This window comes from Taudactylus pleione, unplaced genomic scaffold, assembly GCF_031769625.1.
Source record: "Taudactylus pleione unplaced genomic scaffold, aTauple2 ptg000064l, whole genome shotgun sequence".
Classification (NCBI taxonomy): domain Eukaryota; kingdom Metazoa; phylum Chordata; class Amphibia; order Anura; family Myobatrachidae; genus Taudactylus; species Taudactylus pleione.
Genome location: NW_028284466.1, coordinates 12331502 through 12403590, shown reverse-complemented (window position 1 = coordinate 12403590; position 72089 = coordinate 12331502).

Below are 72089 nucleotides of genomic sequence, written 5' to 3'. Positions count from 1 at the left end.
AAACACTGATTTAAAGCACTGACTTCAATGACCTACAGTATGCAGTGTCTGGACTGCACAAAATATTGTGTACCCTACACATTATGGTCACAGGCTTTTTACAGTCTGTGAGCTCTAAACTGTAAGATATCAGGCCATCATTTTGAGGCACTTAAGACAAGAATAAACTGCCCTCAAATTTGAAGTGTACATTTATATGCTTCTTCTGACAGGAGTTGGATTGGTATTATTATTATTATTATCCTTTATTTATATGGCGCCACAAAGGTTCCGCAGCGCCTTACACAGAACATAAATGAGCACACAAGAAAAACAGTTAATAGTAATACAAAACAATGCAGGACAAGGACAAGGTTATAAACTCAGCTGCAAAACACAAGCAGCAGGACATGAGCAACCAGGTGGTAGGTGCCATTGTAGGGAGTTAGGAGTAAATTATACTATAAGTAGGGGGAGGAGAAGCACGTGAGGATGAGGGCCCTGCTCGTGAGAGCTTACATTCTAAAGGGGAAGGGCAGACAGACAGGGGCGACACAGAGGGGTAGATAGTGAAGAAGGAGCATGGAGCAGTGGGTTAGGATGTGCTGCGGAATGTGTGTGTATAAGACGACCTGATGTTATGTAAAAATTAAGTCCTTCATACATCTATCTCTATGATAGAAAATAGATTGTTTGTGTTATTTACATGAGAGATGTACAAAGTAAAGTAGAAGCACTTTAATTTGTGTGTTACATTTTAGCATCTATATACAGCCTGACAAGAAATGCAGCTATTATGGGACTGTCCCGCCATCCTAATACAGTAGTGACTACTTTAGTTCCAGCTGCTGGGTGCTATGCCATGCTCCTGTGAGTGGGTGCATCTCACATGCTAGACCCACTCACAAATGGGTGCAGCCATACATGATGTGGTCCCACAGGATGTTGCAGTACCCGGGCCCAGAATTTCTCTTGGCAGCCCTGGAGGTGACAGACAGAACGAGGAGGGAATGGGGCTTAGTAGTGGGGTAACAAGACCATGGAGGGAGGTGGTTGAGAGTGGAGGTATAGGAGAGGTGGGGGAAAGAAGCAGAGGGTTGGAAGCAGACTGATGAGAGAAAAAAAAGGAAGAACAGCAAGTGGAGGAAACAGGAGGGGGAAGAGAGGGATGGATAAAGTAGAGGATTATGTGGACATAGAATATGGGGGTTGTGTGAAGTAAGGGTGTTCATGCTGTGGACAAGGTAATAATTGAGATGTAAACTGGAGTGGAGGCTGTGAGATATAGAGTCAGTGTGGATTGAAGTTGTTAAATGTTTCCACAATACATGTAAAGAACAGTGCTGCTAATGTATGAGCACAGCTCCAAAAGTGATATATAAAGGAGAGGTATGTGAGTAGTGGGTGCAGGAATTAGTTTATAAACAAATGATTAAAGTGGATAGATGTGACACAATTGGAAAAGGCAATACAAAATGAATGAGGACAAAATTACAATGTACCCGAGCTGATCCAGTCCAAAGTGTTCTGATCAACAAAGATCAATCAACAAGAGCAGTACACAGACAGGGGAGCACTTGCAGTGTCCAAGCAGTGAGTGCAGTAAGTAGTTGCCTGGATATGCATACAGCAGAAGATGTTGATTTTGTTCATTCACATAAGTATGTTGCTTCTTGTTCAGAAAGTGTTCTGGTTTTGAGTTTCTTTTCCCTCAGTTTTCCTCCAGTTTAACTGCAGCGTAACTCCGACTTAGTTATCAAATTGTATTTACACTTATAATCAGAACACTTTGAATCTTAACACAGACTATGGCAGCCACCGGCTATGCAGCCTGTGGGAGCAGTAATATCTAAAGTTACAAACATGTGTCTCTGTGCTCACTGATTGGGACCCCACCCCGAAAGCTCTAACACACACTAAATTGGGATGCAATAAAGTCTAAGATAAACAATTTGTGAGAAGGGGGAGGCCAACACAGATTCACAATACATTCCTAACTTCTTTTAGATAAATTGCTCTTAGTATAGCAGTAGTTGTAATTTACCCAGTATAAATTTTCAAAACTGTGCTGAGGCAATCACCAAGGTTTCTATGGACTCTAAGGGATAAAACATGTACTTGGAGCCAGTAGATTTCACATTTATTGGGTTGTAAGCACTTCATTTGAGTGCAGAGGTGTATTTCAATATACAGAATTACCACTCCCCTCTTTTGCATGTAGACTGTGATGCTATGAGGAATTTGAGGATGATGTCTGGCTTTCCTGAGATACAGTATGCCATAATAGACCTATATTAGAATTGTAAAAGAACAGACAAGTGCCAGAGGGCAGACTACTGGGTATGTAGGATAAACATTGTTTTCTTTATTACCTTTTTAGCCTATGCTTCATATGTTATAAATGCAATATAAGTGTACTGATATAAATATGTTTGCTGTGTGTCATTTCAGGTGATTCTGGATATGGGTTTTACTCTTGATTAAAGATAGCTGTTAAATTTACAGACTAATGCTGATCAAATGTTGGGCTGTGACCGAACTTACCTTTGGACAATTGAAGACGAGCTTAAGGTGCCTTGAAGCATATGGTGGGATCCAAATACTGTAACTCACTGCCCATCAGAGTAATTTATCTCAGAGGCTACTAAGGAGGAGTAAGGAGTTGCAGCTGTAAGAGCTGTAAGGGAGAATACTTAATTTAGCAGCATTCTTGGCATCAAATTGTAAATACATGCTAGTATGGCAAGCCTTTATGACCGCAGTTCTTACCCCATACTGCATAAGATGGTCAGATATAGGGTTGCTAGAACTTTGTATAGTGTGGTTTAAACTAGCTGCTGATCCTTGATCTTTGGAAATTATCCCTGTGTACAAATATTGGCATGTGCTTTCTGTTTTTTCTCTCTGGCTTCTCTTTGTTCAAATTACTAGCACATTGAAGAATGTTACTAAGTTCTAGACTATGCTCCCGCTTGATATTGATTATTATTTATTCACTCATTTCACCACACCTCTACTACAGCTACTGACCACAATTCTACCTGACAGGGATGGCCATCAACCAATTGTATGATGGTATTTTAATGATCCGATGTATTACTGCCATTTGTGGCAGAGTTTGAAGGTGACTTTTTATGGCACTTAACTCCCCCCAATGCATGCCACTTAGCCCACATCCTCTTTTCTTGATTGGCCTGTCACATTCACAACCCCCAGTGAGTGAGGACCAGCAATTGATTAAACCATCAATGGTTTTTCATCTATGGTTTCCTGCCTTCAAGGTAAGTTGCAAAAGGCACCATCGACAGAGACCATTGATGGTGAACCATTCAATGGCCATTCCTATTCTCACCATTTTGTTGCTGCATTGCCCACTTTATGTATCATTACACCCCGTGAACTATCCTTGACCACACTTTGTACCTGACCCACTGCAAATGCTCCTATTTGCCTATGTGTATGATAGTGTGGAGCACATCATAGTTTGAGAGTTTTTTCCTAGCAAGGGTGTCGGTCCTCTATACCATGTAGAGGGTATCATAGATCTATTTGTTTATGAAGAAATCACAGATAAACAAGTGCTACCATTTGTGAAAAAGAACGTGCCCTGAAAATTGATCTTTCAACAAGACAAAGATCCCAAACACAAAATGATTCAAGACTACTTCCACAAAGAGAAAAACAATGTACTTAACTGCCAAGTCAAAGTCCCAACCTCAATATCATTGAGCACCAGGTAGAGGGATGATCCGGTACAATTGGATTTCTATGTTTGGTTTACATCATGTGCACGAAACCTGGATTACAACAAACACCATGGACATCTGAGGGCTCCGAGTGCAACATACAGGACTGTATGCTAATAGGATCATCCCTCTACCTGGTGACAGGAATTGGTAACTATACTGTACACAAACGTTCCTCACATTGAGACTGAGATTGTTAATATCTTTTATTCAAAAATCCGGAAACTTTCATAGGAACAGGCATTATTTACCCACAAAATTGGTGGGAGAGGCTAAACGTTTTATTTATGCTCAATTTCATTGCTATGTATTTTATCACAAGTCATATGTACAACTGACATTTTATTAATTTATAATAAATTGATCCAGTATTTTTTACATCAATACTGAATGGTTATATTTTAGTGCTACTACCTTGTATATATTTTTGTTGTATTGGTTCTGACAAACCCTATTTAAAGCAGCTGCTTAGTAAAACAGCTCATTCCAGCGCCTGTATATCTTTTTTCTATCTTAAAGGCAGACAAGTTGAGGTCATGGGGCCAAGGCAGATAATGGAATTGTAGTCAGGACAATCGGGAGTTGGTACATAGGAATCAGCAGACAAACTAACAAACTCTGGAGCAAATTGATGTAACCTGATACTACGGCACCTGAACAGCGCACATAGCCTTCCTTAAAAAGGAATGGGATTTTGGCTCCAACATGACATCACATTTTGCATGTGCATTTAAGGCTAGAAGGAAGTGGTGCACGTGTCCCTATGGGAGATACCACCATCAAGGAAATAGAGCTGGGGCCAGCTTGAAGCAGCCTGGAATAGGGGACATGGGGCATACTCTAAGCAGCTGGGTAGAGAGCACCATGAGTTGTTTGACACAGTAAGCACAAATTCTGAAGGTACAGCTGAGTACATCAAGGGATTTTGTTAGCTTACCACAAGGTACATGTATTTGTTGGTATTGTTTGTACAGTGCATAGCATGCATAGCATGCAATAAAGGTGTTGTCACTGTTGGATAGTGTGAAGCAGGTAACAAGTTACACATATGTGCTGGCACTCTGGGAGCAGTGCATGGCATGCAATGAGAGGCATGAATGGGTTGGAACAGTGAATAGTGTGCAATGAAATACACAGAGTATATTGCAATAACTTGGAGCACAAAACAGACAGCAAGTGTAATATAGTATTCACATAGCAGATAAATGCAAACATTGGCTCAACCAAGTACTCTGACGCAGAGTCTAAGAGCCCCTATGGACTTCACTAGGCATCCTCACAAGAAGGTATTGTGTTTAATCAATGAAGGCCCAGGTCACAGTCCAGTGTAGTTGGTTCCCACCATGAAAGCAACAAAGTACAAAGATTCCTTCCTGGAAAAAGTGTGGATGGTAATGCGGGTAAGGATGTGCTACTGTCAAGAAAAAGGAACACCACAGTTTACATAACACCAGAAGAAAAGATGCTTGATAGTATAGTTCTGGAGTGGGAGCAACTATGTAGCACACAATTGATACTCAGGCACTGGAGAAGTGTACTGAGCAGGTTCATATAATGGCTGGCTGATGGATGTTGACCCGCATGAGTCATAGGTGCTGGAGGTTATTGGTAAGACCTGGCAGAGGTGTTATGTTGTCTCTAGACTTAGTCTGAGACTAGCTAAATTCTGTTCAAAATTCAAATAGGGAAGGCCAGCAATCAGTGGCTTGCTAAGTGTTTGAGGCATGCCAATGGTGTCCATGACTGCTGGTACTGTCAGCCTGTGATGGTATGCCATGAAGAAGTTCAGTTTAATGCCCAATTCCTACCATAAGGCTTTCCAGAAACTATATGCAAATTAAATGCCACAGTCAGATGCAATTTCTTGTGGACATCCATGGAGATGAAACACATGTTGAATGAACATTGTAAAGAAGACAATTTAGGAGAAGTAATCAAAACTTTTAAAGTAATAAAGTGGATATTTCTGAAAAGCGGACCATGATCATTCAAATTGTATTGCATCCTTCCAAGGGTGGTAATTCACAAATAAACTCCAATGGAGAATGAGTCCACAGTTTGTCTGGTACAGGAAGAGGCAGGAGTGGGCCATACAGCTTGTGTGTAGGAGAATTATGTTGTACACATCTGGTTCAAGTGAATACAAAGACCTTAAAATATATAGCTACCAAAAAATTTAGGACATTGATTTGTAGATTATATTTACAGTACACTGGGATGTCCAATGAATCAATGACGATGGGTCAAAGTAAAAGGTGAAGAAACAATGGAGTTCCCTGGTATTACACCATATGACTGCAATATGGGTTTTATCTTTGATGAACATACATTGTCAGATTAATAAAAGAAAAGAGTCACAAGTAGGTGAATATGAGGTTATAATGGACAAAGCAAAGACCTCCATGCTTGAGTGTTTAGTCAATGAGCATTTTTCAGGTAAGATAGACTTTTATGGACATTGTAAATGGTTACAGGATGTATAGCTCCCTCTAGAAAATGGCACTACTCCTCTAGTTTAACTGCCAGGAGTTCATTGTCTCAAAAAATCAGCAGGAAAAAAACATAGTCAGGAGGTCTTAGGTAAAGGTCACAGACAAGATACTTTAGCAGCACTATTCAATTACAGCCTTAAATTTGTCTGTCTATATAATTAGTATTTATACTATGCCTCACTCCTTCTCCACCCCTTCCTCCCAAGGCCACCATCACTAAGCATAACCTTGAGGCAATTGACACCGTATCCTTATCTTCCCTGCTCAACTCCCTCCTCTTCTCCATTGTCTCTCTCTTCTGCTCTGAACAAGCTGAATCCCTATAAATGTCTCCCTTACTTCTGCTCTGAGACTCTGTAGCTCCAGAGGTCACTGTTTACCATCATAAATTCACACCTCAACCTTGGCATTCCAAATACACAAGTTTTCTTCAAAAGTGTTCACAAAACCCAGAGCAACAGTGAAGGAAATTGTGTTCCAATGCAGATTTCTGCCATTTCAAATTTATGCTCTCAACCTACTGTGCTGCCCTCTCTCCATTTAAACAATCATATATGAAGACCCTTATCTCCTCCCAGTCCTCCAATCCCTGTCATCTCTTCACCACTTTCAAATCCCTTCTCCACTTCCCCTCTCCACCTGCCTGCTCTCTCTATGCCATCACTTCACATCCAAAATTGACTCCATACATCAGGACATCACATCCCGCCAGACCCCCAGCACACCATCCCTTCCTTATACTGCCTACCCTTTGCCTTCCACCCTACCAAGTCTGACCTCACTCTCCCCAGTATCTAGAGATTAAATCATCTGGATCTCCCCCCTTCCATGTGCCCCCTTGACCCTATCCCCTCCCACCTACTCTGCATGCTATCTCTCCTGTTGTCTGTTCCCATCTTACTTATTGCTTCAATCTATCCCTCTCATAAGGCTCTATCTCCTCTGCATTTAAGCATGACCTTTACCTCCCCCATTCTTAACAAAAACAAACTTGATCCTAACACTCTCTCCAACTACAGCCCTATCTCTCTCCTCCCATTTGCTTCCAAGATCCTTGTGCAGATTACCTATATCCACCTTACTGCATTTCTCTCCTCCCACTCCCTGATTGACCCATTTAAATCTGTCTTTCATTCTCTCAACTTCACTGAAACTACCCTCATGAAAGTAAGCAATTAACTCCTTGCTGCCAAATCCAAGTACCACTTCTCTCTGCTTATTCTCCTTAACCTCTCTGCTGCTTTAGACAGTGTAGACCATCATATCCTTCTGCAAATCCTTCTCCCCCTTGATCTTCATGATCCTGCCCTCTCCTTGCTGTCCTCCTACTTCTCTGATTGTTCTTTCTCCACTTCTTCTCATGGCTCTATTTTCCCCCTACTTCCACTACCATTTCCATACCTTTTCTCCATCTATACATCCTCCTTAGATGAGTTAATCAGCTCTTTTGGCCCCCAATATCATCTCTATGCTGATGACACTGACATATACATCTCCTCCCCTGACATCTCTCTCTCTCCTCACTCATATCTCCAACTGTCACTCTGCTATTTCTTCCTGGATGTCCCAGTGCTTTCTTAAACTTAACATATCTAAGACTGAACTATGTATCCACACTTCCCACAATTTGTGACAGCATAACCATTGTGTCTAGCTATAGGTCTGCTGTCTTGGAGTGATCCTTGACTTTTCCATCTACTTAAAACCACACATTCAGTACCTCTCATAGTCATGCTTTCTCCATCTCAGAAATATCTTCAGGACCCTTTCTTACCATTGGATACAACTAAGTCCCTCATTTACTCACTGTTCATTTCCAGATTGGACTACTGTAACCTCCTTCTTTCTGGCTGCCCATCTCTCTCCACTTCCATCAATGCTGCTTCTCCACTCATCTTCCTTTCTAAATTTACTACATCTGCATCACATCTCTCCAACAAACCTTACACTGGCTGCCTTTCCCTTTCAGAACCCAATTCAAACTTCTCACACTCACAAAGCCCTGACCTAATCCACTCCTAATTACAACTCTGAATTTATCTCCTTTTACACTCCCACCCACCCACTTTGTTCCACAAATACATGTCATCTCTCCTGCCAACTGATTACTTCCTCCCACTCCCATCTCCAAGAATTCATTTCTACTGCTTTCATCTTTGGAAGTATTTCTCCCTCTCTATCAGACTCTCCACCTCTCTACTAGTATTTAAATGGGATTTCAAAACCCACTTCTTCATCAAAGTATTCCAGGTCTTATCCAAACTCACTGCTCCATGCTCCTACCTCACTATCTACCTCTTGACCTGTGCTGTTTTTACTACAGTATATGTATCAATTGCAGTATTCAGTATTTTTAATAAATATTAAAGTACATTTTTGCCTATCCACAGTGATACTTATTAACTTTTTTGCCAAGTTTTCATTTTCTTTAATACCTGCCCACTGTCCCAGTGCTGTCCTTTTTCTTCTATATTTACTTATTATAGTGGGACTGTCTATCCCACATTGGTGGTCTGTGTCAAAGATATATAATGTGGTGGGCTACTTACTGTGCCTGCTCTCCCCTCCTCCACTATCATATCCCTTACCCTCCTATTGATAATTGAGAGCCATTGTTCAACAGTTCTTCATAGACATGCTCACTGGCCTTCTCAAAGTATTGCCTGTTGTGCATATTCCTGCATAAAGCTACATCTTCTGATCTATAGATAATTTGGCTGCCCATATTTCTGTCAAAACAGGGGATGCTGCAAATTGTGGTGTCAGTTTTATTTAAATGTGAACTGCACATTGTGGCCAGAATTTTGAATGAGCAGATTTCTGGATCCCTAACTCCTCTATGCCATTTCCATCTTCCTCTACTACCTTCTGCATTAATTGAATATGTACCATCTACAGACTATTTCTATCCTTCTCTTCCTCCACTCTCCATTATGTCAAATAAAAACAAATAAGACAGACAAAACAATAAACACTTAGAAAATAAAGATTATACACACACAATCACAAGCTATTCACACAGATTAAGACATACAACACTTAAATTAAACATCCACAAGACACAGCACTCAATAATTGAATATTAAAGCACAGACAACCACAGTAATTATCAGTACCTTGAAAACATTTGTATTTACAGATGTATTTACATTTGGAACACTACTAATGAAGCTGATCTGATAAGTTAGGTGCTTGCTGTAGGCACATGTGGTATAACTTGGGAATCTGTTGTATACAGTACATGGCTCTTACTTACAGCAAGGAAAGTTTAACTTATGAAGCATACTGTATGGCTGAGACTGGCATCAGTCTATTGCACGAGTGAGGAGACAACAGATGTTGCTTTCCTCTTTTCTCTACAACACATTCAATCTTTGGGCATATGCCCTCAATTAAGCCCCTTTTTTTACAACCAGATCTTTGGTGTATATCCAAATTCAACAATGGACATACAGTACTATCCTCATAGCACAGTGTTATGCTATTATTTCTAGATGCTAATATAAGCTTTTTAGATAGAATTCTGTAATGTTTGGTGCATTAGTGTACCCTACAATTACTCTATGCCTTTGAATCAATGCTTTCTAATTCCATTTTCCACCATGTATTTGTTGTAGTTTGCCCAATCATTTTTCACAGGCCTGCCAGTCACAACCTCTTCAATTTCACATATTATAGTTACTGCTGTATGCGCAATCAAGGTTGGCATGTTGAACACATATAATGGTCAGTGTAATGGATTTATGTGCAGTAAATTAGGTGTGCACTTGGACTGAAATGGGAACAATTATTCCATGATTATTGCACAAATCTATTAATCATGCTGTTGAGTCTAACTGTCTAAGCTTGCATTATATAATCATGTCTTAGGTTAGTGAAACATTATTTTCAGCCACTTTGTGTGTTGATCACAGTCTGACAGTTAAGACTGTATTGTCTGTCCTCAATTAAAATGTTTTGTGGCATTAATCTATATATAGATTAAAATAATTAATGTGCAATATTTTTCTGTAACTTTTGCTCAATCTATATTGGCAATGCCCCACCATAGAAATGTAATGATTTTTCTACTTAATAGGTACATTTGAATAACCCATAATGGTTATAATTGTCATTTATGAATCATTAGATAATTATATATACGTTTAACATTTCAAGTGGCTTGTGTAACATTTACAAGTAATATATACAGATACACTCTTGCATGAGGTATGCACACAAAGCTAATTTTCGCATACAAATTAACATTAAGAGAAAATTCAATAACAGGGAAATATGTCATTATGAGCTAAATGTGTAAACATAGTTAATTTAAATTGGCCATAATTGTACTTCATATGTTTGTGTATTAATATAAGCAACACGTGGTTTTAACCAAAACATGTTTAAAATGTACTGTATGTTTAAGTAATATAAGTATTTTCATGTACAGAAAATTAGCCCATTTTGATAATCGACTGTCTTTTCAAGTTTGACAAAGCATTAGACATATACTACTATTTATTATAAGGCCGTCTGGAAGAAAGCGGTAGTTTTTTCTTTCGATTTAATCTTTAGAAAGATTTAAGTCACTCCTACAGTACTTCTAATTTGCATGGCTAAAAGTCCTAAGAGAACTCTGACAAAATAGCTAGTTCATTGATTTTTTTGTGAATTAAATAAGATAACACTGATATCATAATGTTCTCTTACCCATGAGAACATTTAATGAATTGTGTCATTTTCAAGCAGGTCATGTGTATTCATTTTAATGAACATAAGCGATGATACATTATGAGCAGGTAATTACTTGCTTTGGTCTATGATAATGGAACTTGCTGCACTAAAGAGGGAAACAAATTCAATATTTTTCTTTGCTGAACTTGCAAAGAAGCAATATTTAGTGAGCAATTAATATTGGTGATAATAATAATAATAATAATAATAATAATAATAATAATAATAATAATAATAATAATAAATATTATTATTATTATACAGTACAAAATCCTAATACAATAATATAAAAAGAATATACGTATCAAATACATCTACATGCAGGAAAAATGTAATAATATCATAGCAATTATAACAATACAACCATTTAACAAACCATGACCACTTTTTTTGTAATCCCTTAAATATTTAGTAGCTTTTCATCAAAATGTTTCTGTGATTAAAGTACTCTCTTTGTGACATCCTGCAAATAGTTGTAGAATTTATCATAGTGATCTATTCTACAGCTAGGGAGTATATTTACTAAGTGTCAAATTTGACTTTTTAGAGGTTTTCAGGTGGTTTTGCAACCCATAGACCTATCTGTTTGAAAAACCACATAGTAGCCAGATTTTAGAATATAATAGCACATTGGTTCAACATCTTTCCTTATAACATTATTATAGTATAGAAACCCTGGATTAAGTAAGCAGTGTTAATAGAAACTGCTGAATAACTGCCACAAAACTCCCCCAAATAAATTGTCTCAGGCAATCGTGTTTGTAGAAAGTACTGAACAGATCCCTAGCACACAGATGTACAAATGTTGCACTTCAGATTTATCAGTGTAATGTAGCAAAGTACAGTAGTTTTATCACTCACAGTCATTTTATTTACATTTATATGCACATTTTCAGTGGGAAAGACATGCAGTGCAGCTGAGTTGCCAAGGATTTACAGCACCAAGAGGCACAAGTTTGGCGCGACTGAAGCCACAATGTTTAAGGCCACATCTGTATTTGCAGCCACTGTATAACAACACTAACTCCCATGTCTGCCTTTTGTTATAAATATAAGCCTTTTACAATAGATTTGTGAAATGATACAACATTTTGTAAACTAATGGACTAAAATGAAAATATTAGGTTTATAAATAAGTCTAAATTAATTGATAGATAGCAAAATAACTTTTTAATTTCTGTGGAATTTTTTTAAAATCAACACCTAAACATCTATGGAAAAGTGTGAAAATGTTTCCAACAATTTCTCCATTGCAGAACTGAGTATCCAACTTTAAGCCATTAAGGCAAGGCTAGATGTAAAAATATTGGGAGATCAGCATGCTGCTCTATTTCCATAGTGTCCCTAGAACCAGTGGGCACTAAGATCTGCTGTGGCTCTTATAGCAGGCCCAACCTGTGCATGTGACTCTATGCCCTTTGTCTCTTCCTCCAGAATCCTGGGTGCTTGGATGTGCCCCATATGTTTTGGTTCCAGCCACAGCCACAATGGCTATAGAACAATGCTGTACCACCACCACTTAGGATTAAGCAGCCTAACAGTGCATTCAGCACCAGGTGCCCTACAAGGCCCGCAACCCCTTGCCTGATCCAGGCTGAAACTGTAACACTACTGCTGATACCACTGTTTAACCTAGGGGTGGGCAATTACCAGCCCCCAGCTGTTGTAGAACTATACATCCCAGCATGCCTTGACACACTTTTTCTATTTGCCAATTCAAAAATGGTTGTAGGGCATGCTGGGATGTTTAGTTCAACAGTAGCTGGAGAACCACTTATTGCTCTACCCTTGTTTATCCAATGCTGTTACCAATATACCTGCAAGCCTGGCTAAGGACATACTGTCTAGCCTAAGCTCCATTTCATAGTTCATATTATTCAAATCTAATAAAGAGAAGAAAATATAAAGGTAAAAAACTGCATGGGGTACCTCTGATTTTCACTAACAAGTTCTAGACTGAACCTGTAGCAGGGAGACTGCTATAGTGTCACTAGGGCTGGTGACACTACAGCAAGGAGACACTAGTCTTGGGGTCCCCCTGCCATAATCAACCCAAGACAGGTAAGCTCAGGGTTATCTTCCATAGGGTAGTGGGGTCTCCCTCAAATATGGAATCCCCCTTCCCTAAGGACAACCAACACTAGGTTTGCAAGCCATGAGCTATTTTCCACACCACAAGCCAGTGAGTGAGGGGGTTAATAAATAGTACATTATAGTATGTAATATTCACAATCTCATAGAGATGTATTGGGCCACTCAGATCTGCCTGAGCCAGAGGAGTAATTGTGATCTGGCCAGAGTGGTCCAATATTTTTTTATTTTGTTTTACTGAGTGACCTCTCATAGCAAAAAGTCACATGCTAAGTATAATTTATTGAGTACATTCAAAAAAGATGATAGCAAGAATTTGCCATGGGCAATACATTCTTTATTCATTTTTAGACATTTTGGAAAAATATATCTGTTTGTGAAATACTTAAAACTAGAGATGAGCGGGCCCGGTTTTCAGAGAACCGAGCCCACCCAAACTTCGGGGATCCAAGACACAGCTCGGGTCTCCCCGCCATCCCTGGATCCCTTTCCGAGATGAAATCTTGAGATACCACTGTTGGAGGATTTTTCAAAGTCCTATTGAAGTCAATGGGCTTGCTGCTGATTGGCTGAGAGAGCCATGTGTCACAGCTCTCAGCCAATAAGTGCTTGCCCATAGACTTGAATGGGCACAGAAATAAAAAGGAAGTTGCTACATATTCCCCCGCGCTGACACCGCTGGCACCCCCGCAATGCTGACAATGCCGGCACCCTGCACTGAGGGCCTGATTAAGAGCCACTCGTAAGCGGCCGCTCGTTCGCTCCGAGCGATGTTTGCACAACTGTGCATGCGTATGGGTTGTAATACACATGCGCGAACCAAACATTGCGGTCGGAATTTGTGTGCTCGCAAAATAGCGAATGCCTGCTAATTTGAGTGACAGAATGAGGCATTTGTGGGTGGTAACAGGGGAAGGTGCTTGAAAACGGGGAGTGGAGATCCAAACGCAGGCGTGCCAAATGGTCAAAACGGGCGTTTTAAGGGTGTGCATTATTAACAAAGCAGCGTCATCGACCACGTCACTTGGTTGTCTTTTTGCCTGAACTGCTCGCATGATTGCGGTAGGAAAATCCTACCACAAGCACTGCGAGCAGTTCATACGCCTTTCGATGTACTCGATTAATCTAATAAATAGCGGAGATGACGTAGGATGCGAGCGGCCAGGGGGCGTTTTTTAAAAAAAAGCGAGCGCATGTTTCGTTTGCTCGTTCAGACATAGAGGCGTCAACAGACCGCAAAGAGCGAGTGCTCTATTTAAATATCCGGCCCCTTTTTCTGAACGAGCGAGCGCAAATAGCGTCCGGCTCTGAATCAGGCCCTGAGTACACTGCCAGCACCTTGCACTGCTGCCCCATACTGTGGACACCATCATCACCCTCACACTGCCAACACTGCTGGCACCCATGCACTGAGGAAACCACCAGCACCCACACAATGAGTACACCACCAGCACCCCTGCTGCCAACAATGTTGGCACCCTGCAATGAAGACATTGCCACCCCTCGTACTGATGACACCGTCAGCACCCTGACACTGCCAGCACACCCACACTAAGGACACTATCGGCACCCACACACTGAGGACACCGCGAGCACCCCCACTGCCGACACCACTGGCACCCTGCAATGAGGACACTGCTGCCCTTCATACTCAGGACATCATCAGCACCACCACACTGCTGACACTTCTGACACCCTGACACTGAGGACACTGCTGGCATCCCTACACTGAGGACAAAGCTGGCACCCCTACACTAAGGATACCACCAGCACCCACACACCGAGGACACCGCTGGCACCTCCGCTCTGCCAACACTTCTGGCACCCTGCACTGAGGACACTGCCATCCTTCATACTGAGGACACTGTCAGCACCCTAAAATTGCTGGAATCCCCACAATGTGGACACTAACAGCACTCACATACTGAGGGCATCTCCAGTATGCCCCCGTTGCCGACACCGCTGGCACACTGCACTGAGGACACTGCTGCCCTTTGTACTGAGGACACCATCAGCACCCCCACACTGCTGCCACTGCCAGCACCCCCACACTGAGGACACCAGTGGCACATTTACACTGAGAATACTGCTAGCACCCCTGCACTGATGACACAACCAGCACCCCCACACTATGGACACAACTGGCACCACAGCTCTGCCAACACCGCTAGCACCCTGCACTGAGGACACTGCCATCCTTCATACTGAGGACACCGTCAGCACCCTAAAACTGCTGGAACTGTAATTGAATCACACTGTACCCCGCACTGTATCCAACCTGCACTGTATCCAACCCACAATGTATACCACACTGTATCCGGCATGCCCTGTGTGCAACACACACTGTATCTTGCACTTTATCAGACCCACACTGTATCCAACCCACACTATATCAGACCCACACTGTATCCTGCACTGTAACCAACCTACACTGTATCCATCCCACACTGTATGCTGCACTGAATCCATAGGCAAATGCAGGGGGGGTTCCGTCTGCCTGGAAACCCCTCTCTCCAGCACACACATGACCACAGTAATAATAGTAATATATTAGAATGTTACTAGTGTTGAATGTTCTTCTCAGTATTACAAATGAAATAATTAGCACCACCTCTGGATCTTTTAACACATATCAGCCAGTAATAAATAACCTGTGCACCAACTAGAAGATCTGGAAAACATTCACTATTAGCCCAATATGAACATATATATCCAGGGTGTGCTAGGTTCTTCTGCTGCTCCTCCAGACTTGCTCCCATGCCCTGGAATTGTGCCCACATCTAAAATAAATACATTCAGCTAAGGCAGGTTGCCCATCTGCTGCATCTAATGGCTTATGTGATCACTGGTCCTGTGTATGCTGGAATTATTACACACAATACACTTTGTATGATGCATATTAAAGCTGGATAAGTGGTAATTATGCCCTCTTCATGGACTGGCCACACTCGCTCTAAAATCAAGCATTTGGAAATCCCCCTCTAGAAATCCTGTATTTGCCACTGGTATCCATCTTGCACTGAATCCAGCCCACACTGTATCCTGCACTGTATCTGACCTCTATTGTATCTAACCTATACTGTATCTGAGAGTAGTTACAAATAGAGCACCAATCCCACAGCAGCCATCTATTATGTAAGTTATAGTTTACAGTTTTGTTTGGCCTCTCTACAATTAGCTGCTACTCAGTTCATCTGTATCTACAGATTAAATATAAAGCTTGCTGAGGTGCTTCCCACTACTTAAACATTATAGAAATCACATATACAAAGAAGTAAAGTGAGTAGTTTTAATGGGTGCACTGGGACCCACTTTGGTAATTTAAAATTTTATATTTTTATTAAATTTATTTATTTTGGAAGGAACGTGACGGACCGGTGACTACAGAGATCCCAGAGCACTAACAGGCTGATGGATGCCTGCCAGAACGCTGAAGAGAGAAGACGATTCCATCACTCACCAGGAGGTGAGTGCTCCATCGGGTAAGTTGTGCACCTGGTGGGCATTTGACACCGCTCCACCAGACACAGCCCCCCGGGACATTATTTACACCTGCTAGTAGCAGCATCACTTAACCAGCCACTTTGTTAAGACCACTCCCGTTTAGGGAACTGACAGCCACCCACGTCCACCGGGTTAGGGTATGTTCATTGGACAGATATCTCCTATCAGTCAGGATACCGACCAAGTTTTTTTTTTTTTTTTAAAAAAGAATAATTCAGCAAAAGACAATTTTATTTCACCAGATACCATTTGGTATATGAATGGAATAAGAGCATTGTGACTCCCAACAAAATCCATTAATTGATTAATCAGAATACTAAACTGCAGATTAACACACACTTGTGGGGTTCATTCATTTATTTATCCATTTTAAAATCCATTCTCTAATAATGTTAATAATAATACACATATCTCACAACCAATAGCGCGGACTGACCAATTTCTTCTATTGTGCAATTCAGTAATAGGGAAGGGCTACCCTATGTAGGTCCAGCAGCTGATAACATAAAACCCTTAATCTAGAGAGCGCTTGCCACAAACAACAAATCAATGTTAATATGTTGCTAAATGGATAAAAACCCCAGCTATTGATGTCTAAGTTAAAATGATATATGTGCTATACATAGTGCTGAGACTAATTGCCTATGATTATTGAAAGCTATGCTAAATATATGAGGTATATGTTCCAGCTACTGATGTATATAAGATGATATATGTATTATATGCAGTGCTGGGAATGATTGCAATTGCTTAAAGGTTCAGCTGCATTATTTTATACATGAATACCCAGAGCTGCAAAGGTTAACATTTTTACCTATGAAATCTTTTTTATGGTATGTGAGTCAAACACAAATGATATAATGGGAACTAATATATATCACATGTAGTGGAGACCCATTAATTCTAGGTGTGTTGACCAACTATATACTAACATAATATACCTGCTGTTTGGGATTAAACCTTATAGCTCAGAGACTCAGAACTATAACATATATTTGTATGTACTGCATAGCTAAGAAATATTTACTATAAGCACTGCATGGTAATACGTAAGGATAAGACAGCTAAGCATAGGAAGCAAATACACTGTAATTTGGAATACAGGGCCTGATTCAGACCCGCTTGCGAACGCTGAGCGCTCGCAAGCGGGTCGATGTTGGGCCAGTGCGCATGCCATCGCTATGGGTCTCACTACAAAGGGGGCGTCCTGTTGATGGTGAGTGACAGCACGCCCCATTTGGTGGGCATGCTGGGGGCATGGCTGGCCAGACGGAGGCATTCCCATGGGAACGCCTACCATCTGGGGCCGGCCCCACTGACATCACAAGTGATGTCAGTGGGAGTGCTTTTGGCTCTGATAGAGCCAAAAGCACTCCAGGGCTTGCGGCAGACGAGACCCTACCACAAGACCATCACGACCATATTTTTGGCAGCTCACTTTAGCTGTGGGTGGTCACCCACAGCTATACGAGCGGCGAGGAGGCCGCTCTAAAATTCATAGGGACGGCCCTGATTCAGAGCGAGCACTCTGTCAGACCATCCGGCTCTGAATCAGGGCCACAGTGTATACACATTATTAGTCACTGCATTGTTTGATACAATTTGCTACTTCCTTCTAGGAGCTGATGAAGGCATATAGCTTTAATAAATAATTATTTGCAACATAAATAACAGGATAAACTATAATAAGTAATGAACCACTGTGTTACTAAACACTGACTATACTGTATCTGACCTGCACTGTATCCAACCCACACTGTATCCGAACTGCACTGTATCCAAGCCACACTGTATTCTGCACTGTATCTGATGTGCACTGTATCCAACCCACACTGTATCCCACAATGTATCCAACCTGCACTGTATCCAACACTATATCCAACCTGCACTGTATCTAACCCACAATGTGTCCCACACTGTATCCAACCCACACTGTATCCAACCTGCACTATAAACGTCACTGTATAAAACATGCACTGTAACTGAATCTCGCTGTACCCCACACTATATCCAACCTGCACTGAATCCAACCCACACTGTATCTTGCACTATATCAGACCCACACTGTATTCAGCCCACACTATATCCCACACTATATCAGACCCCCACTGTATCCTGCACTATATCTGACCTGCATTGTATCCAACCCATACTATATACCACACTGTATCTGACCTGCACTGTATCCTACCCACACTGTATACATTCTGCACTGTAACTGACCTGCGCTGTATAGAGCCAAAATCACTCCAGGGCTTGCGGCAGAGAGACCCTACCACAGGGTCTCGTCGCAAGCCCGATGGTTGCGATGGTCTTGACCATCGCAACCATCATCATGGACTCTCGCATAAGCTGTGGGTGGTAACCCACAGCTATGCGAGCGTCCAGGAGGATGCTTCAAATATAACTAGGATGGCCCTGAGTCAGAGCGAGCGCTCTGGTCAGAGCGTCCGGCTCTGAATCAGGGCCACAGTCCCATTACACAGTGGTTGACAGGAAGTGACCATTTGGTGGTGGAGAGGGGGGTTGGTTGGGTGAGTGCAGGCGTGCTGTGCATTTGAACGCCATTACAGGGGCATGCATAATTAAACCCCTGCCATTGTATATGTAGCCAGAGATCTAGTTGGCGACAGGAAGTTTAGCAATTTGTGCGGAAGGTCATGGTCAACCACAAAGGTGCGTATGGGTTCAATGTTACTTGATGTTAGTGATGTTTGTGCTAACTTGCGCATGCATGCAATGGGAATTGGGTGGCTTTATACAGTGGTGGGCATCTTGGCATAGTGCTGCGGTTGCCATATGATTGCATTCATTAGCATATTTTGCAGCGAGCGGGTATGTGAACCAACCTGATTCAGGCCTATTGTACCCACCAGTAGGTAAAAGCAAAAAGGTACTGTAAATCAAGGTGTAGAGAAACAGAAGAGAAAGAACAGAGGCCCTGATTCAGAGCCGGACGCTCTCAATCAGGGCCGCCCTTCCTGATTTTAGAGTGGCCTTCTGGCTGCTCGCATAGCTGTGGGTGACCATCCACAGCTATAGCGAGTAGCCAAAAAGATGGTCGCGATGGTCAAGACCATCGCTACTATTGGGCTTGCGATGAGACCCTTGTGGTATGGTCTCATCTGCCGCAAGTCCTGGAGTGCTTTTGGCATTATCAGAGCCAAAAGCACTCCCACTGACATCACATGTGATGTCAGTGGGACCGGCCCCAGATGGTAGGCGTTCCCATGGGAACACCTCCATCTGGCCAGCCACACCCCCGGCATGCCCACCAAAGGGGGCGTGCTGTCACTAACCATCGACAGCATGCCCCCTTTCTAGCGAGACCCATAGTGATGGCTTGCCCATCGCTATCCGGGTCTCGCGCATGTGCACGACGGAGCCTGGTCCGTCGTGCGCATGCGCACTGGCCCAACATCGACCCACTTGCAAGCGCTCGCGAGCGGGTCTGAATCAGGCCCAGAAGTCAATTACAGTGAAATGGGTAGCAGAACAAAGAATTTGTGTCAGAAGAACAGCTGCATTGGGGACTATGGTGAATTGGCTCTTAACATATTTGCTAATCCCTCTGAAATCCTACACTAGTCTATAGCCCTCCCCCTACTCTTATTGAATGGGATGAATGGGACTATGTACTGTACTGGTGGTATATTTTAAAATACCTTCCAATAACTGGAAAAAAATTGGAGTTTGACTTCATGTTTCAGCGGAAATTACGGTATTTTTGGTGCTTGCATTTTTTCTTTTTATCAGAATACTACAGGAGCTTACATTTTCCATTAATCCAGTGTCTTGTCCATCCTTAGTCCATAGTGAAACCAGTATTTGTTATAGCAAATATTTTACCCAGGGTGGAACTGGGGGCCTGATTCCGAGATGGATGCTTTGATAGTTCGCTCACTCTGAATCAGGGCATTTTTTTTTAGTGCGGCCTCCTGGCCGTTTGCATAGCTGTGGGTGACCACCCACAGCTATTGCGAGCAGCCAGGATGATGGTCGCGAAGGTCAAGACCATCGCGACCATCGGGCTTGTGACGAGACCCTTTTGGTAATAGAGCCGGAAGCTCTCCCACTGACATCACTGGTGATGTCAGTGGGGCCACCCACAAACGGCAGGCATGCACATGGGTTTGTGAAGCCACCCCCCCACCACACCTACAAAACGGGGCCAGCTGTCGATCAACACCGACAGCCACCCATTTTGTAGTGAGCCACGGAGTTAGAGAATTTCTCTCTCGCTCCAGGGCTTGCGCACACGCAGTGCGCCCGCTGCACATGTGCAGAGCACACCATCGACCCGTTCGCGAGTGTTCAAGCACTTGCGAGTGGATCTGAATCAGGCCCTGAGTCTATAACAGGGAAATGTACCATTAGTCTTTATGGGATCGTGTATACTTCCTGCACTTCCTGGGCATTAGTTTCTTGAATATCTAAAAACACTCCCTCAAGAATAGAGGAGCTACTGCAAGGAGAAAAGAGTGTTCATGCTGTAGAGTCCCAATGGTATCTTTTGCCGGTACAGTCAAAGAGTAATGATTCACCTCGCATGATACCCCATAGTCAAAATAGTTTTTCTGATTAGAGACAAATTCAAGTGAGAGGTTAATACAGATCTGCCTGCTACAGTAGCTACTATGGAAGTTTGTTTACTCTTTGCAATGTTAATTTCCATATCTGGCTCCTTATCAAACCTACTAATTAACTGTGCTGGTAGTAGTTTGCAGATGTGGCCTAATCCTTATTGATCAGACCTCCCCTGATTCTGCCTTTCCATATGGTGGTCATGCACAGCATCAATCATAGCTTGCACCTATCAGTGGCAAACACAGGTTTTCTAGAGGGGGGTTTCCAAATGCTTGATTTTAGAGTGAGTGTGGCCAGTCCATGAAGAGGGCATAATTTCCACTTATCCAGCTTTAATATGTATCATACAAAGTGTATTGTGTATCATAATTCCAGCATATACAGGACCAGCGATCACAGTAAGCCATTAAATGCGGCAGTAGCGCCATCCTGCTTGAGCTGAATGTTTTTATTTTAGATGTGAGCACCACTCCAGGGCATGGGAGCAAGTTCGGGAGTCTGGGGGAGCAGCAGAAGAACCTAGCACTGCCCTGGACATATATGTAAATATTGGACTCTACAGCAGTGCATCTCTAACGGTGCGTGTTTTCCAAATCCACTAATTGATGCACAGGTGTATTTATTATTGGCTGATACATGTTAAAAGATCCATAGGTCGTGCTATTTATTTAATTTATGATACTGAGAAGAACATACAGTGCTAGTAAAATTCTGTTATATTACTATTCATGGGGTGGGCTGGGGAGGGGGGTTTCCAGGCAGATGGAACCCCCCCCTGCGTTTGCCTATGCATATTCAATTGCATAGTTTGCATATGCATATGAAATATTACTGGAACATGAATGCAAAAATGCATTCATCAACTTTGTCGAAGTCTGGGCTATGTGAAGTCCCATTATACTCATATTGTATGGCCCTCCAATCATCCTGATTATGTGTACATTTGTGCATGTCACTGTCCCTCATTTTTGCATGCAAATGTGTGCAATGTCCCGGTTTTAAACATGCTTAGCATTCACTTATGGGTGTCTGCTATGATGTGTGTTACCTGATGGAAACTGCAATTGCATCGCCGGTAGCATTTTGCATACTTACCGCCATAACTTTTTCACTCTGAAATCTTTTTCTCTTAATGATATTTTGTTTGTGACTAACTGCAGATTATTTAAGGGAACCCACAGAGAGTCCTCTCCAATTAGAATGAGATGTCTGGAATCTGGCCTTAAGGGCTTCTTTGAGTCCATCCTTCAATATGACCACAGCTACTTCCCTGTGATTTGCATTAATCCTGGTGCCCATAATTCCCGTATACCAAAATATTTCTAAAACCCTAGTGAAATATTCAGCTGCCCCCTCAGGCTCCTTTTGTCTTATGGTAAATATTTTATGCCAGTCCCTATTAACTAGGATGGCATTGACTAATAGAGTATTTATACATTCTATATTCATTTGATTAATTTTATTGAACAGGGCAATGTACTGTAACTTATTTAATACAATACTCCAAGGACAATACATGGCAACATTCCTAATTGGTGTCACCCCATCCTAATCAGCCTGACTATTAGAAACAGCTATGGTATGCTATGGGTGTAAGCCTGCTATTAGTGTGCCTTCTGGTTTGGGAATGGGTGATTTTAAAGCTTCCATTACTTTAATCACCTCACTGAGTGTAGTCAACTTTTGCATACCTAACCTGGATATTTCTGCATCCTTAGGATCAACTATGGCATTCCCCAGTTGGCTTTCTTGGATGTGCAGTATGTGGGCAATGGTGGCCACAATAGAGGGGTCATCATCTTCTCCCTCACTTTCATTTCTGACAATTTGTTGGATTACAAGTTAGCAGTCTTGGTGATGTAAGGTGGTGGTGGCTCATTGGGAATTGGGGGAGCAATGGTAACAGGATTTACACGTGCAACTATAGATTCACAGTTCTCTATACTTAGCCTACTATAGCTCTCCATTTTTCACCCTCACGTTGCCACAGTTCCAAATATTCTATATGCTTTAACCTTTGTTTTATAGATTTTGATCAACAAATTCTAAAATTAACATTTAGAAAAATATCTATATCTAATCTACCAACAATAGGGAATATTCTCACACACTTTTTATCAAATTTTCAACCATTAGTCTCTCTGTATACAATTGCCTTGTGTCCATATTTGGTATACATTGCTGAGCCTTCCTACAACCGCCATTTTGGCAGATCTACTGTACTGATTTCTCCAGTCATCAAAAGTACAACATTAGGATTAGACTGTGTCACAAGTCGACAGTGCGCCTTGTTACATACTTGTTCTCTGGTGGTCTCTCCTTCACCGGGTCACCAGTCATACAGCCGGAATTCAGCTCCTGTGCAACTTACATGCCGTACTGGGACAGTACCCTTAGTTGTTAAGAGATCTGGATGCCGGACCATGGCACATGATACTAGGAATACTGGATGATCTTCCTCCTCACCTGTGGATTTCAGTAATCACCTGCTCTGTTAGTCCATTGGTTTGTTACCTTTCTTAAGCCTGCTGGTTCATTGCTGGTTTGCCAGCTATAGCGTTTCTGACATGTGCTTTTGGTTCCTGCCAGTCATCTATCTGCCCGTCTGTGCCTGTATCTGCCTGTTCTTCAGAGATTCTCAGCAAATGCTCTCATTCCATCATCTAAAGTTCTGTTTTTTCTGCGAACTGCGAAATTCTCTGGGTCTTTGTCACCATGGCCTTCAAGACCGCTTCTCAAGCCATTAACATCTTAGCTCTCCAGTTGCACCTTGGCTCTCAAGACCACATATCTGCAGTTAGCATCTCTGTTCTCCAGCCGCACCCCAGCTCTCAAAGCCGCATCTCAGCTCTAAAGCCGCACCTCGGCATTCAAGGCCACATCTTGGCTCGCAAGTCATACCTCAGCTTTTGTAGCCACACCTCAGCCCTCAAGGCCGCATCTCTGCTGGAACCTCAGTTCTAGCATTCGCACCTCGGCTCTCTAAGCAACATCCCCATCTGTTCTTCTATCAGCTGTTCAAGCCGCACCCTGACTCTAAAAACCACTTCCTGGTCCTCAAGGCCACATTGCTGTCAGAGTATCTATCAACTCTCCTGCCATATCATGGCTCTCAAAGCCATATAAGCCCTCAAGGCCACTACTCAGCCAGGATATCTATCAGCTCTTAAAGCCACACCCTGTCTACTCCTGCTTGGATATCTCACTCTCTCCTGATATCCTAAAGAACATCTTATGGCCCTAGGATAACCGTGTAAGCCTCTACTATCTCAATATAAGTCCAGGTAGCCACCTAAGTACCAATAAACATGTCCAGTTCTAAAGGAACAGCAGGTGGCTGTTATTGGTGAAGACCTCGTCTGGGTGATTCTAGTGGTCTTACACTGTGAGCCCTAGGAGACCATACCAGACTGGATTCCATGGCCGCTGTACTGGAATTTTTCTTACAGAAACTATGGTCATAAAGGGTAGGTAAGTTTTATAGAGAACACTGGCACTGTATCCTTTAATTATTGACCAATACAGAGTCTAACCATTTCTGCAAGTCCAGAGCCCACATCTGCTGATATTTCAAGACAGACAATTACAATCTTCTATTCCTGGCCAGACTCAATATTTCAGGCTTGTGTTGCTAGTTTTACTGATTGCATGAATTTTGTAGGCACACTTGTGATATTCTCAACTAACCTACCATGTCATACCCCTGCCCTGATTATATGGTAAAGCAGGACAAATTCCCTACACTTACCTAACACTATCTAACCCTATCACCTCTATATGGACACCATTAAAACCAGTCCACAATTTTAGACCACAAAATAGAAAAGCAGGCACTTCAAACAACACACTCAGAAATCACACTCGCAATTCAATTCACAAAGCACAACTGACTATAAACATGTCAGCTTGACATACTACTACTACTACTACTACTACTACTACTACTACTACTACTACTTCATTTTACAAAAATGTTGTTACTATTGTCACCTGAACTAAAGAGAAAAAACTTGACAGTTTACACATTAATCAGAAATGTGAATATTTCTTTGTATGAGTCCCTATGTATCAATGATCTTACATGCATCCCTACACAACAGTAATAACAATATAATAAGTAACAGTAATAACAATATAATAAGATGTCAGACTATGCAACAATGTATGTCCCAAGTTCCTTTTGTCAAGTTCCCAACTCACAAAGCAGGATATTCAGTTTACCAACACCAAAAAGTAACTCAAAATCATAAAAAGTTGAACATTTAATAACAATAATAGCATAGGGTAAAAAATAACTATCTATATACTGTCAAATAGATCTAAAAACATGAACATAAAAAACTGCACTTGTTTATCCTGTTTATGCTGAGACCTGTGCATGTGTATTGCTGCTCCAGTTAAGAGTAGCAGTATATGTGCACAGGTCTCAAGATATGCACCGGCTGCACACTGACTCATATTACTGTACATTTGGATGAAGGACATCGACAAGTAAGAAGACTCACAAGAGGTACTGAAAAGTTATTCTTTTATACTACAGTATTTATGAACAAAATTTGTTACATTTGATGGACTGAAAGTGCAGCATGCAATGATAAGTACAATACTCGATGACAAGTTACCTATTTATCTGCAATTGGTCTGTGCAATTTTAAATCTTCATGTTTTTATATCTATTTGACAGTATATATATATATATATATATATATAAAAATATATATATAGAGCAACATAACATAATATGTGCTGTGCACTCCCACTGTTTCAATTGGAAGTGTGTGCTGTTCTGGCTGTTTTTTTCGGCCTATGCTATTATTGTTATTAAATGTAATTTTTTTTATGATCCTGAGTTCAAATATTATTATTTGTACATGCTCAGGTTTTATTGTATAATGTAGAACCTCTTATATAAACAATAGAAAATATATGTTTTTGCTTAACCAATGGGCAGTATTTTAAACACCCATAGGATACGGCATACTACTGAAATGAAGCTGACTCGACTGATGTGGTTTCAAAGCACAAAAACTACTTATTAAGATGGGAGGGGATTGCACACTCAAAGTAAACAAATTGTACAAGAATATTCAGATGCAGGAAAAGGGGTATAGCTAACTAAACAAAATATCACCATGACTAGCATGTATGCCTAGTCTAGCACAGGAGCATCTCTGGGATACTCTGCTATCCAATGAGTTAGAGTACTACAATATATACAAAAGGATAGGGTCATAAATTATATCATTGCAAACATTAGGTTTCAGGTACACAGGTCAGTCTCCTATAGGTCAGGGGATCAGAAAATTCCTAGAACACAGTAGGTCCTTGGTGAAAAGAGTCTCTCTTTGTTGGAATCAAGGCCCTCTTGAAAGCATATGTGTTTAGTCTAAATGTCACAAGGCTATCATTTTGCAACCTAAGGGAGAAGGCTTGTTTGTAATTCTATTAGTTATAAAACATACAAGAACAATGGTCATTTCTACATTGTTAAATTTAGGATAAGAACTAATGAATTTAGTACAGACCCAAAAAATGAGAATTGTTTACTAACAAATGCATTGTTGAATTTAGTATAATGAGAGGCAATAAACAATGGTTGATACCCGGGGTGAGCGGGTTCGGTTTTACTCGGATTTACTCGGATCTTTAAACGGCATTTTATTGGCTATTGCCTATCATGTGTTTTGGATAGCCAATATAATAAATCCGAATTTGCGGTAAAGTGGCGATAAGAACCGAGTAAATCCGAGTAAAACCGAGCCTGCACATCCCACTTGATAGTATATTATAATGTTGCATCTTGACAAATACTCAGTAAATGAATATTGGTTCAGCTTAAGTATATCTAATGTCTAAAGAAAGTTTTGCATTGGTATTGATTGAATCTTGGCTTGCCACAGGTCAGCCAAAAGAATGTCATAGACTGTCATAGCTCTTCCCCCACATTGCCCCTTATTTTAGCCGCTATATGCATAAAACATCATTGGCCATGGTAAGGATTATTGCAATTGATTGTTTTTTTAATGCAGAGTATATACTGGCTACTATACACAAATGGTGTACAACTTTAATTTTAAACTGCAATTTCAATTTGAGCTACAATAGGTCATGCTTATCTCAAATCAAAATCTCTCCCCTCTCATATCTAAATCTCATCCTAAAGAGTCCAATTCTATGGCCTGTGACATGTTCTGCAGTCCATAACAGACAGAGGGTCTGATTCAGTCCCGCTCACTAGCAAGCGGCCGCTTGTTTCAGACGATGTTCGCTAATGTGGGCATGTGTGTAGTTCGCAGTGCACATGTGCAAACTAGTATGAGTGATCAGAATGTGCTTGCTTGCCCTGCAAAGACAGCCCAGTGGAATAAGGGGCCATTTGTGGGTGGTAACAGGGGCAGGGCAGTAGTAACGGGGGAGTGGAGTTTGGGATGTAGGCGTGCCAGAGTGTTTTTACGCCATTTCTGGGGCATGCATAATTAACAGCCAATGTCATAGGACACATCACTTGCTAGAAATATACACTGAAGTGCTCATAGTGCTTTCGGCATGATATAGTCAACCTCAAGCACTGTGATCTCATTCGATGGTGATCAAAGTACCAATGGTTTCATGCACTTAGTACACGTCACCAGGTTGAATAATACACTGAAGTGCTTGTGGTAGGGTACAGTCAACTGCAAGTGCTGCTGTCAGATCCGATGGAACCTGATGTACCGATGGTTGTATATACTTCCTGGAGATGACGTACGCTAGTGGGCGGCTAAAGACAGGCTGGTGGGCATCTTTAAACACAAAGTGATCGCTCTCCAAGACATAGTGGGCATGCTTATGCCTTGCCATGCAAGTGGCTGCCTTGACGTCACTTAGCTGAATTTCCATACGCTGGGAGCGAGCGGCCGCATCTAGAGAGCAGGTCTGAATCAGGCTAATTATATTCAATAGCACTCTATAAATAGTTTGCCAAGTTATTTTAGGTGCATGTCTAAAAATCTTTATCATCACTCTCATAGATTTCACAATTTCAGATTTTGATATTTTCAATTAATTAATAAATATATATATACAGTATATATATATATATATATATATATATATATATATATAATATGTATTACTGATATTGTATCTGTTTTTGTAGGACTGAGCAAAGAAAATTATTGGGACAATTTTCTTCGATAAAAAAGTATCTGGCAAAACTGTTTAATACATGAGAGATGCCTTCTCAGAAGATTACATGATAATTATACTTCAAGTTGCCAGGCAACTCTAATTGCCATGTGATTTGTACTTTTTACATCTCTTGATAACACTTAGTTTACAAGGCAGAAATAATCATGTACTTGTAAGCCCAATAATTATATAGAGTATACCATGCAATTATAGGATCACAATGGATAAAAACTAGTATGACGTTATGAGGCGATTGTTTTAAAAAATGTTTAAAGAAAATAAAAGTGAGCACTTAGAGAGAGATTAAGAAATAAACATTGACATTAAGGATCTGGTATAGCTCCAAACTGTTTAGATATAGATATATATATATATATATATATATATAACAAAATTCCATCTAAAATGACATCATGGTATAGTTTGATGCAATCAGTGGATGATGATTTGGAAGCTGGTATTTTTTCTTTCTTATGCAAAGAGAGTAATTAACAAAATCTGAATTATGAATATGATTAATCAATAATGAATCATTAATTTGACATGTTTTACTGAAATTAAAATATTGGAGGAAATGTAATATTCTCATTCATTGTTATATATTGAAGTAAATATTCTTTCATTTTAACTAAACTAATGTTAAAATTAGAGATGACAGGAAATAGGGCCTACATCAAGAGTAAAGAAGGCAATGTAAACATGAGTTATTTTGAAAAATACAATTTTATCTGTGAGAAAGTGGGTAACATGTTTATATAAAATAATTCTTAAAACATTTAGAAATAGAAGAACATATACTTTATGTTAAACTTTATTTTTTACAATTATCTCACTATAATATTTTATTTTTTGAGGAAAATTTTTTGTTGCTATTGTCTTGGTTTTTCTTTAAAAAAAATGTTGTTTTTACAGACATACTAACTTCTGCCTTTTAACATTTTTACGAAAAAAATATTGCTTTGGTAGAATATTTTGCTGAGAAATAACAGTTAACTTAAATCTTCAAGAATCCATAGCGTCTGTCAAAGGGGATATATGATATAACAATGATATGGCAGTTTACTGTTTCAATGATTCATATGTTTTTGGATTAGTAACCAGAAAACACAAGGAAGATCAGCACTGAAACTATTTATTCCTGTTTTACAATATCATCTGCTTAATTTGTGCATTTGTTCTTGGTTTTGCAGATACAAATAACGGAACATTGAAGAAAAGGTGATGGCCTATAAACCCCAAGGCTGGGACAGGTTGCATGTAAAATGTAATTTATATTGTGCTATCCATTTGGGGATTTTGGTGTGGTATAAGATTAATCAGCTTTAAGCTGTGTGGAAGCAGAAATTGGTTCTGTCTTCAGGTATACTTGCAGTGTTTGGTTATCTTATAATCTACCTTTTTGGCAAGATGGCAGAGAAGAACATATTTGCTGTAAATACAGATAGGGTTTAGTTAGCAAAAGAGGAATGTTGGTGTTTCAGGAATAGTACAGGGTAATTGGAATATTGCAGCAGATTCTGCACATTAAAAAGTTAGGTTTCTTTCTACATAAGAACAACATATGCTTTATGCTCATGCTTAAATTATTTTCAGATATATTTAAAGTATAGCTACAGTGAAACTGATTAGAGAGTAAGATGAAAGCAGCTTACTGAATTCATTGCATGAGGTTGTTAGCAGGATAGTTTTAGCTTAGTGAAACAAATAGATTTTAACACCAGTTTGGAGGTGACATCAATAGGGAACTGCAGATGCCCAATACACTAAAGATAAAGGCTACACACAAAAAGTACTAGTAAAATAATTTGTCTACAAGTCTTTTCAATGTAATTCTTTCCAGTGCTGTGAAGTCATATGGTACCTTACAAATCAATAATAATAGCATACTTCCCGACTGACCTGCTTTTAGCAGGACAGTTCCGCTATTCATGAGCCACAGTGTCATGCGGTGGGGGGAAGTTGGAGGAGATCACACCCAATGCAGAGCATTGCATTGGGTGTATGCACAAGGCATCTCTTTACTGTGAGGGAAGAGCCTGGGGGGAGCCCAGCATCTCAGGGAGTGCAGGGCTTGACCCCTGACTGATGTAAATGAAGATGTGCTCCTAGGCCAAGCCCTCTTTACCAATAGACCATGCTCCCTTTTTGGGCATGCACACCTTTGCCATGTGGAATTCCCGAATCTGATATTACAATGTTTACAGGTATAATAATAATAAAAATAACAGCAAATGATAACAATAGTGTTATGTACATATGTGTACTGCTAAATCTTTGCTCATAGCATGGCATTCTGGATTCCCTGCCATGGCATGAAATAATTTCTCTGTATGAAAATCTTCCTGAGCATTGTACAGTATGTTCAGCCCTGTAATGTGTACAATACAATGTCTACTGTATAGCGGAAATGCCAGGTGGTGGGAAGTTGAGAGCAATGTATTGATTTCAGCAAAATTCCTTAAGAGTATTGAACTTGAATTGCTCTGTCTCTATTTAATGCTGGGTGTGCATTTTCTGGCCAACACAGATATGTATTTTTGTAAATGACAGAACTCAGACACCAAGTCATTTATTTTTAATCCTATAGTGAAGATATAAAAAAAAAAAAATGAAATACCGATGTCCAAAATGACATTGTCCCCTTCTGAGTCTCAAACCTGAGGTGCCCACTCAGTAGGGAACTCACCTTAATCACTCAACTACACATGCCAGCCAAATCTAGAGCCACACCTGTTGTATGTGATGTGACTTGTGAGACTTTTACAGCAGGTAAAGTGTACAATACTGTACAGTAGCGGTTTAGCATAAAATGCAGTTGGGTGGCATACAGTAGAATAGAAATGCCAGGTGGTGGGAAGTTTGGAGCAATGTATTGAGTTTAAAAGATTTCCTTAAGAATATTGAACTTGAATTGCTCTGTCTTTGTTTAATGATGGTAGTTCATTTTCTGGCCAACATATTTAATGCTTGATTTGCATTTTGTGGCCAACACAGATATGTATTTTTATAAATGACAGAACTCACACACCAATTGATTTATTTTTAATCCTGTTGTGAAGATTTAAAAGAAAAAAATTAGAAATAAAAAATACAGATGTCCATTGTTTATTCATGACAAAACACAGTTCAGTACTTTTGTATGGTGTAATGAATAACAGGTTCCATAAGCCAATCAGCAGACAGTGCTACAAAAGCTTTGTTAGCTATTTCACACATGCGCTGTGCAATGTAGGAAAAGCAACTTCTGGTCGACAGAAAGTTGTATTATCCAGTACGTTACTTTGCGCCTTTCCACAGCATGCTGCGAGATGCATCTCCATGCAGGGCATGACTAGCATGGTGCGCTACATGGTGTACGGAGCACAGAAGTAGCAGGACACATGCTACCTAATACAGTGGGAATTTCTTTTCCACTCTAGTTATATGTATAGAAAATCCAGTAGAAATACACAAACAAAACTCATATGTAATATTTGGTGTCTACAGTGTCTATGATCTTGTCATGATGTGTACAGTTATTGTGATTTGGGATGCAAAATATAACATTTGATTTATTTTTGTATTTGCTTCAATATACAGATGTGTCCACATACACATTTCCTAAAACCTAGTTATATGGCCAAATTTGCCATGCCATTGTCTCTTCAATTTAGCCATGCCTTATGTTTTTTCTTAACATTTGCTACTTTAATCTTTGTACAATTCTTTAGCAGCAAAATAAAAATGTGAACTTATCCAAATGCAACTCATGGTGTAGAGTCTTAGCCATGCTAAGCATCTTGTGCCAAATGAAACAAAAAAGGAAAAGTGAAGAGAACACATCTGTACAGATGTGTCTACATACAACTACCATTAAATCAGGGCAAATACCCCCATTTGGCTTGGATTGAACATTGCAACTTAGCCGCACCAAGTGTCCAGCCAGAGAATTTTTCACAAAATATGTGCAGCACTAAAGCAACAAAAATGCAATGCAGAGGTACCCTGAATACTCATATTGGCATTTCATTTTATTTGTGCAACTCAGTCACTAATCTGGGTAAAAAGGCAAAAAAACAGAGGTCCTATACAAGTAACCCTCTTCAAGTCATGCCAAGCATCTTGTGCCGTATGTGTATGCATTAATTTTTCATTGACAAAAAGTCAATGGTAACTGTGAATTTTTAAAGGTTTTCAAAGATTTTAACAATGTAAATCAGTATGTTTGCACCAATCTGCTATAAAATGTGGATCAAAGCAAGTGGTAAAATATTAAAAATATTCTGCCAGTATCCAAAAGGGATTAAAAGTTCTTTGTCTAAAGTTCTCTACACTGTCTGTGATGGACAGATCAGAAGTTCAGTTTGCATCTCTTTGATTTGAATTCTTTGATTTTTAGACATTCCACACTTTGCAGCATATAAAACAGAAACAAAAGGGAGCCAAGTGTCAGTGCATCTATTAAATAACATGGTTAATGTTGTCTCTTACTTGCACCAATGGAACTTTAGGATCTGTATTGCTGTAGCAACAAGATGTGTGAGTGGCTATTGCCATTACTGTGGAATCAGAAATCAGTGACTGTGTCCTTCATGGTTCCACTTTGTGTACCATACATAGTAAGCCTGCTGTTTGAAAAAGGGTCCTTTAGCTTACCATAGAGTCTAATTATTAATAAAGGCATTATATTCCAGGAAATTAACATTTCATACTGCTGCACATCACAGGGATTTGGAATGTTTTCAGTTTGGTACTTAGGAATCTAGTGGTTGTTTTCTCCTTTTCATTAGAATCCTATTGCTAATGGTGGGATGGTCCTGCAGTATGCATATGTGTAGCCATGTGTAGTCATGATCATCAGCTATGGGGGTGGAATCCTAATTATTCCTTTTCAAAATAAATTAAATGCTTGCTAAGTTCATTCTCTTTTCACTCTGTTTGTGGTAAAAGCAAGCATAGATTTAGTTAAAGGAGTCCCACCATAATTTTGTGTGCACTGGCGTGGACTCTATACAGTGAGAAGTCAAAAGATTTCTTGACTTCAGGGCAAAATATAATACAATTTATACACAACATTAGCAGATCATTAATAAAAGCATCTACATAAATACCTCTTAATATAGGCAATGGATTTGTTGAAACATAATAACTGGGAGTGATGAGCTAAAGAAGGTTGGTCTAGAGGCGAGTGGCTAGTGGGCAAGTTAATCAAGTCCATGAAAAAATACAATCAGAAGTAGTACTTAGCAGGGTTGGACTGGCCAACAAGGGTACAGGGGAAACCCCTGGTGGGCTTCACTGACTGAGGGCCCACTCCCCCCTCTAGGAATCAGGTCCCACACTGTGCATTTGAATTATACATAAGACATACATTATATTATACTGCACAGGACTATGGTAAATTTTCTACAATGCATTGCAGTTATTAATCTGGCACATTATTATGCATATACTAGCTGTATTTACTATATATTTGTAAAGGCTCCCAAACCATTCACACTCTAATGGTTATGGCTGGCCACACCGCTAAATATGGGCCCCTATCACTGCACTCCCCAGTGGGCCCTTCATGTCCCAGTCTGGCATTGGTACTTAGTAGTACAAAGTAGCACTTTGAGGGGAAAACACAAGTTCAATACACTTTTTATAGTCTTAGTTTAAAAGGGTCTGTGGTTTTTCTTGAATAGAATAGCATAATTTGGTTTCATAGATATTGTAAAAACTTAATGATGATAAGCTGCATTCCTTTGCTATTAAATGCATCCAATTGCCAACATGTCCATGGCTAATCATAGTCCAATATGAAACAATAGTTTTCCCTCCTTCTGCAATTAACCCTTTTTCAAGTATTTTGGTCACTGCAAAGAGTTAGCTTGAGAAAGTTTAAATTGAACACAGAAAAGCACAATCAATGAGACAATACAGATGTACAGTAATTTGATTTAACTTTAACAGGCTACAATAACTTACACCATCTCAAGCTATCTCAATCCTGTCAGATTGTCACCTAGGATTGGCTGTTACCTCAGCCCCGGCTTCCCCTGACCACTAGAGCAGTCAGACGTCAGGTGCGGCGGTGGGAGATGTGCTGAGGATTATACCTGAGGTCTGCTAGGACATCCATGTGCTCACTCCATGATCTGGTTCCTGCCATTGCCATCATGGGTGCAGCCATGGTAGTCTACATCACCTGATTAGCCCTTTACCCAATGGTAGCATTGGTTGCTGTCAGCTGATACCATCCTCCAATGGATTGCTACCTTAGGGTATTTAGCTGGGCTCCAGCCAACAGGAAGTTGCCTGTACAATATCATTACTTCCAGTGTATACTAGCTGTTGCTGCATTCCAGGTGCCAAGCTCCTTTCTTCCAGCGATACTCTCCTAGTGTTTATCTATGGTGTGTGTGTACTCAGTACATTATCTGAGTACTATCTCCAAAGTATCACCCTCCTGTGCCAGTTATGCATCTGGAACCACAGTGTGCTCTGTCCCTGCAAATCCTCTCCCCACACTTCTCAGGATATTTTATGCAAAAAATACTCTGAAAGTGTGCCTGCACACATTAATCTCATTCAAACTCTCATGAAAAGTACTGTAGATAAATTTTAAATCTATATTTTGGATATTAGGTGATAGTTAATAAGTATGCATTTAATAAGCTTGATTACAATTTTTATCTGTATGTTATTGCCTTATGATTTTGTTTTCAACATAGGATAGAAATGTGCACACTCTTTTGATTGTGCAATGCAAGTGTAGTTATTTAATGTCACATGTCGCTAAATATACAGTTTGCTTGCCATACTATAGCATCCGTAAAACACTTGGTGTGTCTAAGCTAGCTCTCTTGTTGGATAACTACTGTATGGACTGTAGTAGCCAATCAATATTTTCTGAAAGGTTGGATGTCAAAGATCCAATACTGAAATCAATGTACATATCTTAAAATTTTGGACAAATTACACAATGTTACAGACCACAGGTTAAAAAGTATTGCATTCACTCTAATGAAGGGTTCTAACAAATATTCAAAGACTAGAACATACACTCTACTATGAATATTCGAATATTCAATAAAAGAAAAAGTCCACGGTGGTGGATGTAATGCGTAGCTGCCCGCTCTTCACATTTTTTGTGACCAGTCAGCCTGCCACCCCTGAATGGAGAATCAGTGATACACAACCATACTTGCTCAGCCTTTTTTGCTTAGTCGCAACTATATAATCTAATCCGGCAAACTTCCTCCACATATAACAGGCGCTGTGCTGGAGAAGTAGGCATACTTCTACAGCTGCTATATGCAGCCTATAAACTGAGGAGAGGAGCAGCTATAAAAATGACAGCTTGAATACTTCCAGCTGATACTTTCTACTCCTGGTTCGAAGGTAGGCTTACAGCAACAATTGTGGGGACATTACATACCTGAACTGGCTCAAATTTTCAGAAGGATTTTCAAGCACTCACTAAACTCCATCTGGTTTAGAGACTGGTATCACTTTTTTTTATATATTTTTATTTATTTATCTATACATTTTTATCTGACTGGACATTGTTCTAAAACAGACATAATGGAAATAAGTGTCTGAAATTTCTATTATTGTGATTGTATGCAGAAATATTAAAATATTCATAGTAGGGTGCACAGTGTCATCGACTGGGGAACTTGGGGTTGTGTACCTGAACTGGGTTGTAAGACAGAGACACCTGAACCAACAGGTAGTTTGAAACTGGATGGTTTAATTTAGTTTCTGCTCATACAGTAATAGAGGACACTGTGATATAAGATGTTATAATATAGTCCTCTGTGCAGAGATAACGCAACTAGAAGATACTGAATAAATCTGTAAAACAAAAGTCTCTGAATAGTCACTGGACTTGGAAAGGAACTGTAGAAAGAAACTGTAGACTTGGAACTGAATGAACTTGAAGAATAGATTTTATCTCCGGACTGGAGCAATGAGGATTGAACTTGTAGAACTTGGAATTTGACTCTGGACTGGAGTAACGTGGAATGAACTTGTAGAACTTGGAATTTGACTCAGAACTGGAGTAACGCTGGTAACACACAGGAAACTCAGGAACATAGGTATTAAGTGAGACTCAGCCTAGCTATGCTAGGAAGCATATGCTTTAAACTGGGAGCTCAGGAACATAAGTCATGCAGCAGCAATGGACATTGTTGTACTGGCAACCAGCATGTGTTACAGGAAGGTATTTTATACCATCAGGCTGAAGCAGATTGGCTAAAGAACTTGAAATGGCTGCTAACTGGATGCACAAGTATCACTTGACCTGGCCCAAGATGGCCGCGCCCATGTTCCAGAAAACTTGCATACTGGCATGCCGTGCATGCATGGATCTGTGGCAGAGGGACACAGGCAACAGTGGGGATGCTGCAGTTGATCCTCAGGTGGAGACTCTGCATCGGAGATCACCGGAACAACAGGCCAACGGCTCAGCGGGTGGCGATGGCACAGCTGCATGCGTAGATGTAGGGGTCTGAGATGGAGGTCTCTAGCATGGTTTGTGACAGTACCCCCCTTTTTAAAAGTGGACTCTGGAAACTTTCTTGGTTTGAGAGGAAACTTGGAATGGAAGATTTTAATGAGATGAGGAGCATGAAGTCCTCTCTGCTGGGCCATAGCCCTTCCAATCGATGAGATATTGGAGTCATCTGTAATGACAGCGGGAATCCAGAATATTTTTGACTTTGAATTCTTGTCCACTTTGAGTATGGATATTAGGAGACTTGTGGAGAACTCTCTGGAATCTGTTCAAGATTAACAGCTTCAAAAGTGGCACATGGAAAGAATTAGGAATTCGCAAAACAGAAGGTAATTTCAATTTGACAGCCACAGGATTGATCACTTGTTCTACAGGAAATGGGCAAATAAATCGCGGAGCAAACTTCATGGATTGAATCCGAAGTCTGAGGTTCTGAGTAGATAACCAAACTTTATCTCCAGGCTGGAACTTTGGAGCAACCATTTTTTTATCTTCAAATTTCTTGCAGCGCACAGAATCCTTCAGCATTGAAGAATGCACCTTACCCCAGAAAGCTGTGAAATGTTGAAGAGTACCCTTAACAGCTGGTACATCAATATTCAGTAGCAACAGGAAACCAGGCAAATGAGGATTATGACCGTACACAGTATATAATGGGGTGTTCTCAGTGGAAGAGTGGTAATGGTCATTGAGGGCAAACTCAGCCAATGGCAGAAGCTCCAGCCAATCGTCTTGAGAAGATGAGATGAACAAGCAAGGAACTGTTCAAGATCTTGGTTCACCCTCTCAGTTTGCCCATTAGCCTTTATAGGCTGTGGAGTACTTGAGCTTCACTTGAAGGGCTGAGCATAAGGATCTCAAGAACTTGGCCACAAACTGAACTCCTCTATCGGAGATCATTTTTTGGGGAAGGCCGTGTAAACAGAAAATCTCTTTAATAAAGAGTTGTGCAAGCTGGGATGCAGATGGCAGACCTGTTAGGGAAATGAAGTGAGCTATTTTAGAGAACCTGTCAATGATGACCAATATGGTATTGTGATCCTGAGATGGAGGTGTTTCCATGATGAAGTCCATAGATAAGTGGGACCAGGGCTGTTGAGGAACAGTCAATGGATGCAGCAGACCAGGAAATGTTTGTCTTGAAATCTTGTGTTGGGCACATTTGATGCAGGAAGCAACAAAGTCTTGAATGTCTGCTTTCAGAGTAGGCCACCAATAGGACCATTGAATAAACTTGACAGTCTTCTCCACACCAGTATGTCCAGAAAATTGAGAGGCATGAGCCCAATGAAGTAACTTCTTACGTAGATCTGGTGCCACGAAAGTCTTTCCCCGAGGAGGGTCAGGAATGAGCTTAGTGTAAGCAAATGATGTAGGATCCAGAATTGGACGAGAGAGTTCCTGGACTTGTTCTGATTTCAAAGAGCTAGATAAGGCATCAGCCTTAGTATTCTGAGGACCAGGACGATAGAAGAGCTTGATATCAAAGTGAGAGAAAAACAGCACCCATCTGCCCTGTCTGGGATTCTAACAGCAAGCTGTTTGCAAATAGAGCAAATTTTTATGATTGGTGAAGATTGAAATGGGGTATTGAGCCCCTTCCAATGGATAACACCATTTTTCTACAGCCAGTTTAATTACAAGAAGCTCTTGGTCTCTGATGGAGTAGTTCCTCTCTGCAGGAAGAAATCTTTTGGAGAAGGAACAACAGGGGTGTAAATTCCTATTGTTGAATCATTAGGAGAGGACAGCTCCTACCCCTTCCGTAGAGGCATCTACTTCCAGAATGAAGGAACAAGTAAAATCAGGTTGCCTCAACAATGGTGCTGAGATGAAGGCTTGTTTCAACTGATGGAATGCAGAGGTAGCTTCTGAAGACCATGTACTGGGGAACGCTCCTTTCCGGGTAAGAACTGTAATAGGAGCAACCTGGGAAAGAATCCTTTGATGAACTTGCGATAGTAGTTGGTGAAGCCTAGAAATCGCTGAATGGACATTAATGTGGTAGGCAATGACCAGACAAGAATAGCCTGTAGTTTCTGTGGATCCATTGTTCAGGAAATTATGTATCCAAGGAATGGACTGGTTGGCGCATACTGGCGCGCTGTGCACACATGGATCTGTAGCAGAGGGACACAGGCAACAGCAGGGATGCTGCAGACGATCCTCAGGTGGAGGCCCCACATCAGAGATCACTGGAACAACAGGCCTATGGCTCAGTGGGTAGCGATGGCACAGCCGCATGGGAAGATGTAGGGGTCTGAGATGGAGGTCTCTAACATGGTTTGTGACATACAGTATGTTCTAGTCTGTGATTATTTGTTAGAACCACTCATTAGAGTGAATGCAATATTTTTAGCCTACGGTTTGTAACATTTTGTCATTTGTCTGGAATGTTAATGTGCATTGTTTAATATACATGCAATCTTTTAACACATTAGCTGTTAAAGTGTTTTAGATTGCCAGTGCAGGTTTTTGCTTTGTATGTGTATCCTGGTGGGTTAAGCAATACCCCCATTTTACTGCAGCAGGTGCTCCATAACACAGGTGTGACCCTGACGCTTTGGATACTGGTTTTGCAGGTTCTTTAATTTGTCATAAATATTGTATGCAACATACTGTACAGTTAAAAAAACTTGTTTTCTTATACCTAAAAAAATTATATTCTTTTTTAATAAGTATTCCAGCACTAGGTCCTTTTTACACTAAAAGTGTTTTATTTTTTTATTGTGAAGTGCTTGTATAGAGTCTGCCCTTTTTATTTATAATTGTATTCCTATTCAGGTAAACTTCGGCTAATTTCAGAAAGATTTTTAAAAAGTTTAATTTTATATAAATGTAGTAAAAATTACACCTATAGGTTGTGTCTGGAGTCAGTTCCGCAGATGATTTTTCTTTCAAAAGTTTATTTTTGAGTATAAGTGTTCTAATACATTTACAGTATGTAGGTTGATATACTATTAAATTGCTTAATATATTTGCCTTTTTTAACTTGCTTATTTTTTAATTATTAACACATGCACTGTATTTTATATGTTACTTTATAATCAAAGGTCTGAAATCTGAATTTCTGATCTGTCCATCATGGACAACATTTTATACTCTACAAATGACCTATAGACCACTTTGCAAACCAGTATAATCTTTGTTCAATTTTACCACTTCCTCATATCCACATCTGACAGCATAATGATGCTTACATATTGAAAGTACATATTTTAATTGATAAAAAAAATATTTGATTTTGTTTCATATTGTTATTTATTTTAATTAACATCCACGTGTCAGTATGTTAGCAAACACTATAATATCATTACACAATCACAGCTACAATTAAGGTTCTGGTTGGATATTATCTATTTGTAGTATTTAACCATTGGCTAGAGATAGAAAATTCATTATAGTTTCAAAATATAAATTGGACCAATTTTGCACATCTTCCCCTTAAAAAAGTATACAAAAAGAAATTTGTCCACTAAAGATGTTGCATAGTTCCTTTTTCAAGCTATATAAATATAGAATACCAATTGATAGAGCAGAAGTTAGTGTAAGAGCAGTTTCCTAGTCAGTGAATATTAGTAGCCTGACTTTTTTTTCTACTGCTAAAGTAGAAGTATATATTGTATCTCTTAACCTTTACCTTAATATAAGAAAGGGACAAAGAGAAAAATATAATTAAAGGAATCACAATCAGTGATTGGGTATAATTCATATTACTGTTGTAATTTTGCCAAAGGGGTGTACATTTTAAGATACGTGCAGTATGAATGATTGCAGCTTTCACACATATAAATTCGTTTTTCTCCAATGCATTCCAGAAATTTAATTAAGCTGGCAGGTTTCATATTGAGAAGTCCAGCTTGAATATGCAATCATATCTTGCGGCATTTAAATTAGGCCAGTATTACTACTTGGCCCCAGTCTTAACATGGCACCTATATTGATATACTACCTAACAATAACATTTTACATATTAATTTTGAAAATATGATCCATGACTGTGTAATGAGAATGAAGGATGATATAATATATCAAAATGTAACTTAAAAGCAATATATAAATTATATCTACGTGAAGTAAAATATTAGAAAATTTAAAAAAAACATATTTTCTATTTTAGTGATATTCTTGATATCACTATTTGCATATAAAAATATTAACTTTCAGCAAATACTTTAATTTATTTTCCCATAAATAATACATATGCTTTAGAAAAAAGAACATTGACTCTATGCTCTTTACAATTTCTGCAGCCTGCTGTCTAGAAATGTTTAGTTTCCAAGGCCGTTTGATGGATTATCACTCAAGAGTGAGTCAAGTACCTTGGGTGACATGCATGTGTGTGAGCCAATTTATAAGCCATTTATCTTCATGACTCTCCATTGACCTCATTCAAAATATGCTTAAAGGAGCAAAGTGAATCCACTTGGGAGGTACCTCGGGTCATTTGGGAAAAGTTTAGATATATAATTGTCTTAATAGTTAGTTTTAATAAGCTCCACAATTAAATTAGGTGGCATCATTGAAAAAAACAGCAGACACACATTAGTAATAAGAGATTATTTTCTAGAATCTGGTAAATTTTTACCTTAATTAATTTACTATTAATTAGAGGAACTGTTTTACCATATATATATATATATATATATATATATATATATATATATATATATATATTTATATATATATATATATATATATATATATACATATATATAGTTGTTATGAATATATTCTATGCATTGTTGTGTTTATTGACTCCTAGCAACAACTTTCATTTAAAAATGCCTCTTGGGTTATAACATGTCACCTAGTGTAATTTGCACATCTTCATGTCACAATTCATGTCAGAGTTTGTAATCACCTAAGCATCTAACTGACCTACTAATCAAGACTGGATTACTGCAATGTCTAAAGCTACATCCTTATTCCCATTTGATTATTTCCATGAATAATGGATTGAATGCATAAAGTGGAGGCAACTGCAACTAATAAACTACAAACTAGATAATGAGTTTGTTTTTGTTTCCATCATGTTTTTTATGTTAACCCCTTTTCTTCTTACTACCTTATATTCAAGCTTCCTGGAATTGTAAAATGTTTGATAAGAACACTTGCAGCATTTTTGAATATTGGGTGCAAAGTACAAATCTCTTTCCTTTTCCAGTTAAGGACATACAAGGGCAATATAATTCTTTATTAATTTGATAATATGTCACCGTTTTCTGTGCTGTATTTTTGTTCCATCCAAAATCATCCACAGCACTGACACTTAAATCCACATATTCATTAGATGCATAATCACTGTGGTCTGCTAACAGTCTATTTACTTTCTAGCATGCAGAGAAATGTATAGAACCATCGAAGGATCTGCAACCACCAGGACATATTCACCCTAAAGCTATGTACACATGGAGCGATCAGACGATGATAACAATATTGTTGTCTGATCATCCTGCGCTCTCCCTGGTGTGCTAGATGATCGATACGGATCATCCAGCACACCACCAACTTTCCAATGACTATAACGACCCGTGATCAATGATCGCGGGTCCCTATAGTAAATTGGTCGATATCGACCAAGTTGACCTGCATGCATGGGTATCACTATCGTCCATATGTGCCTGTGCATTGCAGGTTGTTGTTGGGTTGGAAGGGGCCAAAAACTGAATGATTTGAATGATAATGATATAAACAATATCGCTATCATTCAAATCATTTAGTTTTATCATACCGTGTGTACGCAGCTTAAGAAAGATTTACCATACATGCAATCAAGGGGCATTTCAGTTACCGCGGCCATTCAGAGAGACCAAATCCTCACTTGAGGAGGTGATGTTTTCAGGATCTGCATCCAATGCTTTGTTTGTGTACGCTGTTGTTTGCAGCTGTAAGGGCTTTAGCGGGTGTCTCAATACAAATTCCGCCGGCTGATACATTAGCATATTTTAGCAATTGCGAAGTAGCAAAATTTGCAAATGTGTTTGCATTAGCATACATCTTTGAATCAGGCCCTATGTCATTATTCTCAGAAAGTAGACATTGTCAATGTCGACAGTCGGCATGTTGACTTTACGGTGCTGCATTGGCATGGTAAGTAACTCTAACTTTAAAATCAGATGATTTTATTACTGTCGACATTCTGTGTGGTATATTTACTAAGTTGCAGGATTTTAGAAGTGGAGCTCTTGCCCATAGCAACCAATCAGATTCTACTTAACAGTTATCTTGTACCTTCTTGAAGATAATTGCTAGAATCTGATTTGTTGCTATGGGCAAAAGCTCCACTTCTAAAAACTTGTGTATTAGTAAATATAACCCTAAATGTGGACATTCTGGACATATACCTTTTAGAGTGTATGAACCACTCCATGAACCTGGTAAGCTCCCACACATTTCTATTTATTGTTAGTACCTTATACAATGTAGGCAGGAAGCTGGGGAGGGTATTATTTATTGTTTAATTATTTAACACTTGCTAAAAATTAGCCAATTATTTAGATAAAAATACTGATGCCATGTTGACTATAATGGAGGTTGATATGCTCAAAGGTATGGATATTAAAAATGATCCTGGATTGGGTTTTCATTCAAATTTAGAAGGAAAACATATACATATTTACATTTTACTTTGAATATGAAGACTTTCATAATACTGCAAAGAAAGTCTGATTCACAAACAATTTATAGGCATTATTTGAGAGACCTGTAATATCCAGACTTTTAATACCTGTTATTGCATCTCTGAATTTTTTATTTTTTTTGCCATATGTATCAATTAATATGGCTTAAATTAATATGTGATAAACTATAGCTTTTTAAACTTTTCAAACTCTTATCGCATTTTTGGGGATTTTTATTGCATCTGACTTGAGGCAAATGCCATAACAGTGTGAATTCTGCTTATGTGCTAAGCTTGGTTGCATTAGTTCAAGCAGAGATCAGTTCTCTCTGTATCCAGATTATACTGCAAATATATATATATATATATATATATATATAATTATATATATATATATATGTTTCTGAACCTGCGGTTGGACTGAAATAGACTTCTTTGTTTTTCACAGCAAGTGGAAGATCTTTATACGTTTCGTCATGGCAAATGAGGAAGACGTGTCTGTGAGATTACGTCAGAGATGTGGGATTACATTTTGTGTTAAACTTGGAAAAGGTGGAAATAAAACTCATTAAATGTTACAACAAGCATATGGTAGAGAAACACTTAGCCATGCTGCAGTATTTCGATGGTGGAAGCACTTCAAAGAGGATAATATGTGAGTGACTGACGAAGCACATTCTGGGTGACCATCCACCATCAGGAACTGAAAATTAATTGCATGTGTGCCATGAGGGTACCCAGAAATCTCATAGTAGAGCAGATGCAACGACAAGTTGAATCATGCAAGAACACCATTTGAATGTTGGAGAGGATACCGGATTTCCTGACATTGATTGTGACGTGTGACGAATCGTGAATTTGTCATTATAATGCAGAATCCAAACAACAGTCCGTGTATAGAAACATGCAAATTGGCTTTAGCCCCAAAACTTTTATGTGATTCCTTCAGCATGTAAAGTCATGCTTCTTCTGTTCTTTGATGCACACGGTATGATACAACAGCACTGAGTTCCCCGTGTACAGAAAATTAATGGTGACTACTATGCAATTGTCCTGAAAACCCATTTTCGTGGAGCCATGAGGAGGAAAAGACCACATTTGCTGAAGAAACAGTGTTTTTTGCTCCAAGACAATGCTCAACCGCATGTTGCTACTGTTGCATTGGCAGCACTGACTGAAATTAAGGGGACAGCACTGGAACACCCTTCATATAGCCCGGACTTAGTGCCCTGTGATTTATGGGCATTGCCAACACTGTAATATATATCTGCGGGGAAAGAAGTTCTTAACAGATGATGAAGTAAAAAATGCCACAGCTGCAACACTAAAAGTGATGTCACAAAACAGTGTACTGTTAAAATGATGCAATCAATGTATTGAAGGACGCTACTTTGAAAAAGAGAAATGTTCAGATCCTTTAGAGTCATCTGATTCTGAATAAAAAAATCAGTCTCATAACTTTTCAAGCAGCCCTCATATATATATATATATATATATATATTCAGAAAGAGGTAGTACACGGCGCTGTGTCCTAAAAAAGTCAATAAAATCCCAAGGCAATTTCAATATCAGTTCATCAAAAGATGCTCTCCCCAAACGTATAGGGTGGCTGCTCCTACTCCCATGTACTGCTGCCCAGGCAGCGTCAATTTCTGTAAAACAAAAGGTGGAGAAAAGGGCGCCTCCTAGTGCATTATAATAGTAAATGATGTAACCATCACCAAAGGTTATTTGTCCAACTTCCGGAAACCATCAGGCTTTTCCCTCCATACAGACCAAAGTGAATCAACCTCTCACCCTGCAGCCCTTCCTCCTGGACTTTCTTCTTAATTGATGATTGCAGCCACCTCTGGAAGTTGGACAAATAAGGAATTATTTAGATTGTTCTTGCTGTTGAATAAGTGGTGAATGCCACTATATAAGGTACACCCCCATCTGCACAGAGGGTGATTACCTTTGGTGATGGTTACATCATTTACTATTATAATGCACTAGGAGGCGCCCTTTTCTCCACCTTTTGTTTTACATATATATATATATATATATATATATATATATAAAATACAATACCTATATTGCGCTACATCAACCAATTTATCTTAAAATTTAAATATAAAAAACACACAATACGATTTGTTAAAAATTATTTTTAGTAAAGTCTGCTTCCCCAAGTGCGGCCTCTTGCCAGTATGGATGAGAAGGGTTCTATGGAATAGTGATCTTGGGGAGCACCAAACTCCAATTATGCAATTTCAAATTTTCCCTTAATATTTTATTTTTAAATTTCCTTTTAAAAGGGATGAAGATGAAGACAAAGAAGGGATCCACTTTCAATTTCTACAATGATACCCTCAACCAGAGTACACCCAATGACAATCAATCAGTTTTTGTCTGTTTTGTCAACATTTGGTTTTATTTAAAACAAATAAATGTAAAAATGAATAAAAACCTTACATCACACATATATTGTGGCCATTGTGGGTTAGATGTTGTTACTAACTCACTGTCACCCATTAATGGGGCAAGCTCATTTTTACATTTAGAAAAAGGTGTTCAACAACAGCAAGTCTTATTGTGTGCAAATGTGATAAAAAATATCAAAACAGAACATAAAGCATTAAAAGCATAATTTTCATATGGATACAATTTAGATGTGATTTATATAATTCCCTTTATTACATTTACTTATTATTATTACTATTATTAATATACTTTATATGTAGTACCACCACATTATGCAGGGCTGTACATAGTATGTTTGCCAGTAACATCAGTCCCTGAACTATTGAAACTTTATTCTAAATTCTCTAACACACAAGCTCATAAACTCCAATTAAGCTACAGTACCAGCATGTTTTTGGAATGTGGTAGCAAACCATATCACACTGAGGTAACCCTCACAAATATGGGGAGTGCATGCAAACTCCTCACAGAAAAGAACCTGGTCTGGATTTAAGTTCATGGCCCTAGTGGTACTAGACAGCAATGCTACTCTCTGTGCCAGTGTGCTGCCAAAGAGTTTGAAAACTTATGAAATTCATTGCACGTTATTATTTTCCTGAATTGACTTCATACCGTATTTACTTACTGAAAAGGATCACAACATTTTAAAGCTGATGCTTTCTCTTGTTCCTTTGATTCTTTGACCACAAAGACTTAAGATAGGCACATGACACAGATTGTTTTCCATTCTGACCACAACCTCTTCCAATACCTGTACATTTTATTAGACTATATGTATATAAATACTTCTGCCCAAAACATTATCCTAAATTCAAAGCTCCAAGTTTACAAGCCACACTAGTAATCTGAAAATAAAATATGGAAATGTCTGTCAGAACATTATTGTATCCAAGTTTAAAGAGTAATATGAAGGATTATATCTCAGGGTGGCCTGTATACATCTAGATTAAGATTTCTTGACATGCTCCTGGTGATACTTTTTTCTCTTCCAGTTTCAAGCCGGGGGAAAAATTACTAATGAATGACTTTGTATGTGGGTTTCAGTAGAGTTGAGTGGTTTGGTTTTGATGAATACCAAACACACCCAAACTTTTTGGGTTCTGAGTTGAACCAAGTCCCAGCTCTGCTCATTTTGAGGTTCCCAGTAGAATAGAATCTTGACTCATGTCTTTTTGCCAAGTTCATATCTTGGATTTCAAGAATGGATCCCTTGTGTTTTGGATTGCATGTAAGTCTCTTCCTTGTGATTTCAGGTATCATTTCATACAGGAAAATGTATGGAGAGGGTGTGGACTGTTGCTCATGCTACAATGCTACATACAAGTCACCATTAAATAGACTTGTGCTGTACGTAGATGGAGTAGGTGGGAAGTTGTAAAAAAATGCCGGAATCTTTTGTCACTGTATACTGTAAAGGACATCCCGAAGAAGGACTTGTTGGTGGGAACCTGTGTAATACTGACTGATCAGTGATTTCCATCTGGCCTATTGCTGTTTCCATCTAGCGGTAAAAATCTTACTTTGCCAGGTTCATGTAAGGTGTATTTTCTTTTGCCCATATTGATCAATCATCACATTGTCTTTTGAATTGCCTTTTTGTTCTAGGGAATAATATATTTTTTATATACTGAGAAAGGAGTGCTATATTTGTGGAGTAGAAGGAGAGATCTTCTGAGGTTCTCATCTCAAAATAAACCTTTTGACAAATGGTACAAGGGGTTTAATTGAAAGTCCTTTCTACAGTATATATCAGGTCATTAAAGGGAGAAGTCTGTTATTTCTGAAGTGTTAAAGATTGGAATTGAATACCAAAGGGTACCTTTCAGTGAACATTGCTCACTGATTTTTGGTGAATGATATCTACTGTATGTTGCTCATTGGCGTCTAAAGTCCAAATAGAGGGTATATGAATGGATTATATGTCTCTTGTCTCTTCCGTATAAGAAATTGCAGAAAAAGACATTTTGGAATGTGGTAGAAAACCATATCACACTGAGGTAACCCTCACAAATATGGGGAGTGCATGCAAATTCATATGAACATACATATAAAATCAATATTGTTGACAAGACAGTGCTTATGGACTACTCCAATTTTTTGTATCTTTGTCACTGTGTATGTATGTTTGTCAGATACTAGCTGGCACCTACAATCCAGTGCAAAGAGGCTCTTGTATATGTTTGTTAGAAGTGAACTTAAAGTGAGCTGCACTTACTGACAATTGTTTTTCATAGATATGCTATATTCTTTTAAATTGCTGTGTATTTGTGCTGCTGCTCCAGCTTGCTGAGCTTTTGGGACAATATTGGTGAAAACAATATTGTGAGCTGTGAGGCGGTCAAAGTTAACTGGAAATGCCTGGAAATAAATGTAATTTATGCTAATAACAAAAACAGGTCAATGTTACATGATTTTATCTGGTTTTAGCAATATTTAAAGAAATCTACAATCACAACCAAAAGCAAATCCAAACTCAAAAAATGAAAGGTGGTTTTGCTAAAACCAAAACATGACAATGATTTAGAACCAAAACAAAAACACGGGGGTCTGCGCACATCTCTAGTTTCAAAGTACACACATTTGTCAGAATCTGATTGGTTGCTATTTGCAACATCTCCACTTCTAAAAATTCTCACTTTAGTAAATATACCCCTTGGTGTTCAGTTCCAAATTGCAGGATATACTATCCTACAGTTTAGAGTCTGAGAGCTTAAACCATATGAGGTGTGTGGTACCTTATTCTCATAATTTTAAATTGTATTGCCCCCACTCTAACAATTAAATAATCATAATAATACTATTTCTAATTATGACAACAGGGACATTAGTCTTACTAATTATGAGAATGGAGCAATATTATGAACAATGTGACTAGGTGACTAAGGCCCTCAATCAGAGCCGTACGCTCTGAGCAGAGCGCACGCTCTGAATGAGGGCCGCCCTCCATAAAAATGGAGCGTCCTCCTGGACGCTCGTATAGCTGTGGGTCACCACCCACAGCCTATACGAGCATGCAGTTAGATGGCCGCGATGGTCTTAACCATCGCGACCATCGAAACTGCGAGCCGGAGCCTGCGGTTGAGGGTTTCAACCGCAAGCCACTAGTGATGTCAGTGGGCCGGCTTCTGACGGGAGGCGTTCCCATGGGAACGCCCCCGTCAGGAAGGCACGCCCCCGGCACGCCCACCAAAGGGGGCGTGCTGTCAATCAACATCGACAGCACGCCCCCTTTGATCAGACACAACGAGCGAAGGACTTTCCTTCGCTCGTCGCGTCTGGCGCATGCGCACGACGGAGCTCCCTCCGTCGTACGCATGCTCAGTGCAGACCATCGACCCACTTGCGAGCGGACAGCCGCTTGCGAGTGGGTCTGAATCAGGGCCTAAATTCACAATTATTATGGGGCAACACTTATATTGGGTTATCTTGGGCTCTTAGAGAAAAGAAAGATGCTCTTCTTTTTTATTTATTTTCTGCTCTTGCAGGCAAGATAGATTAAACAGCATGTGTGTTTTAACCCCCTTTGCTGCTTTCTCACCCTTGTGCTGAGGCCAATTTCAAACATTAGCGCTAGTCACATTCCAAAATCAATTTTACTGATTTATTTAATGCGGTACCCACACAAATTGCACCTTTTTTTTTCAGAAGACGTTGTAATTTCAGAAAACACCATTACATTTTTTTTACCTAAATGGCCAAAAGAGAGTTTATTATTGAATTTTTTGCCAAAAACAAATGTGATTTTTTTTTTGCCTTATTAACACCACAAACATTTAGTTGTTCATGTTTTGACAATAATCCACCAATCCAAAATAGCAAAAAGCATGTTCTACTAAATGCGTATGTTTTGACAAAACACCATCTATGGAAACATATTCTTTTTTTCATAGCAGTAAGCGATATTGTCTGGTGATGACAGTTGGTCACCAGACAATAGCTACTAGAAGTTCACAAAATTAAATGAGTGAACTCCTGTCTTTAAAATATGGGAGCCCACAAAGTTTTCATTCTGAAAACATAAGTACTATGAGGACCCATGATTTGCAAGAAAAGGCCGTCCATTTTCCAAAATGACTCCATCACTGGACTTCAAAATGTTTTAGTAATGCAGGGAGTTTTGCATGGTAATCATACTGATCACCATGGAATAATCTCTATTGAGGCACATAACTTTAAACTGACATCGGCGTACATGCGTATTGACATCATTGCTCCAGGACAAGCCCCACTGATACTTCAGTGGGGAGAAGGTAAGTTGTTGTTGGCCACTTTGATGTAAATGACATGTGGGACTAATCATCCACAGTTTTAAGGTATATGTGGATGAAAAGCCCCATTTATCCTCTGCAGCAAAGGGGTTAAACTATCTAACCTGTGAAATAATAGCCTAAAAAAATGCCAATTTGTTTGATTTTTAAGTGTGGTTTCATCAGAAGAAACCGGGAATATCACAACCCTGGAGAAACGCATCAAGGTTCTATGCTCTGCACACGGTCACTTTATTCAAGACCATTTGCTTCATATACGGACACTCTGCTCCTCAATCCACTAGCCTGAGTGACTGGGTGACTATAGCATACAGAGGACGCTGGATGCGGTTCCTACATATGGACACCCTGTTCAATCCCCGGGTGCACTAAGGGAGAGAGCACGATAACACGGCTCTGCTCAAAGGGAGAGAGCATGCTCACATGGCTCTGCTTAATAGAGGAAGCAACATATAGAGATTTGCAGGTCATTAAGTGAAGAAAATCACCATAGCCGGTGGCCACGGCTTTCTCTATCTGTTTGTATCCAGCAACACCAGCTTCATGCTCTGTCCCCGTCTGGAACTGACCCCGGCATGATTTCAGGTATTAGTTTGACTGTTCACAAACGTGGATATACTAAAGAGGTGACTTTAAAATCCCACATGTGGGTTTCTCATATCAACTATTGTCATTATAACAGCTGCATTCTTTCTCAAGGACTTTAGTGACATTTATTGCAATAAGCAAATCTGCAAAGGAAAAAAGACCATCAAGTGGTCTAATATTATACCCTACATGTCCTTATATTGATTTATGTGTGCTACATAGATTGTGGTTATATATTCTGTTCATTTTATTGTTTGTCATATAATAAATGTTTTTCTTTATTCAGTGTTGCCCCCCTTGATCTTACTAGCGCTATCATCTCTTTTTCACATTGTCTACTATAACAGGTGCAGTAGCTGTTTTGAGAGCTGCTTGGTGTTTTCAAGAGTATATCCATTTGCTCTCTCAGCGCACCTGTTTTGAGGTTGTTATTGCTGTGCATATTCAGAATGAAGTCCATTCTCTAAAATGTCCCATATTATTCCTAAGACCATGTAACTTTAATCTCTTTCTGTAAAACTATTTTATAAAAAGATCTTTCAGCCTCACAGCCTGACTCTAACTATTGAAGGGTGCAGTTTTGTGTCTAGTTTTTAGGCAGCCTTCAGTGAAAATCGTGCTGTTAAATTAAACTTCTCTTTTCCTTACTGAACATAATATAATAGATATAAATAAAGTTTTATTCAAATACTTAAAAACAACCCCTGTGTATTCATCTCCACTCAACAAGATGACTGGCCAGATTTGCTCCTCTGTGGATAAAAAGCAAATAAAAATAATCTTTAGGAGTCTTCTATCAAAACTGATTTCACTGTATACGATATCCATCTATACATCCATCCATCGCTCCCTGCATCTATGTCTTCCAGAGTTCTGGTTGTTGACTCTAATTACTGATCTGTAAGTTACCTAGAAGGGATCTGATAATGCATTATTTAATACATCTGCTTGTTACAAGAGCTACTCTGATAGATAGACATCATCATTCAGTGTCTTTGTTACATCGAGAAGACAAAGATTGTCTCTTAACTAAAAACATCAAATCAAAGTAACAGCCCACAAAAAAAAAATGTTTCTTTGGGACCTAACAAGATATTGAAACATTACTTTAAATCACAGGTTCCAAACTCAGTCCTTAGGACCCCAAACAGTGCATGTTTTTGAGATCTCCTCACAGAATCACAAGTGAAATAATTAGCTTCACCTGTGGATCTCTCAAAATGTGTCAGTGAGTAATTAATACACCTGTGGACCTGCCACGAGATCTACAAACAGTGAACTGTGTGGGGCCCTGAGGACTGAGTTTGAGAACCGCTGCTTTAAATTGTGTCAGTTTGCCTTAAGCTGCCTCTTAGCATACACATTCTTAATGCTTTCCATGTTGATCTTTGCAAGCCATTAGTGCTCAAGCAATTTATCAAGCAGCAATTTTGAAATCCATTGTAAATTTAATGAAAAAAAAAAGTTTCATAGAAAATAAAAATGCATTTAATTATTACAGTGATATAGTTCTAGGTGACTGCTGTAGAGGCTTCGGCAATCACCAGACGTGCTTCCCTGTGGCTCCGACCATGGCATTGATGCCATGGGGGAGCACATATCAGAGGTTACGTCCTCCTAGTTGACAAGGCAGTACTGCAGCTAGGTGAGCTACCAAAATTAAGACCACGAGCTACTGGTTGGAGACCACTGCACTAGACTCTAAAGAGCTCCAGCAGTGGCAGTAGGGAGAATGCTGAACTAGAATCTGACCCTCCACCCACTGGAGTTGATTTTGGCTTGGAGAATAAAACTTAACCCTGGAGCTGTCTTTGGATGGGAGATTTAAAGATTCAGTTTCTCATTCCAGAGTAGAGACAAGGTTCATGGTGGGTAATATACACACTCACACAGTGTGTGGACATTGGGAAGAAAACACAAAAGTGACACTGAGTGTATTGGTGGAAGGTGTGATGCATCCAGGTTGGGTCACATGCTACTGTATATTCGAATCAACCTTGAGAGGTTAAAAGGGGCAATGTACCACCTTCCAGACTACTGTATGACTAAAAATTGTGCAAAAAGAACAGTAGAACCTCATGTACAGTACTGATTGTCTCTGTCTGGTGTATCATCAATACCACAAAAGGAGATATAAATTAATCATTGGGGAGAAAAAAAGTGGAGTAGTTTCCCAAAGCAAACAATCAGCTTCTAACAGTGCTGAATAATTAACAGATAGAAGATGATTGCTTGCTTTGGGCAACTTTATCTCTCATCAAGGCTTGATACATATTCCCATAGAGAGGTGTAGCAGTCCTTCTAATGCCTACATATCAGCCATAAATATTACTATTCCTAGAAGATATTGCAAAATACCAACAGTAGTATCTGATACAATCCTTTGATATAAAAATAAAATAAAAAATAAAATAATTTTGCCACACTCCATGTTAATACTGCAAACATCTGTACGTAGTGTGAGGACCTTCTTAATTTTAAATGACCAATATATATATTTTTTGTGAATTTTGATTTAAGAGTGCCCCAGCAACAAGCCCTACTTTTTTCTTCGGCTTTCTGTTCACATTGTATACCTAGGGCTTTGGGAGCACCACCAACAAAGTATATTGTATATTATAACATAAGGATGCAATATGTTGGTATAAAATATTTAATTATAGATTATAAAGTTCTGTGCGGTACCCCCTCCCTTTATCTCTGTGGACAATCCTTTGATTTACAAAGTAGAGCTAGAACTCTCATACATTTCTCTGGCTGTGCTGTTTTGAAATAAATACTCTGTCAATATCCTGTTTACTACCCTGCAGTCCTGATCATAAAAGGGGAGTCAAGAGGAAACAACCACTGTCAACAGCAAAGTGGTTACACAACACCCAGAACTAAGTGGCTGTATTTGTGTACTCTGTGAGTGTCTGGTGGTGAAGAAATACTAGTAAATTGTCAGTAGTGACACATTACTAATGATAAGGGTCATTAAACTACAGATAAACAATTAGAGAACAGGATGGCAGTGTAGTCTGTTCTGTCTCAATCACTAGTAGAAATGCCTTATCACATCCAATTTGATTCCATAACATAGACAAAACATATACAATGGCAAAGGCAGGAACATATTTGATGTAACTGTAAATCCTGGTTAATGAAGATGCCAATGTAAAAGTATCAACCATACAGACACCCAATGTAATTTTTCCCATGTCTATTAATTAATAACACTGTAAAAGCAGGACTTTTTATTTCACTATGTCAGCTAATGTTTTACTTAGGAGAGTCTTACTACACTCTATATTTAATATAAACAATTTTAAATACCAGCTACATTCACAATATATAATTCTGCACAAATAGACCACACCTTATATCTTTCCAAGCCACACCTATGCTATATTGAATTATTTCACATACTGCTCCAGTAGGCTACACTTTTTTTGACTAATGGACTATCACTGGAAAATAGTGTTTGCTGGCATGAATTTTTTTCATGCTAAACTGTCCAGAAGCTATAACAGAGGATTTACATAGTATTAAACAACAAGACAGTACAATGATTTAGCAATGTTTCCATATACTGTACAAATAAAGGTATTATGTATACTGTAACTGTTATATTTTAATCAGTTTTATAAAATATACCCATGATGCATGTAGAATGTAATCATACAAAATGTTACTACACTTTTCACTCTCGTATATATGTGGACATTGTTTTATGTATCAAGGTTAAGTTTATGGATAGTTTATACTGCAATTTATATTTAACTTTAGAAGACTGGGCTAAACAAACTAAAACTATACAGTCGTATATTTTGTTAGCATGGGAGAAGGACATTTTTACTAGTAGCTATGCAAAATTGGACAGCATTTAATGAGTTTTTTATTTAAATCATTATAATTTGTTGATAATTTAGTACATTGTACTTTATGGAGGTTGTATAGCTAGCAAAAATGCTCATCACTTTCATTATGCAGTTGAACTATTTATTATATAGATGTATGTAAATGGTTGGCAGCACATTGACTAATTTTAGAATTTTATCAGGTTTTTAAATTCCTAATTAGTATAATAAAAGACTAAATTCAGCTAAACAAAAGAGTGTTTCTATTATTTATTTTTACCATTCGCAAGAGATAAGTGGGTGATTAAAATGAGGTCAAAGTCATCGCAAATTTTTTTTTAACTTGATTTTGTTTTATTCAAGATTGGGTAGGGAACAGTATAGGTGCACTATAATTACCTATTGCTTTGCAATCCCCCTTTGACTGATTTGCAGTATGTACTATACAGTATAATACATATTTGTACTACTTTTTAGAGATTCTAGGTATGTCACTTACTTATTCCCAACATTTTCTCAATCCAGTGGAGCCTGTAATTTTATCTCTCTTCTCAGGCTGGAGTTTGTACATACAGTATATTTACAATTGGTCAAAAAACATTTTTCTTGGAGCTTCTGTAATTATAAGCTTTTAAGGGGAATTTATATTTACTACAGTATAGGTAGTCCCATTATCACAGCAGGACCATCTCCCAGAGGAAATTATAAAACTTGCTACTTGCCATTGCTATGAATTGCAGCTTTGTAAAAAGGTGTTTTAATAGTATTGCATTACAAGATAACCAAAATACTGTGCTGATCCCATACCCTCATAAATTCCCAAAGGTATCATTGTCTCATAAGTGTATTTTGTGTGCCTTTGCCTGCAGAATGATGCTACAATTGTTCACTCTTTAATTGGAAGACTTTTACGTTGCTTATGCAAAAATAAACTATTGGTAATATTAGTAACAATATATAGGTGCATATTAAAATTGTGAGTATTGTTATGATTACTGTGCTAATGAATTATGTTTGTGAATAAAGCTGCTTGTTCTTAAAACTTTCAGATATGTAACAAAATAAATCAAGCACTTGTAAAATGAATAGTGTTGCTAAAATTTAGCACAATACCTGTAAAAAAGAAAATGGTTAAAATATGTTTATAGCCACTTTTGTACATTTGTAGGATCAGCAATGCTGGGGGTTCCGATATATGCCGCTTCAGTGTCCATGTGGTGGAAAGGTAGCGCTTGTGACTAACTGTCCCTATATCTGCTTACCTTTCAATCTTCACGGCAGCGTTTCCGGCTGGTTCCCTTTGCGTGTCCGTTCACTCCGTCTTGTTATTCTAGAAAACTTTTTTTCATATAAAATGTTACCTACCTTAACTCTAATAATGCTTTTTCATATATTTAAATGTTTATACAATGTCACCTCTGTCCTCATTCTCTTTTAAGCTGTAGCTGTTCATATATTTAGTTCTTGAAGCCTACCAGCCAGTAGAACTTTTTGAGGTATATTATGGTTATTGTTATTAAGTTATAAAAAAATTAACCAGGACTTTCAGCTAGACAACAAACAGCAAAGAAATGTGGCCCTCCTTATTGAAATTCTATGAAACCAATTTCTAATTTTTTAAATTATATTTTGTCAGGATTATGCTCTGTTCTGAATTAAATAAATTATTTGCTATGCTATTCAGTGAAGTGTGCCCAGATTTTTTTTCCAACTTAGCATGCAAGTGGAGAATGTTCGTATACTACAATTATGTGATACTTATCAATGAAGTACAGTAATTGGCTTTAATAGAAACAAACAGTAGCTACCATTTAACATTTGTTTCAATTAAAATCACTGTGCTAAAGATGTACAGGACTGTAGAGAGGATGCTAGGAAGATAATTAATTTTCTTTAACAGGAATGTCACATGCTAGAACATAAGAGCTGTCCAGCTGTGGTCATTCCTCCAGAGGTCCTAATTTCTTTTTTTTCCAAAGTGAAATTTAGCAATGGGTGGACACAAAATAGGTTATTTATGAAGTTCACTCAATACACACCAATAAATGTACCTTCATGGTCTGCCAAACACACATCAAGGTGCTGGTCTTTTGATTGTTAATATAAATAATTGTATTACAAAATACAGCAGGATATGTCACATATGATTTCACCATTTTTAATATACAGTGTTTTGAATAAAATGGTTTGTCTGTTTTTAATAAATTACGTAAAACAGATGAATCCATAAGTCCGGAATGGTTTAAAATAAGTAAAAATATGTGCATGAACTGTATAGGAATTAATACATTATAATACAATATAGTTCACACTAAACATTGAGAGCTAAATTTACTAAGCAGGTTTGGAGTCATTTAGAACCCGATGGAAACCGCCATCAATTAGAACCACCAACATGACAAACTTACCAAGTAGAAATTGCTCAGCTACTTGACTTTCCACTTTATTTATAATTGCAGACATCTGTACCAGATGAATGCATTGATGAGAATGATGCTTCAAGACAATTGACTATAATCATAAATTAACTGGGAAGTCCAGGAGCAAAGCATTTTATACAGTATCTGACAAAAGGGTCCTATTGGGGGTCTAACAAAGGGGTTCTGGACCCTAATCCTAAAGTTCCATAAACATGTCATGTTGTATGGATTTCTTTAACCATGCAAAGGAGAGTTAATCTGTTTTGCTGGGACATTAAGTAACCCACCTATTTTCACAGACAGAAATACACAAAATATGACATGTTAGTGGTACATGTGAATAGGGGTTGAGAACCCCTGGTCTAAAATATGCTAAGCATTAAAATGGAATATCAGAGACAGTAAAATAGTCAGCTTTGTGGTCTCTTGTTGATAGTGACATGCAGATGTTAATTTGATATTCCATTCTTTAATGCAATTGGAGACTAGATGGCATTTCATTATCACTGAGTTTGCTGGAAGAAAATTAAAATATTCTAATTAATATCAATTCCATAATTGGCCTCCTTGTTCTCAACATATATGTTAAATTTATTACTGAAGACATTACCAGTAGAATCAACCTACACATTAGAATCAACCTATACAAGTAAGCATAAAAGTTTAGACCAGCGAGCGCTCAATCTTGAACAATAAGCTTTATAACACTCTATACAATGCAAACCTATGTCTGTCGTAATTCCCTACAGCAATCAGCAAATAACCAGTGCTGAAATAAATGTGGTGTGTATGATAACAATAACTGATCAATCAAGAGCGTTGTAAAAAACATTTAATCTTATGTACACTAGGGGCAGGTTGGTCCAAATGTACGGTAATATAAAGTAAAATAGAAAAAATAAAAAAATTCCTTAAATAAATAAACGGACCAAACTGAACAGGAAATATAGATAAATAAATATAAAATAAAGCTAGCACAATACACTATGGTTGTAGGGATGATCTTTGCCTGTCAATCTACAATGCAAATATCAAATAGGACCAATGAATGTAATAAACAAATATACACACATATATATTAGCATAGAGGTCAGTCCTGAGAGGCACTTGGATCCGGATTGCCTAGTCTGTGAGATGGTGAAAACGGGTGACCCTGGCTCTGCATTAGCCAAGGCCCGCACAAAGTCAGCTTCACTGCTGCCGGGTGTGTGCTGGAGGTGCCATAAGGCAGGAGCGCACCTGGTCAGCCTGGAGCAGTCGCGAGTGGGGACAGCCCACCAACACCTACAGCCGGGATAGTGCATCCGCTGACAGTGTGGTGAACGCCCTCACTCACCTGATCCCCAGTGTACGTGCAGGCTGCTGTGGTGCACCAAACGCAGCTGCGGCTGAGGGTATGAGCCTCAGCGGCAGCAGAGCGGGTGGAAACCATAAGCCAGTGATGGAAAATGTTCAGTTTGGTCCGTTTATTTATTTATGGAATTTTTAATTTTTTTTATTTTACTTTATATTACCGTACATTTGGACCAACCTGCCCCTAGTGTACATAAGATTAAATGTTTTTTACAACGCTCTGGATTGATCAGTTATTGTTATCATACACACCACATTTATTTCAGCACTGGTTACTTGCTGATTGCTGTAGGGAATTACGCCAGACATAGGCTTGCATTGTATAGAGTGTTATATAGCTTATTGTTTAAGATTGAGCGCTCGCTGGTCTAAGCTTTTATGCTTACTTGTATATGTGATTACTTTTTGGTTAAGTGTTGACCCGACCTAAGCTGGTCCCATTAATGCCACCAGGTTTGTTCATTAGAGCGCACATACTGTTTTTTACTGTCATTAGAATCAACCTACTCAATTTATACAGTATGCAGTCGGGAAGCAGGCGGACCTAATCCCAACAGCCGGCTTTCCGACTGCTTTATCCCAGTGAGGGTTAAATGACAGGCATCTAAATCTAGACACTTGTCATTTTACTGACGCTGTTAGACTGGCACCTGGGATCCCGATCAAAGGGATGCTGGGTGCAGACGGCCACGGGGGGAGGGTTAGGTTTAGGGCTCCCGGGGGGACTTAGGGTTAGGCACCACTCAGGAAGTTAGGGTTAGGCTAGGGGGAGGGAGGGTTAGGGTTAGGCTCCCCCGGGGGACTTAGGTTTAGGTGGCGGGGAAGGGGGGGTTAGGTTTAGGCACTGGGGGGGAGGTTAGGGTTAGGCTCCCTTAGGGAGGGTTAAGGTTAGTGGAGGGAATTAGGTTAGTCTATACTTACCATAGGGACGATCAGGATTTTTACCCATGTTGGGCAGCCGCTGTCGGGTTTCCAACTGCCGGACTTGTGTCCGGCGGTAAATCATACTGATTCCCTTTATACTATGTCTGTAATATACACATAAGATAATAACTTGGTGACTAGCCTCAAATATATTTGTTGGTGCACTAAAATCAGAGCATTGCCATTAGTAGACATATGAATATAAATGTGTCAATGTAAAATACAAAGTCAGAATATCAAAAAAGTAAATACCAACTAAAGGGCTAGATATCTACTATAGAGTCACTCTTCATGGTGAAAGTTGTGCAAAATAAACAAATAAAATATCCATAATACAGACATCAAGAAGTGACATACTGTAGGGGAAAACTGTTAAACTTGCCTCAAAACGATAATGGAGGATAGTGTATGGGACTAAATTCCACCAATGAGCTTGTTATAAACTATATCATATAAATTTTCCAACTGAAAAAATGCAGGTTAGTCCATTTGCAATAAGGGAAGAGGACAGTCTGGCATTCTATTGTGAAATAGAAAGGCAGATGCTCCCAATAGCAGGGAAAGACTACAGGCTTTGCTAAAATGAAAATACAGGTTAAATGTAGGAGACAAAGAACTAAAGATGCCCATCCACTAGACAATTAAGTTGAGCGATTGAACGATAATGTTATTGTTCAATTATTCATAAATCGTTTGCAAATCGTTTGCAAAAATGTCTAAAATGGCCAGCAATGCGCGCTCCCGCTGGTCATTTAAACATCTATCACTGGGCAAACATGCTGGACAACCTGACGATAATGTCAGGTTCAGCATGTTTGCAGATGATTGATGTGCCTACACTGAACGACTGCTCATTCAGTGTAGGCACATCACAGACTGACAAACAACTGCACGATTACAATTTCGTAATCGTGCAATCGTTTTCATGGGTAGGCACCTTGAGGGATAGAGATTTGCACAGATCCCTGTGTTTTGGTTTTGGTTCTAAATCATTGTCATGTTTTGTTTTTTGCAAAACCACTGTCAAATGTTTTGGTTATGGATTTCTTTAAAAATTTATGAAAACAACTAAAATAATGTAATTTAGACCTTTTTTTTGTTCCTACAGTATTATTAACATAAAACAATAATTTCTAGTCAATTTTGACCACCTCACAGCCAGCTCACAATGTTGTTTTCACCAATATTGGCCAAAGGCTGTGGTGTGCTGGCTGGCTAGAGTAAACGACAGAGCAGTGGCACAAACACATGGCAGTTTAAAAGAGTATAGCACATCAATGAAACATAGAAACACAGGAGTGGCAGACAGGATGGCAGATTAATTAACTATATGACCGAATAGAATGTTTTCATTAATTAAGAACTAATAGCCTAAAAGTAAAAGCCTAGTAGAAAATTCTAAATATAATATATTATCAACTTACAAACCTAGGGCCAATAGAAATTGATAATTGTAGAAATTAGAAAGTGAAAATTAATAAATAAATTAAGAACAAACTTCTTCAACCAGCAAATCAAAGGCCTCAGGACTATAGAAATTGATAATAGTAGAAAGTAGAAATTGATAATTATTTAATAACTTACTGTAATAACAATCTTCTCCAACCAGTAAATCACAGGCCAGTTCAAATCAAATCACAGACCCAATCATTTCAAAGAGAGTCTCATTACCAGAAGGCACTTATTAATATTTCCATAAATTTGGTTTAACTGAAATAATCTGCTGACTACTTTATTCTCCATAATAGGTTACACATATTAATCCTGTTCCCATAACTATTCACATTTATTGTACGGAAGTACAGTATAGTTGTGCTAATTGCATGGAGACTTGTAACCTTGTCTTCATGTGGTAAGAATTTTGCTTTGTAATTATCTCATTTTGATTCAGGGCCAGTACACTATGATATAGGCTGCCTATCAAGCACACACAATAAAAGATTATAAGGAGGATGATATCTGTATTTGTGGAGAAGATTCAGAAAACAGGTCCTATATGCCTAGATGAGAAGTTTGTAACAAGTGGCTGTCCTGAACAAGATGAATGCTGCTGCTATGAGCTCTAGAAAAGAGTTGAGAAGCTGGAGGTGATGCTTCAACATCTACTGAAAATAGAAGATCTGAAATAAGCAGCTTGGATGATCTGTACTCATAATAGTCAATTAGAGAAAATATAAAAGGCAATTTCATTACCACAGGGCACCGATTAGTATTTCCATAAATTTGGTTTGGCCGAATAATCTGCCAACTTCGTTTCTATTCACATTCATTGTATGAGAGTATAGTGGTGATAATTGTGTGGTGAATTGTAACCTTGCCTTCATGTGATCAGAATTTTGATTTGGGCCAAAAACCCCCATTAAAGTACAGTCATAATAATATATAGTGCCTGCCAATAATACAAGTTGTACATGATGAAATTATCCTTGGACCACCAACCCTAATGTTGTATATTAAAAAGGATATGCACAGTTTAACAAACCAATCTCTCCAGCAACAGGGACTGACACTTCTGTGGCTAAAGTGCTTTGTTGTAGTGGTTTGTTTAAAGTAAGTTACCAATGGGCTTAAGGCTAACAGCGTTAATTATCATAATAGTCAGTGGATGTCATCATCCTCAACACTGTATTTAATTTCATCATCACACAATGGGCCTGATCCAGTTATGGATGCTATTGCACAGCTGTATGTAGCAACTGTGCAATTATATGCTCATGCCACAGGAAGCATCTTGTACAGATAGACACCTTCTGCCAACTTCTCTGAACTTTTTCTGCATCCCAAGACACAGTATCAGAACATCTGCATGAACTTAAGTCATGCATTGTTTAGAGATTCAAACTTGGTAGGAAGACCTGAGCAAGGACTTGGTTCAAATCATAACCCTTAAGTTCGGGAGTGTTTGGCTTTCTGTAAAACTAAACTGCTCATCTCTACAAGGAGAAAGATGTCAAATAGATCAAGTGATGCAATAAACCTGTTTATTATATGAAAAAATTCCATACAGGAAGTAAAGTAGACATTAATGGTATGATGCCTTTCAGCAGTGTTCTCTGTCCTTAATGTTGAAAATTATTTGCAGAGTTTAGTGGAGTGCACCTGGGCACATTACCTATTTGCAGAGTAAACAGTGAAGGACACTAGGGTCTGTAAATTGATAGAATATATGATGTGAATGTAAGTATTTAACCACATAGAGTACACTTGGAGTAGTCAGGGCCTTGGGTGTACAAGATGTTAAGTGAGTTGTACAGCAAAGGAGCTGGTAGCAGGTAGTCCAAACATGGTACAGCTTAACCAGGTTTCAAGTTTATTTAACCTGGTATGCCAACAACAAGGTGGCATAGATACACAAGAATAAATTGGTACAATGACAATGCTGGAGCTGCCTGGAGCATAATGGTAGTGCTTGGAGTTGTACTGTGGTGAGCATCAAAAAGCTATGTGTCCCAGTGAGCAGTTACACTATGCCCCTTAGTAATAGAGGTGATGGTATAGAATACTTTTGGTACTCTGGAGGAGAAAGATGGCACAGTGTAGTGAAATTATAAATCTGGTGGCTATAACCCAAGTACTTTTGGTACTCTATTGGACTCTGTATGGCTCTTAAGGCTGAGAGTCTCAGTAAGCATGTCCAGTCTCCTGGAACATTGAGGAGAAAAGATGCACCAACTGCAGTAGCGTATGGTGGAGGTCAGGCCTCCTGCTGAGCCACAGCCATTCCTAAAGATAACAGGCTCTGCTGTTCTATGGATATGTGGCAGCACGGAGTGCTCCTCATCCAACAATTCCCTCTAATGCAAGCGTGCCTCTCATCCCACAGTGAGTATCACATAAAATTACATGTCTAACCTGTAATGAAAGACAAAGGAAGGATTAAGCAACATGGCTCAGTGAGAACACATTAGCACTTCACACATGTTACAGTCCACCCTCCTGCAAGAAAACACTTAGGACATGAGAAATTTAGGTTTTTATAAACATTTCAGCAATGCTGTTTTCACTGGACATATAAAACACATTGACCAAATCATTTTTTGACAGCTCTGGGATTAAGTAATATCTGGACGCAATGTTAACTGTTTTTTTCAAAATTAGAAAATGTATAAGTCTTCCTTAGTCCCAACGGTAGGTAAAGCAACTGCAATTTATTCTTTTTTTGCATCTCCAATTGCAGGTGGACACACAACTTTTGATGCATTCATGTTGCCTAGACACTTGATGCAATATTTAGGACTTATAGAAGATTTTCACTCTTGCCAGTCATAACTTTATTGTAGATCAAGAAGCCTGTGAGGAACAAGTCCAGAAAACTCCTCACTATACTTTCTTGAAGGTTTCCCCTTGTTGCTCTTTATGGAACTCCTGTTTCTTAATGGGTTATCTGTATTTAATGTCTCAATCTTTGACACGCATTCAGCTGCAGGCAAGTCTAGCAGCACAAATCTCTGTGGCTGTAACATACTCTAGTTGTCTTTAGCTGAAGTAGTATCATCAAACACATCACTTGATAGTATATGCTTTTTGTTAATTATGTTCCAAAAACGATTGACTTTGCTTTGTTCACAGAACCCTAGCATGATGCATTAGATGGATTTAGGATCAAGTAAGTGTCTTCTCTCTTTGGGTATATGAGATTAAGCTCTGTTTCCAAATACATGTAAATAGCCCACATCTACCAAAGAGCACTCCTCATCCAACAAAAAGATCTACTATCTGCAGCACTAACTAGCTCATTGTGGATTGACGCCTCCAGCTAATATATTTAAATTATATTATCACTGTTGCAGATGTATTGTACCCAGTTGTAGCCATATTCACATTATTTAATTGACAAAACAAAATATGTTTGTAGTTAAATGAATGTAATTTGTATATTTATGTTGTCACACGTGTATATGACTCATTAATTACAAATGGGTTAATTGACCTTAGTATTTACTACTAACACTTTCAACTCTATGCTATTGCTATACCTTTTTTATGCTGTTGTGCGTCATAAACATATGCTTGGCACAAATGCTACTGATATGAGCTCGATGCAAATTTGATTCAACACATGTATATAAATATGCTTTTCTTTGTGTGTCTCTTGCTTTGTATGTTCAAAGCAAAAATGATTCTACCTCTATAGAATCCCATCACCTTTCCACATTCTACACAGATGTGTAATATAATAGCTGGATGAATTCGGAATTGTGTTATTTTTCAAAGACAGGATCAACTTTGTAAAATGTACATTTTGACAAAGTTGTTTTAATACTTCAGAGTCTTGCCTGTCTTAGTAAACATTTAGCCATTCATATCTTTACTGAAGCATATATTTACTGGCAGGAAAAGGAAAAGGAAAATGCATGCTAAAGACTTTGGGTCTGATTCAACACGGATCAAAACTGCAAATGCAATAGCGATTACGCATGCAGTCTAACTGTGAATATATGCTAATCCTCTATGATTGTTATGCCATCGCAGCACAACATAAGGACACCCACCTTTCCTAACACAAATCTGTAATAGTTAGCAAGACTGCAAAACCATCTGTAACATCGAATACAATCGCAGTCTCATGCACACCTGCACAAGATCTGACCTCAGGAATTGCTAATCTCGTCACATGCATGAGTACACAAGCTGTGTATGGCATTGCAGTGGCAAATGTAAGCATGCCCCTGCAATGGCGTTCAAACGCACTGGCAAGACTGCTTTTCGCCGACCACTCCCCCTTCATCACACCCAAATGGTGCTTCCTGTCAATCACTCTGCGATGGGTCTGCATAGTCCCTATCGCAATGGAGTATTCGCGCACTGTGAGGCATACACATGCGCAGAACGTAACAGTCGTCCAAGTGTTTGCGTAATCGCAGTTGCGATCATTGCTGAATCAGGCCTTTTGAATCCTACTTTAATTAATATCTCATATATGTAACAGCCATTCCCCAGCTCTTCTGTTCAGTGCAATGCCCTACAAGATGACAGAACTCATTTATGAAGCTCCTGCACTGCTGCTCTGTCCATTGTCCAAAATAAAGGACAGTTACTTGATATTCAACATCATGAATGAAAATGTGAGGGTTAGTTACTGCTCTTAGGGGGAGATTTAATAAAGCTTGGAGAGAGATAAAATTGGAGCTAAATAGCACCAACCAATAAGCTTCTAACTGTCATTTTACAGGCTGATTGAAAAATGACAGTTAGGAGCTGATTGGTTGGTGCTACTTATCTCCAATTTTATATCTCTCCAAGCTTTATTAAATCTCCCCCTAAATACTGAAGACATTGAAAGATATATACAGTTTAATCAAAATGTTTATCTTGAGGAAAATTAGGGAGGGTACGTTAGGCACCCCCGGGGGGGGACTTATGGTTAGGGCAACGGGGAAGGGGGGGTTAGGGTTAGGCACTTAGAGGGGAGATTAGGGTTAGGCACTTAGAGGGGGAAGGTTAGGGTTAGGCCCCCCTAAGGAGGGTTAGGGTTAGGGGGGTTGGTTAGGTTAGTTTTTACTTACCTTAGGGACGATCGGGATTTCCAGCGCTGTCGGGCTTCTGCTGCCGGGCTCAGCTCTTTTGTCGGGCTGCCGCTGCTGGGAATCGGTAGCTGGGATTTCATACTGAATGCGTCTGTTGGTATAAACAACAATTGTTTGATCTCCGTCCATAAACAGGACATAGAGCTTTTTATGGCTGGTGTTAGCAAAGCCTGGTCAGACAAGTGTAGTCATTTCCAGGGACATCTTCCTTCTGTGCCATACATGATTTGGACATTTATGGCTGGCAGGGAAACATTCTTCCTATAACCTCTCTTCCAACCTCTCTGTCCATCTGCAAAGGTTTGTCATTTCCTATACACATACAACAGTACATATACATTTCCAAGGGAAAGTTACGGATTTTGCTGATGCAGTCATGTGCAGTTATGCCCATGTGGATGCTAAATCCGATTTTTTTGCATTCTGCACATGTGCATGCATTGCAATGCGCATGTGTAAACTGGCGACTGTGATCGGGACTGCGATTGCAGCGCCTACGCAGACCCATCACAGAGTGATTGAAAGGTAGTGCCATTTGTGGGTGGTGACAGGGGGGTGGTTGGTGAAATGCTGGCGTGCCAGTGTGTCTCAACACTGTTGCAGGGGTGTGCATAAATTATCCACTGTGGTGCCCCATGCAGCTTGAGATCTAATAGCGTGCAATGAAGTTAGCAATTTATGAGTAAGGTCTTACCTTTGCGGAATTGTGCGTGAGGCTTCGATGATACTCGATTGAACCAATGGTTTCTCAGTCTTGCTAAATATTACTGATATGTTTAAGGTAAAATGGGCGTCCTTATGTTGTGCTGCGATAGCATAGTGATCTCAATGGATTAGCATACTATCGCAGTTGAACCTCGTGCGTATTCGCTATTGCATTCGCAGTTGCGATTCGTTCTGAATAAGGCCCAGTGTTTTCTGCATATAAATAGACCAGGAGCTGCAAATTGAATTTGAATGTTAGATAATGAGTCCAACTACAACCCTTTCCTCCCTCTCTGTCCGTTACAATGTAGCTTTATGCAAGATAAAGTTAATACTGTAAAGAGGTTTGCACATTTAAATAATATCTTTCCAATCTGAAACAGTAGAAATCAGAATATTCAATGCAATTGTCTTCAGTTTAATGTGAGAACATCTCCTTTATATAAAGTAAATTAGTAATTTATATATACAAATACATTGACCCTGACGTTGGACTTTGGGCAAAGTAATTCTAGCTCAATGCAAGAGAAAGTTATCTGCTCATTGCTCCTAAGAAAATCAAAACCCAACGTATAGGAATAACCCGATTATTTAATCTATCTGCAGAACCTATGGGGCCTGATTCAGAGGTGGATGCAGTCTTTGGTTGAGACCAAATCTGAGCATACTGAGACACCCACTTGCAGTGGCACTTATCTATTTTGAAGAGTCTTTAGACGCACCTTTGGTCGCACCATTGAAGCTTGTTCTAGCCCTATGGCTGGAGCAGTTTCCACAACTAAACACTGCATCCTGTGTCAGCTCTACTGCATCTTTAAATGCAGATGCTGTCAGCGACACACACAAACACAATGCATCTGGCTAGCAAGCCCCCATAGCCTCTCATGCAGATCCATTGAAATCCACAGCTCTCGTGTCCAAATTCATCCTGTGTCTCTCTGCAGTAACCATCAGGACTAATGCACAGAAGTTACAACATTGGCCAACTGCGTACATATCATATTGTGTGCATTTAGTGTGCACCTCTGATCAGGCCCATGGTAAGGTGTCAGCAGTGTGTAATGGAAGTCAGTACACATGATAAATACCTAAACCAGGGATTGGTTTATTAAACAGATAGAACACAGGATTTTGTCAATACTAGACTCTTGTATTCTTCAATTTTACTGGTTATTTCACTCTTGGCTTTCAGGAAGTATACATGCATCATCCTTGTAGCATCATATGACCATCATGAAGTAGCAGTTCCTACTAATTGACTCCACTTCCATCAGTCAACACATGTCCATGTGCACTAGTTCCAATTTTGCCCTTGCTCTGGATGCTGACTTCCGAAAGGGGCAACACGATTGCTTACCCTTCACGCAACTTTCACATTTTGGTCTTTTTGGATTGTACACTGACATTCCTGTCACCATGTTTAGATTCTATACATTGTTGTATCCTAGGTGACCCAGTCTCCTATGCCATCATCCCATAGACTGGTAGCAATCATCCCACAACACTCCTCACGATGTAAAGTTATTGGTACCGGGTTGCCATTGCAATTACGATCCCCTTTTATTGTACACAGCACACTGTCCATCTTCAAATTCGACCTTGTATCACTTCTTCTCCAATTGTTATGATCCCTGGAGGGAATCAATGGTATAAATGTAGAGCCAATAGATGACAGCCTTGAGGGCTGGTTGTGGCCTTCATAGTCGTGGCCAAGGGACTGATGGTATGAATCAGCCTTTGGGCTGTTGGAGCAGCCTTGGGGGCAGATTGTGGCCTTTATAGTCATGGCCAAGGGACTAATGGTGTGAAGCAGCCTTTGGGCAGGTGACACTCAGGTGAGCAATGCAGCAAGAACGAGGGGCTGCTACCAGTGCCGCTGGGGTGACACTGAATTTGAATTGAATGTTAGATAATGAGTCCAAAATCTACAACCCTTTCCTCCCTCTCTGTCCATTACAATGTAGCTCTCTGCAAGATAAAGTTAATACTGTAAAGAGGTTTGCACATTTAAATAATATCTTTCCATTCTGAAACAATAGAAATCAGAATATTCAATGCAATTGTTTTCAGTTTAATGTAAGAACATCTCCTTTATATAAAGAAAATTAGTAATTTATGTATACGAATACATTGGCCCTGAAGTTGGACTTTGGGCAAAGTAATTCTAGCTCAATGCAAGAGAAAGTTATCTGCTCATTGCTCCTAAGAAAATCAAAACCCAACTTGTAGGAATAACCCGATCATTTAATCTATCTGCAGAACCTATGGGACCTGATTTAGAGGTGGATGCAGTCTTTGGTGGAGACCAAATCTGAGCATACTGAGACACCCGCTTGCTGTTGCCCTTATCTATTTTGATGAGTCTTTAGATGCACCTTTGGTCGCACCATTGAAGCTTGCTGTAGCCCTATGGCTGGAGAAGTTTCCACATCTAAACACTGCATCCTGTGTCAGCTCTACTGCATCTTTAAATGCAGATGCTGTCAGCGACACACTCACAAAACAATGCATCTGGCTAGCAAGCCCCCATAACCTCTCATGCAGATCCATTGAAATCCACAGCTCTTGTGTCCAAATTCATCCTGTGTCTCTCTGCAGTAACCATCAGGACTAATGCGCAGTAGTTACAACATTGGCCACCTGGAATGCAGAGTTGCTACCAGTGCTGCTGGGATGACACTGGCGACAGTGTGCTAATTTGCGCACCTGGAACGCACAGTGGCTACCAGTGTCGCCGGAAGACACTGGCGACGGTGTGCTAATTTGTGCACCTGGAACGCAGAGTTGCTACCAATGCTACCGGGATGACACTGGTGACTGTGTGCTAAGTTACGCACCTGGAATGCAGAGCTGCTACCAGTCCCGCCGAGATGGCACTGGCGACGGCATGCTAAGTTGCGCACCTGGAATGCAGAGCTGCTGCCAGTGCCGACGGGATGACACCGGCCACCGGATGGTGACAGACGCTTCTGGGATAGGAAGCGCTCCGTGCTGCCCAGATGGTACAAGCAGCACATGTGGATGGTATGCAGGTGGAGCCACCTGGATGGAGTAAACGGCACATACGAAACACAGCTAGACTGACTTAGGAACACAACTGGCATGCAGGGGACAGGAACCGGAAGTACGAAAAAACTTTTATCATCAGCATGGATTGCAGGGCTGTCTGGATTTTAACAGGAACAAGGCCCAACCAGAGCAAGTCTCTCTTAATGATAGACCAGTGTGCAGCTGTGCTGTGAACAGGAGAATCAATCAGCATGCACATGGCACTGCACACAGACAGGTAGTAATTAATGCAGCTACAGATCCTGACACCTATACACTGATGGCACTGATGGCAATCAGATTGGTTCCTAGATATGGCACAAATGGTACAACTTATATGTCTGTGACAATTGTTTTGCCCTTCTTTCTTAAGTGCACAGTAATTGTTCTAACTTTCATGGCATTTAAGTCTGAAGAGCCTCATAACCCCTGATTCCATGTACTAGCAATCTTTGTGATGACTGTCAGATACATTTAATGTTGACTTATTCTTTCTATCACTTGCATGATTAAGTACTACTTGGTTCACTTTGTCTACATTCTGAGGCCCTACATCCTATCTTGTGACACTTTAAGCACCTGTACTTGGGCTTTTTGGGTTTTACACCATTTGATAGTAGAATGGAGTATTTTCAGCATTGATCTTAACAGGAAGGCACTCTTGAAACTGCAGAAGCTTTGTCCGTACAATCTTGATCCATACAATAGCTTGGCAGTGCATGACTACAAAGCTACTACTAGAAAATCATTATCTCGCATAAGGTTTCACAGCATTGATATTGCAACCTCCTCTTCATCTACTGGACATGTGCTCATGTCATCTACTGAGTGGTAAAGAGCATCCTATCTATATATTCATTCATATGTTTGCACCCACCTAGCTTAGTGCCATACAGAGTGCACTTCAGGTTGATTCTGCTCAATAAGCCTTTGTCTTCATAAGATGTCTGTAATGCTACTTACATTTTGTGTGTAATCACCTTCCCATGAGTATTGAAATGGCATATGCCACTCTACAGCTAGTCCTATGGTTCCTAGGACTCTATTCATATCATCTGGTTTAGAATTTTCACCAAAATCACTTTCCGCTGTCACTGCGTCTGCATGGTGAATTTCCATGTAGTATAGTTCTTTGAGCCTGTTAATTTGGAAAAACCTCTACTAATATTTGCACTGTAAATTTTAAACCTCAGTATGAGTAAAGGTATTTTCTGTACTCACTCAAAAACATTTTATTCTTTGTTACTGCAGATGTTTTCCTGGAGTCATTATTACTCACATGCTGGTGGCCTAGGCTCAGAACCTATGTTGTTGGTAGCCGTCAGCAGCGTGTAATGAAAGTCAGTCCACATGATGAATAGCTTGACTAGGGATAGGTTTATTAACCAGGTAGAACACTGGATGCTAGTCAACACAGGCCTAGCCAGGAGCAGTTTAAGGGAGGCTGTGTGGGGTATCTGGAGCACATACCAGCACATACAATCAGTGGTTGCAGTGGAATGTATTTTACACCTAAGGGTGGTGACACAGTGGTGTATATGTAGACTATTATGTTTCTAAATCATAGCCTCCCTCAGGAGATACTCAAAGGGAACGTCCTGGTCCTATAGAGGACGTAGGGGAAGATGCGCAGTAAAGCTGTGCATACACTCTAGGTTAAGAGTGGCCAGTCTTTTGGACTCAGTGATCTACTTTTAAAACTAAATACCTTTGGTGATCTACCAAGCTCGAAAAATGGGGAATATTATGCAATAAAGGGGGTGTGACTTCGCAGCAAGAGACGAGGGGTCTGTCCTGCCGAAATTACACTTAATATCCCCAATTCTAATTACTCCACACAGCAGCACAATCTTATTCACATCACACCACATACTAGTGTCCCTTATTCATGATACAACACCCAGCAGTGCCCCTTAAACACAATGCCGACAGTAGTGCCCCTTATACAATGACTATTGTATTAGTGCCCATTATGCAATGCCCCTGAATCAGAGCCCATTATGCAATGCTCCCTGATTTAGAGCCCCTTATGCAATCCCCAAGTAGTGCTTCTTATAGAGTGCCCGCAGTAGAACCCCTTATACAGTGCCCCTTATGCAATGCCCCTAGTAGTAGTGCCCCCTATAGTTGTGCAGTTCACCCAGTATTTGTGCCCATCATGCAGTTCCCCCTGTAGTTGTGCCTATTATGCAATGCCACCTCTATTAGAGCTCATTATACAATGCCCCTTGTTTTATTGCACCATATTCAATGCCCCCAGTAGTGCACCTTATACAGTGCCCCAGGTAATGCCTTTTATGCAGTGCCCCCGTTAATGCCCCTTATGCTGTGCCCCTTTCCCTGTGTAGTACTTACCTGTCTTCACTGCATCAATGGGAACGCTGGCCTCTGCAGCGATCAGATGCTAATTTAGTCTCTGATCGCTTCAGAGACCAGTGTTTACGGATAATTCAGAAAGTTGGTCACAATCTACCGGCAGGAGCTCTGCGAGCTACCGGTAGATTGCGATCAACCTTTTGACGGGCCCTGCTTTAGAGCATTAAGTCCAAGGTTGCAAATGTG